At 43.3% G+C, this 72,089-nt stretch overlaps 3 protein-coding genes across 3 annotated transcripts; all 3 read left to right on the top strand.

The window, feature by feature from the left end:
* Positions 1-5,826: 5,826 nt before the first annotated feature.
* Positions 5,827-7,921, top strand: hmx3 (H6 family homeobox 3). The gene is made up of 2 exons (XM_033033765.1): positions 5,827-6,430; positions 6,543-7,921. The coding sequence occupies exons 1-2, from the start codon at positions 6,136-6,138 to the stop codon at positions 7,148-7,150; spliced, it is 903 nt and encodes a 300-aa protein (XP_032889656.1). The 5' UTR covers positions 5,827-6,135; the 3' UTR covers positions 7,151-7,921.
* Positions 7,922-16,598: 8,677 nt separating this feature from the next.
* On the top strand, positions 16,599-18,912 carry hmx2 (H6 family homeobox 2). The gene is made up of 2 exons (XM_033033764.1): positions 16,599-17,113; positions 18,208-18,912. The coding sequence occupies exons 1-2, from the start codon at positions 16,849-16,851 to the stop codon at positions 18,744-18,746; spliced, it is 804 nt and encodes a 267-aa protein (XP_032889655.1). The 5' UTR covers positions 16,599-16,848; the 3' UTR covers positions 18,747-18,912.
* Positions 18,913-21,897: 2,985 nt separating this feature from the next.
* Positions 21,898-70,677, top strand: bub3 (BUB3 mitotic checkpoint protein). Its single transcript, XM_033033763.1, has 7 exons — positions 21,898-22,066; positions 35,038-35,232; positions 40,386-40,455; positions 44,259-44,410; positions 61,912-62,070; positions 64,294-64,471; positions 69,830-70,677. Exons 2-7 carry the CDS (start codon positions 35,038-35,040, stop codon positions 70,048-70,050), a joined length of 975 nt encoding a protein of 324 aa, XP_032889654.1. The 5' UTR covers positions 21,898-22,066; the 3' UTR covers positions 70,051-70,677.
* The last annotated feature ends 1,412 nt before the right edge of the window (positions 70,678-72,089 follow it).

Below are 72,089 nucleotides of genomic sequence, written 5' to 3'. Positions count from 1 at the left end.
TTAAGGTGAGGGAGGAAAGATTTAATAGGAACCTGAGGGATAACTTTTAGGGTGGTGGGTCCACGGAACGAGCTGCCGGAGGAGCTAATTGAGGCAGGTACTATCCAAAGTCTAAGAAACAACTAGACAGATATATGGATCGGACAGGTTTAGAGGGATATGGACTAAACGCAGGCAGGTGGGGTTCTTATAAATGGGACATGTTGGCCGGTGTGGACAAGTTGTGCCGAAGGGCCTGTTTCAATGCTGTAAGACTTGTTTTTTTCTTTTTTTTCCCTCTCTCTCTCTCTCTCTCTCTCTCTCTCTCTCGCTCTCTCTCTCTCTCTCTCTCTCTCTCTCTCTCTCTCTCTCTCTCTCTCTCTCTCTCCTACTCTCTCTCTCTCTCTCTCTCTCTCTCTCTCTCTCTCTCTCTCTCTCTCTCTCTCTCTCTCTCTCTCTCTCTCTCTCTCTCTCTCTCTCCCTCCCCTATAGAAAATGGGTGCAGGGGTAGACCATTCTACCTTTCGAGCAAGCACCGCCTGCCAATATGATCATGGTTGATCATCTAAAATCAGTACCCCGTTCCTGCTTTTTCCCTTATTCTTAAACTGTGACGCCTGGTTCTGGACTCCCCCAATATCAGGAACATTTTTCCTGCATCTAGCCTGTCCAATCCTTTAAGAAGTTTATATGTTTCTATAAGATACCCTCTCATCCTTGAAAATTCCAGTGAATACAAGCCCTGACGACCCATTCTTTCCTCATATGTCACTCCACCATCCCGGGAAATAACCTGGTGAACCTACGCTGCACTCCCACAATAGCAATAATGTCCTTCCTCAAATTAGGAGGCCAAAATTGCGCACAATACTCCAGGTGTGGTCTCACCAGGGGCCTGTACAACTGCAGTAGGACCTTCTTGCTCCTGAACTCAAATCCTCTCGCAATGAAGGCGTGCTTACTTTCAGTGACTGATGTACAAGCATGTCCAGCTCTCTTTGCACCTCCCCTTTTCCAAATCTGACACCATTCAGTCTGAAGAAGGGTCTCGACCCGAAGCGCCACCCATTCCTTCTCTCCAGAGATGCTGCCTGGCCCACTGACTTACTCCAGCATTTTGTATCTACCTTCGATTTAAACCATCATCTGCAGTTCTTTCCTACACCATTCAGATAATAATCTGTCTTCCTGTTCTTGCCACCAAAGTGGATAAACTCACATTTATCCACATTATACTGCGTCTGCCATGTATCTGCCCACTCAGCCAACCTATCCAAGTCACCATGCAACCTCATCGTGCCTCACACTGCCACCCAGCTTTGTGTCATCCGCAAACCCGGAGACCTCTTTCCCTCTCTCTCTCTCAATATATATATATATATATATATATAGAGCTATGTACTGTATATATAAACAGCCATTGTGGAAATACATAAACCTGTTTAGTATCCGTTATTATTTTCAGCATTTTGTTAGCAAATCAATACCCCCATTGATTTGCGTCAGGTTACAAAACAAAATACATGAAGGTACGTGGTGATCACCTGTAATTGAAGAGATTGCGATGCAATAAATATATGTCGACAGGGGGTGCTGTATAGAAAGCATCCAGAGCATCCTAATTTGGATTTCGCTCAGTCCCATTTTAAATCTATTTTTTGATTGCTGTGTTCAGCTTTCATGACAATGCTTTCATTCACCATATTAGAAAGTTAAGCAATTACATTAACCCTGAGAACTATTAACCTTCCCCAACCCCCCCCCCCCCCCCCCCCCCCACGCCCCCATCTCCCCAAACCGCTATTCTGCCGACCAAAGTGTTGTTACCCAATCCTAGTAGACATGCATAAACAAAATGAAGAGAGCTTCTCAGAGACAGCTAAACAGAGCGGTGAAGAATAATGGCATTCAGAGGTAGGCTTTCACTGCGGCAGGTAAAAGGTTAATTTCCACTCGCTTCTGTCCCTGCGTCCCTCCTGTGCCGCGGCGTCGCCTCTTTCAAAGGAAACTTTTTTTTTAAATGCGGAGGGATAAAGAATCATCCCCTAAACGATATAAGTCTTCAGCGTTCAGAGGCAACACCTAAAGTATCAAGCAGCTCGTTTATCTCTTGTTGCGAGACTTCATATTACAAAGGAGCTCCCTGATGATAAGTATCTGCCGTCAGCGAGATTGACTGCCCTGATGGACATGTTCGCGGTTTCTGATGTTTTCTCCTCAGGGGTTGTTTTATGACCTCGAAATGTGTACCTCTCTGATCTGTCTTCTTATAACCTAAAGGGAAATAATTAGCAAAAAATAAATAAAAGAAAATCAGTTTGTAACAAGGGAAAGGGCGAACCTGATCTCAAAGGAGCGTCAGAGTGACAATGCATTCCATTAGTGAAAGTCATGTCTTTAATAAGATAGTGACTGCTTTAAAAAAGTATTCGTCCAATTTGTACTAGTAACGTGATTTTTAGATGCTTATTGCCACACATGAAAGCGTCAAATTAAAGTCGTTTTATGATGCTTTTAAACATAGTTTATCGTATTGCTAGGGTGACTTTTCCAGCATTTATGTAGCGCTTAATAATATAGGGTTCGATTCATGAACTGACATCCGAATAGCAAATTAAAGGCAAAACAAACGAAACTTAAAAATTTCCCTTTATAACGGGATAATGGCGACCGTAAGATTGTGGATTAACTGGACGCCTGGATCCTTGCTCTTGAAGAAATTATCCAGGGTGATTTGCGAATTTTGCGTTATGTGTCTGAATACAAACACCAAGCCGGTCGTGGTGGGGTGACGGGGGACACATTGTTTTTACAACAGCATATAATAGTGCTGTCAACTGAACCATTGAAATGAGGACAAGAGTACTGGTGATTTAAAACAGAAATATCAGGCTGTTATACATGACCACTTTATAGCAGCTTTTGGTTCAAACATCATTGCACAGCAATGTCGGAAAAATAAGTTCTATAAAGCAATTCCAAACTTTTACACCTTTTGAACCACTTTAGGTTGGAAGAATGTAACCAGTGTGAGCTACACGAGTACGCTCAAAAACTTTAAAACAATCCTTACTTTTTACGAAAATAACATTTTTAGAGCTACTTAAATGTAAAATCTAGAGTGGGTTTTTCGACTAATCTGCAACAATCTGAGTTCATAGCACTCTCTTTCCCTTAGATTACTCAACAGTTGTCCATTTCACACTTTTCAAGGCAAATATATTAATGCTAATATAACAGATATAGATTTTTCTTATCATGATGATAATCATATTCACCCAGATTGCAAAATGAATATGAAATCGTTTCCAAATGATAGTAATTGCTGAATTATTCCCAAACTCATGCACTGGCGACCACACGAACTGAGGTTAATATTTTGAGGTTATTTTCGGTACTTCTATCACGAACCGGGAAGTGAACGATGAAACTCTTTGCTTTCAACAGTGCTGTCCGACGCTTGGAATTTGGAGAAGCAGCATTCAGACTAAATTTCCTTACATATCAACGTGTTATTAAGTGTGGGGGGTGAGGAAGAAATGCCATATTTCAGATCTGAAATCTTTTTTGGATCACCCTTCTATCAGGGTGTTCATTGGGCTTCTATCTAAAGTTTACACAATTCACAATCGTGGAAAACTTCGAAAGGAACCGGGTCTCGATGTTTAATTTGCCCCTTAATTCATATTAAACACTTAACCATTCATTGAGCGAGTGGCTTTAAATAACTGACTCTAGCCTCCCCCGCGCCGTATGTAATCTCACAAACAACTGAAGTCAGTCTCTTTCAGTTCGGCAGGCAAATTTGTGCAACTGTAGAACAAAAGAGCTTTATAGCGTCGTAGTAATGGGCCTCGAACTTTAGAAGCAACTCCACTCCCCTTCATGATGAAAATAAACACGACATTGTCCTTTTGTGCGTTCAGGTGATTCTCTTTTTGAAAGATAAATTAATTACAGATGCAAATCATGAATTATTCCGGAACCTGTGGGGAAGTGCATTGTAGTTATCATTATCCTCACAGTAGCTACCTCTTTCTGCCCTGTGTATCGTTAACTTGTATTTTTCTATCCAAAGTTATGACTCATTTCCCCCAATAGATTTGAATAATTATGTTGTTTTTGGATGTCACAGAACGTAGTGTTGTTTAATGCGAGTCGACGAGAATGGATAATAATGCAATTGTAATATGAACCGAAAGATGTTACGTAGCCTGTGATTGAGATGTGGACACCGGTAATCATCTTGTTAAAATAGTCAACTTTATGTACCTGGCTCATTAGCCTGATCGTTTAGAAGAAGATAGAAGCTAGCACCCACTAGAATAACACGAAGGTGTGAGTGTTGTCACTCAATTGAATGAAACGGAAGATTACATTGGATAAACAGCAAAGGTCAAAGGTAACAACTAAGATGCGTGTTTCAATTTCCATGGCACACTCATCCAACTATGTTGACAGGTTCCTAGTGGCATAAATTATCTGCATTATAGTTAAGAGCTGGACTGTTGCAATCATTGCCCATTATGTACTGTAGGACAAAACAGCAAATTGACGACTTCGGTCTGATTACAATTCTGCTAAATTATGTAAATAACTAAACAATGCCCGTAATGTGCTGTGTTCAGTACAATGTAATGAAGCATATTAGCAAAGTGCAGATAAAGATAAACTTAAATGGAAACCTTAATTAAATCTTTCAAAACAAATTTGCTCTGTTGAGGCTTTTACTAAACTGTGCGGGCGAATCTGTGAAATAAACGGTTTGTTTTGAGATTGCCGCAGTTTAAATCTGGTGGGGGAGGGAGGGAGGGAGGGAATGGGAAAAATATCAGTCCTTGCCCACCATTTACCGAAGTGATATGAGTACATCCAACGAGTTAGTGCAACACTAAACAGCTTTGTTTCGCAGCCTTATTTCCTGAATTGTGGCTCTTCTAAATTAGCTCTCCAGTAGGTGTTCAACTTGTATTGCCTGTATTATTGTTGATGGTATATAAAACCGCAGTTTAATATATTAGGTATGTTTATGTTTTTCTTTCATAAATCATAAGTGCTCCATGGCTTCACGACTTCCGGGGGGGGGGGGGGTGTGGAATGGGGCGATGTCGGTGAAATCCATCAGGCAAAAAGTGAAAATGGTTCGTCTCTATTAAACGAACTCATGAGAAATACAGTACAACATTAAAATGACATATGCGAAATCCCGCTTGAATCGGAGGTCACAGCATATCCGTTCTACATATAAATCTTCATATACAAATTGGGCTTGCTTCCATAATAAAATTATTGCTATTTCTTGCGGTACTACACTTCATAAAATCGCGTTTTAATGTGCAATATATCCCTGGCATATAATACTTTATCAGGAAAACCTCACAAATTGAACGTCTCTGTTTAAAATCGCATGGAACATTGCAGACATCTCTTTTCGCACCTGGCTGTTTCATACACGGGTAAGTTTTATTTTCTCTGCGCACCTACCAGCCGAGCTGGAAACTGGACTTTAAAAAAAAAAGCCAAGTCTGTAAAATAATACATTTATAGAAACAAGGCTGTTTGTTTTCACATTGTAAAGTGAATGTTTCCTCAACGGGCAACCAGTGTTGGGGCGCTCAAAATGACAGAGGAGCAAGAGGCTCTGCGCTTTAAACAAATTCCCCCCACAGATGGAAATGAAATAGCGTTTTGTGCCAATGGACAAGAGTAAGTCATTTGCTTACTGGTCGTCTAGTGGTGGTTTGCAGGACGGGTTTCTTTTGTGGTATTAGTCTCGTCCTCATTTGCTGCCTAATTGGACTATATAAAGCCAATAACAGGCGAGCTCTTATAGCCTTAAGCGAAGCGCAAAGTATAGGGAGGTGGACTGCCATCCTTTTTTTCCCCCTTCGGTAATCCCATTTGCCATTGTGCGTGCCCAATCGCCGTATACTTTCTGCATTTAACTTGTATGACATTTTTATTTCATCATTATCATCTGCCGCCAGATTGACGCTGAATGCCTCCTACTTTGTTCCAGATTGCCGTGGATTTCCACTGTACCCATATGCGAAAGTTTGGGGCGTTTCTCTGAACTCGCGGGATTCTGACCAACACCACTGTTTTCCTACGAAGCTTCGCGCCGTTCGTGCTGTTTATGATCGGAGTCGGGCCACCATGCCCGAGACAGCAGCTCAGGAGAACCCCACTCCGCCCAAAGAATCATCCTTCTCCATCAAAAACCTGCTGAACTGTGATCGAAAGCCTTCCAAGCCCAAGACTTTGCTTTCAGCGGTGAAGGGGGTGGTTGAAGGCGCTGCTTTTTCCTTACCTCACTGCAGGGAGCCCGGCTTCCCGAGATTTGAAATCCCGGCGCAGAGGTTTGCGCTCCCAGCGCACTATCTGGAGAGGTCGCCAGCCTGGTGGTATCCCTGCACGCTGTCACCGGGTGTCCATCTCCCGAGGACAGAAGGTAAGGCATCTTTAAAGCACCGTTGTCCTTTCTTATGCACGCCGGTCTGACCGTTTTAAGCTCTGCAACACTTCTAATGTGAATCTTTTTGTTTTAATTGTTCTCACCCCAGCTATTGATAAGAGCAGTCTGTGTGCCAGAGACTCCTCACCGGACAGAGACTCCCCGGACTCCCCGGCGCTCAAAATCGAGGCAGACCGCAAAGGGAAGGAAGATGCCAAAAGTCTGGAAGAGATCGTGCTGGAGGAATCTAGTGACGCCGAGGAACAAAAGAAGGACGACAGTAATAACGAGGACTGGGAAAAAAGGGCAGAAAGTCCGGAAAGGAAGCCGTGCAGGAAGAAGAAAACTCGCACGGTTTTCTCCAGGAGTCAGGTTTTCCAGCTGGAGTCGACCTTCGACATGAAGCGCTACCTGAGCAGCTCGGAGAGAGCGGGGCTCGCCGCCTCTCTCCATCTGACTGAGACGCAGGTTAAAATATGGTTCCAGAACCGCCGGAATAAGTGGAAGAGACAACTGGCCGCCGAGCTGGAAGCAGCCAATCTGAGCCACGCGGCTCAAAGGATAGTCCGAGTGCCCATTTTGTACCATGAGAGCTCGGCTTCGGAATCTGGGAGCCCGGGTAACGCTCCGGTCACCCAGCCTTTACTAACATTCCCACATCCAGCCTATTACTCGCATCCTGTAGTCACATCCGTACCCCTCCTGCGGCCAGTCTGATTTTATTTTAACCTTGATCTTGCATTAGTTTTTATTGTAAGACGAGACCTTGTAGTTTTTAAATAACGACCCAAAAGACCAGCTGTAAATTTCCAGGTCGCCCCACATCCACTAACCTCATCTGTATCCCCGTCTAGGTTTATCATTTTATTTATTTTTCTCTTTTGTTTTGTGGGGTCGACCCATGTAGATTTGAGGAATCGTGCCTACAGGAGGACCCGCTGTAAATGTTTCATTTTATGTTTGTAAGTACTTAAAAGGGGTGGTGAAAATGTTGTTCCTTATTATGGTTTCACGTGCCTGTGCAATATTGTACTATAGAAGTTAAAGCACTGTTTAGAGGAAAATCATCGCAAGTTGTGTTGGCCTGGCCGGAGTAACGTGACGAATAGCACTGGCGAGAGTGAACATTATCCGGGTTCTGAAGGCAAGGCGCTTTAACTGAAGGACAATCAGAAAAAAAAAAGATTTGGTTTCTTTATTTATTTAAGAAATGTACCGTTTATGTGGTGACGTATTTTGATTTACCTGGATTGTAAATTTATTGACGAAGGTCGTAAGCTTTAGGTTCTAATATTTTTGCCAGACAATACTCTGTGTTTATTATTTCTGATGGTTTCCCCAGATGTAAAATAGTTATTTACTGCGAAAATAATGGTGTTCTGTATGTTTTAGCTAAAAAAATAAATAAAATATTGGCGTTTTTTGATATTGTAATGCTGAATTTTGTTGAACAGATTTGTTGTGAACTAAAATAAAATGTGAACATTCCTTGTTATTCAGTTGTGTAGTTTCATACAAACACTAGCTCAAGAAAGAGTTAAACAGCTGTTTTGTAAATAAAGTATACACGTTCCATCTGTGGCATAAAAAAACACATTCATTCCCAAATATTGAATCGCGATCAATTGACAGGCCTACCATATCAGGGCGCCCATACAATTTAAAGAGAGACCAGCCAGACTTGTACCTCACACAGTGGTTTTGCTCTTTTACCTAGAGGGACACTTCTTTGTACCTAACCAACGAAACACTACCTCAACTTTCAAATAAATATTTGGTCTTTCTTATTGTTCATCAATTATCGTTGCCCCTATATTTCACGTTCGCTGAAGATTGCTGCCGTATGGTTTTGGAGCACTCTCCGATTTAATCTTTACCTTCACAATAATGAAATTTCAGACACTAATTAACAGCAATAAGAACATTTCTTTGAAGTGGCTCTTTTAAAATGAGGAACTGCAAGGATAGGAAGGGGTAGTGGTGGTATTAATTTATCAGCTAAAGACTTGCTGAAATGAAGCTGTAAGAGGTTGTTGGAAGAATCACCTGTGGATAAATGCATGTCGCAATAGTTGGAGCAGTCAGTGACTACACAACAACTGCCAAGTGCCTGTACACACAAAGGATAAGAATGTATTTAATTATGCATCAAATAATTCTCTTTATGTTAAGTGACAATCACTGCTATTGAAAGCGTCGCTCCAGCAAGTAAGAGGACAGTAGCTTTTCTGACAACAGTGCGAAATTTCAATGGCTGGTTCTAAACAAGGTGAAACAAACATGTCAGATTGCATTGCTGAATCAAGTGCCGGCCGTCCGCGTTTAGTAATCTGTTGATTGCAGAAATAAATGGCGGTGCTTACATACGGAACATGTATTTTAACTATTCCAATTTTTTTGCAGAAGGTCACAGATAAAGTCCTTTAGAGATCAACAACTACAGATAATTCAATTTGTGTTTTTTTATGGTTGACGTCAAAAAAAAAAGCACCGTAGTTTGATTTCAAGATAGCGCCGCTGTTGGTTTTATCGCGTGAAGAGCCCTGTCAACTGTCCTGTCACCTGATTCACATATGACAGGGCACTAAATAGGTGTCCCTGTGCTTTGATTTAAAAAAAAATATTTGTTATGCGTCCTGGTTGAAAATAAACAAAGCGCAGAAGCCAAAATATGTTCCCCTTTGTATAAAGAGGCAACAAGATCGTACCTTCTATTGTTGGCGATACTAACTTTATGACAACATTGTCAGTATGAACTCTCAAGCCGTTTACATAGTAAACATTAACCAGTTGAATCAACAGACAGAAAATGCAAAAGTATTTTCATTCTATATTGAATATCCCGAAAGGACCAAATGATTCTACTCTTTGCCAAGAGCTAAACGGCCCAATATAAACAAATATATATATAATATTTGAGTAGCATTACAAAATTTATCAAATTGCAAAACATTTATTGACTAAACTACTCTTGCACAAAAAGGCATGGATTTGCTGATGTAATTTCACCGATGCAAATATTATATCTGATGCTCCATTAATTAAAAAAATATCGACAATAGCTCACTATCAGTTTAATTTGGCTCATGATTTCCAGATTTTGATTTGTTTTTAGCTACGTGAGCTCCCCTTTCCACTATCCCAATTCTATCTTCACCCACCCACCACACCCCTTCACCCCTGCAATATTTGAAAAATAAACTTGTAGCCATTACAACAATGTTTAAAATTACATTTCGCTTGTTAGGCCACACAGTATTGTGATATGATAAGATTTAATCACCCTTTTGTATATAGGGGCCATTTCACATATGTTTAAACCGTCCTAACCAATTTGAAAAATACTCCATTGCAGCCACGCTACCGCCCTTTCAGTACATTTTGAGTAATATCATACGTTTCGCCGTTGGATTTTTGTTTTTCCTTTTCACACATATTTTGATTTTTCCTAACAATAGATTGTCTTTTCTTCAAACTTGCTGCACCATTGTAGGTACAAGTCATTTATTTCTGCCTTAGTTTTACATTAAACGGAATGCAGTGATCATTGCTGTGGTCACCCAGTGATCACCCACTCAAAACAGAGAAAATTGTAGGCTGATATCTTGTGCTTTTCTTCCTGACCTTTACATTATTTTCTCTTCTCACCAAAACCGGCCCCGCCACCAATTTTACATGTTATCCATATAAATAATTTTCTTGGGCGTTACTGAATTAACGGCCCGCTAAGACTATTGAGGGAAATTTTAATTTTAATGCAGTTTCCAAAAAGCCACTTCACAATCCTGCAGAATCGAAACGATTCTTATTCAGAATATTTATCTTGGAACCCATTAAATCCTCCCGAACCCCTCCAGCTAAAACCAATGCCCTTTTGATTGGTATTTTAACTTTTACGATATTTTGCCAAACTTTTTTGCATACAATAAAAAGACAAATGATACGTGGATTTAAGACGACTTTATTCATTGTTTTATGGAAAGTAGGCAAAATTATTGTGCCACTACATTGGAAAAGTATAAAATATGCATATTTTATATAAAACAACAGCCAGATTTAAAAGTCATGTTGATGTATAGATGGGACAAAGAAACCATTGTTATTGTTACACAGAATGGCGTCTCAGAAATGAGGGACCGCTAACAGTGCAAGGACTACTGATAAATATGAACCGTTCCTGCTTTTCATTTAAGCGCTTCAGGTTCCAAATCTCTGCTATTGTTTGATAAATGGTGAACCCTTCCCACTTCTGTAAATATGGCTGCTGCCGTGTTTTAACCCGACACACACATGTATTTCTTTTATTTGGTACAAAACACGGGGAACTTTTGTATACCAAACACTCCAATCATTCCAAACAGATATAACCTTTCCATTACTGCCAAGAGTAGTCTTCGGAAGCACCATGCAGATCAGTCGTGGATGAGCTCAGCGCGACTGCAGTGGCCTGCGGCTATTTTACAGTGTAACAACTGCACTAATTTGCGTCGAACTGTCCGAAATCTGTGCTTAACTCTGGCACTGATCTGATTCCATTCGACTTTTCGAAAGGAAACGGTATTTTTAGCAGGTCAGTATGGCGTATGTGCGGACTTGTATTTATCTAAAACTGTTTAATTTAATAAATGGGCCGACCGACAAAGTATCTTCGAGATAATCACGTTCCTTTATTGACTGGAGCGGTGCAAACTCAACGAGGGGCCATTAAAGAGCATTAATAGATTGGCATAGCCTTATGCTTTAGTTCGTATTGATCACAAAATGTCTGCAAAATATAGTTTCAATGAGCTACATTGTTCACCGCACGACCCTGGGTGGTTGTGACCTTGATTTGCTACCACCATTAGTAATTAGGGCATCTTCAAACTTCACCCGAAAACTCTAGATATATGGCGAGATTCATATTAGGCGAATAGAATGCAGCATAGATGCTAAATATCTTCATTGGTACTGTGCATCTCGAAGCCTAGTGTAAAAGACAGCTCTGAAATCGGTTTACTCGGTAATTAACCCTAATTGGAGCTTTGTAACGGGCCCGACATTTTATTCACAGGAACAACTTCATCACTTGTGCATAATAAACAGCGGAATCGAAGCGCACACCGCTCAGTTGGTAACCGGTACCTTGCTCTACCTGGTGTGACCGTGAACTATGCAGTACATCACACCGGCCTATTATTTTTTTTTAGAAATGCAGTTTAAAGAATCCTTTGGACCTCAGAGTCCCATTCGCTTCAATGATGGAGTGCAACCATCAGATTTTCATCAAAGTTCTATTAAGTGAAACATAGGTTGCAGGGCACCTCTGATTGAAACAGTTTAAATTTTAATTGTGTTTTTAATTTGACATATAGTTGCAGAAAGGAATGACACTGCACGCTACGGGGCGGTCGATTTTCTTAATTCATCCCCGAGGAATTGATGAGTCTATCAGTCCAGTAGATTGGAAACCCATTAACGCTCTATGGTTTACGCGTCTTAGGTTGTTAATTGGAACTTGATGGATTGTAGCCCTTTGATAAGCTATGCTGATCTAATCTCGATGACTCCTGTTTTCCAATAAATTACACAATTCATTTTCCAGCCCCGATTACATAAATTGTACACCTCCAGGCTCCCGTGGAATAGGGAGCCCTTTTTGCAGCCATTGTGAGATGTCATTTGTACCAGAAACAGCAAGCTTTTGAATGAAAATCGAAACATAATCAACGTTTATACTTAGAAAATTTATTGATATCATTTTCTTCGGTAATTTCCTTATTTTAAAGTTGGACGCGCCATACATCATAATACACACGTGTAAAGGACTGTGTTTAATATTTATTGAAGCTTGATTCGCAGATCAAACTTGTTTATGACTTCATCTGTCACTGCAGGTGGAACCTTTGCAATATTATAGGCGGTCAGGAGGCTATTTTCGAGCAGCATAAACCTACTAAAGATCAATTTTCATTACGGACAATGCGCGCCTGACATTTTCTATACTTTTTTTTTGAGCGGGCGGGGGGCGGGGGGGGGGGGGGGGGGATGCTTCCATTTTCTGCGCTCTTACAATCTGTGCTTATAAAAGCATTAACAGACATGATACAGTGGCAGTGATTACGGTCCAGATTTATTTGAGGTACGTTTTCTCCAACTGTATTACAAAAGAAAATACTTGATAGCACCTCAAACCTCTACATAATTGAGAATAGCAGAGGTGTCGTAGAACAATCCCGTTTTATAATAATACAATGTTAAGAGTTCTTTTCGAGCAGATGTGAGCATTTAGCATGCTCTTAAACAGTTAATGTTCGCAAAATGTGCCTATTTAATACGTCAATGTAGATTTCACGCCTTATCTTTATTGCCTCTAAACTCCATTCAAACCCAGTGTCCTGCTAGGCTGTCGGCAATATATCACGGAGCAAAATGTTTGCTTCTGTGCCCATATGCCTAGCCAGTCTGGATTTTTAACTGGGCAACTCAAAGGGGAACATAATCATCGGTCATTGTATGCTGTGGAAGCACATCTTTAATTTGCCCAACATTATCACAAGGCTTATGTTCAATGGTCGCTTGACGTCAATACGTTGAACACTTGAATAGTCAGCGTGATCAAAAGAGGGGCAAATGTATATTTTTGGCGAAATGGGTTTTGTTTTATAAATCGCGCTATTGGAAAATTACCAATGGATTAAATTAAACTTTGGTTCCTGACGCGATGCCCACAACAAGTTGTACCAACCACATCGTTGTTTTGTGCCTGCATTAAGGACACGCAGAATCATTCCGTCCTGTTTGTAACTTTCTAGAACCGATACTGTTTCCTTTTTGTGGTTTAAATACTGGCCGCAGTCCAGCGCTTGACTAAGAGTAGAATGAAGACTGATCATCCAGCGCTGTTTGCAGGGGCGCGCAACGTTAACGAGCTGACACTATGATTAAAGCTGACCATTTGTAATGTGTCGCGACCCTGTGAAAGCATGAAAAGGTTAATGTGGTAGAACGGAGCAGGACTCTCACACCTGCCTCCCCGAGCAGCACAAGAGCGCAGCCCCTGCCAATCAATCAATTAACCGGCCCCTTCCATCCACAGCTTTCAGCAGGCAGCTAAATAATCAAGTAAATACAGTCGAACTCCAATAAGATCGATTCAACTTTGCCACGAAAAGTACTTTTAGAGGAAAAGTATTAGCAGAAGCGACATTTAATTTGATACACTTAATGGGGGAAGAAGCGACCCTATTAGAGTTAGCTTAAAATAACAACTGTATTTGAATTAATATAAAAATACGCGTTTGTAACAGGGCCAATCGATCTGTATTTGTGAACAGAGATGCTTTTGTTTTGCAATTGTTAATATAAATGTATGGGACATTCATTAAAAAAATAATGTCTGAAGTTATCAGTGAAGGAATGGAAGCGGAGTGCCTTATCATAAAATCATAGGGATAAAAATTGTACTTTGGCACAAGAAGGCTGTTGCCTTGCTGGCTCCACTGCGGACTAATGCGGAATGAAGATTGCTAATATTTCAACAACCTAATAACTTTATGACGAACCTGAACCTGGCAGTTAAATCGCAGACGTTGTGGTGGTTTGGAGAGGATTGTACCATCATTCTTTCCAAAACAGACAATTTCTAGCTTTGTTTATTAACCAGTTACTTTAATTACAGATCAAAATTACATGTCTCGTTCATTCTGACTGGTCACGTGTTGATGCCTTATTGTAATAGCTCACCAGCAGTACATCAAGAAATACTCTGAATCCTGGATAGCTACATCTTATTTCGATCAACCGGTTAACTGGCTAGTTCCTTAATTAAACCTAGGATTCAATTAGACAGTCATAAAATAATCCATTTCTTAATGGTACATCTACCTCAACTAATCTAGGAGCGATGTTCGAGGTTTTATCATTGATCAAGGAGCTGATTAATTTATTCACTAATCAACTGTCGGTCCAATGAACGCTAAATATATTGTCTGTTACTCTCGCCTGTCTTTCTGTTGTCCGTGGTTCATAAACGAATTGTAGAAACGTTCAATGTCTCGGATCACAACTGCATATATGCTGCAACTTCGCATCTATTACAAAACATCAGCGATATTTATGGTGCCGCGACGATAAAGAGTTGGGCTAAGGATGGATATTTAATATATGGATATTTATCGAAAATGTACTTTACATGTATGAATGCGTTTTCTCCTGCACACCTGACACCACGTCGTATTCTTTCATACATCAGTAAATACTGTAGGTATAGACAGGACACAACTCCGGACAAAGCATTGAATGAATAGAGAGGTCCAGGTGCTTATGTCTGTCATTTTGTTTCTACACCCAAACATATTTTCAAAATGCTTTTATGGCACTCCCATTCCGGAAACATAATTCCAACCAGCTTTTCTTTGTCCCTGATCTCAAGAATATAGAAGTGAAGTAGTTAAACACTATACATCTGTGGCGTACTAACGATCGATTTAAGGATAAAGAGGGTTCATTTGACATAAATTTTCCAATCTCGCCTATTCCAATCGGAAAGTCAGGTAACGATGCCCGGACACCTCTAATCACAGCCCGATTGAATACTAATGCAAAGTTTAAAAACACTGACATCAATTACGTCTACTAAATTGTTTATCTTAGTTCATTTCCTGACATATCAATAATTAGTTGAACGTCTGCAGTGATCTCGTGTTGCATCTCTTTCGACGTCGCCATTGTGCCTGGCGCCAAGAAATGAGCATCCTATTTAGTTGTTGTACTAGGTACATGACCCATCCAACTACACTTAACCTTGTTTTTTAGTCAATTTAAAACTTAGATCAACTCAATCCATTCAGTCTCATGTGCCTATACACCGCTGGTGCCAAAGTGACCACAAACGAAAGGCGAGTAACCTTCAGTTGTTCAAATCTCAGTCTCTCACTAAAGCGGGATCTGTTGCCTCCGACCATTATAAGAACAGATACACCAATCCCTGGTCACCATACCGGTTTGGTCTAAAGTTTAGATAATCTAAATATATCCAAATTCATCCGCGGAGATCGATTTTAAACCATTGCGCATTCCAACCAATATTATTGCAAAGATTTAACTCAAAACTTTTTAAGAAAACAACAACGAGGTGTAAGTAAGTTCGTGGCTCTCGGGGAAGCCAACTCTATCTACAGAAGGGTCTCGACCCGAAAAGTCACCCATTCCTTCTCTCCAGAGATGCTGCCTGTCCCGCTGAGTTACTCCAGCATTGTGTGACTATCTATAACAACCAGAAATCATCAACATCCGAAATCAATCATAGTTTATTACTAGTTTAAGCCTAATAGCAATCCAGCCAAAACCGCTCAATCTTCTACAGACCAGTGACCAAAGTACCAGTTAACATGCAACCATTCGTAACCACAGACAAAACCAAACTGATTCAAAATATCGAATGGCTTTATTCGTCTGCTGAATGTGTAGTTAGCTTCGCCATAGTCCTGGAAGGCCTTGAATAATATCAGTGCACCCCCCAAGCAACACCCCAAATACAATCAACCGCCATCAAATGAGAAAATCGCACAAATAAACATTTTAGAATTTAGTTCCATATTGAAACAGCATTTGTTGTTGTCACTGAGTCGCTAGGTTGTTCCATTCACAGCCCTGTGTTGCTCGGGTCACGAAGCATGTAAAAATGGAAGGAACAGAGAAACAGAGAGATATGACAGAATGAGATGAGGAATCCTTCTAATGTTCATATTATCAACACGATAATCCGAAGGAAGCTTGCAATATTGATTCCCTTTTGATTAGATTCTTTTTAAATTTTGGCATACCATTTTACAATTGTTCTGATTTGTGGCTATCCCACGCTATCAACTTAATCTAACTTATTCCATAACTCCGCAGTTATTAATGGTCCCGTTTTGCGATTTCCACTGAGCAGAAACTATTTAATACTCGGGAAGACAATCACATAGTCAAGTGACCTACACTGCAGCCTATCGTTCATTAAAACATAAAACAACCAAACACATCAGTGTCACCACGTGCGCCCAAATGGGCAGCGTCTTTTGTCGCACTGTATTGCATCATATTACTCCAAAGTAAGAATATGTTTATAATGTTACAAACATCAACAATCAATCAGATACTTCGGTTTAACCTAATCATCCCTGAGCTTGTGCAAAGTTCAAAATTTCCGGCAGAGACTGCTGTTTTTGATTGGCTGCAACTCAAACCTACATGCAAATCAGCCAACGCCAGCGACAAGGCAGGAGATCAATACAGGTTTACGGGGCACAGAGAATGCATTCAGCCCGTGCACGCTCAGGGAAAACCACCGCTGAACAAAGCCTGAAGATTATACCTTCTGCACGTCCACTGGCACTTCTGCAAACAGCAGTGAGGCAATTAAGTTTGTGTTCTTTTTTTATGAACCCAGAATGAGCAACAAAGACGACATTACGAAGTGTCCCCCAGCCCCGATATCCAGCTTCACCATACAGTCCATCCTTGGGACCTCGTCGAAGGAAGAACGCACAGGTTGCAAAGACAATGCAAAAGTAAATGCCAGGAAGCGATGTTTGTCCGATTCCTCGGATGAAGAGTTAACCAAGGAAGGATACAAAGATCGAGACTGCTTCTGTTCCGACTCTGGCCCCGGAGAACCTTGTCGCAGACACCAGACTATCAGCTACACGTGTGTGAGTAAGTAAAGCAAAATGTTTTACATTTAACGTGCACTATTATCCTCTGGTCATTTTTTTTGTATATGGGTTTATATAGTTAATTTATTTGAGAAAATATTGCTTTCTCTACTATAATATTAAAATGGAAACGTTTATGCTTGTTTGTATTTAGTTTTAGATAGTGTCGTGGTGTAACTCATATATGTGGCTTACACGATAACGCCCACGCATATAACAGCATTTTAATGACTTATTATAAAATACCAAAATAATGATAACACTCGGTAGATCATCCGTACACGCTGGCACTTTAGGTTCATGTAGTCAGTGCAGGCGTATTAAATGCATATAAAGAGCAATAACCACAAATTTGTTGCGGATAGGAAGCGTTCACGCGATTGATTTTTGAAGCCTGCCATTTGGTATTTCATAAATCTATACAACAGTTTTGTAAAAAGAATTAAAGGATTTGATTGCAGCAGAGCAGACACGTTGTGACGGAACCCCCGGTCCCAGACTTAGACTGCAGCCTTGGTCCTGACATCGCTTACACCACATTGGTCTTGAGTTTTAATGTACTTACATGACTATTTATTTTCATCAACCGCAATTTCGTGAATTACTGCACAAATTAGGGAATGCGTTTCATTAAGAGTTTACTGTGTATAAACAGTGGAACGAACTAGCCGCTTATAGCCAATTATAATAGTTAGCGTTGCGCATACAGGTGAGACTTATGAAAGGTTGCATATTAATGTAGAACAATTTTCAATATGTTGGCCTACGGATGATAGTTTAGAGATGCAAACTGTTTCCTTGCCCCCACCCACCCCCGGTATTTTAAACGCGGTTCACATTGGTCTCCTATGTCACCCAATGCGATAATTTTAATTATATTTACTGGCAGTTTAAAGCAAAGATTTTAAAACTAACGTGCATTTTAGACAAGGAATAATAAACGAAATGAACGTTAACAACTGTATTGTCCCATTATTGTTGTCGTGTAGACCGCAAGAGTTTTATTTTCATGTATACGTCTAGTGGAAATATGAGTACTGCAAAGATCAGTGAAAAAATCTGAAGAAAACGTGTCTCGTTTTTTCCACATTTCAGATAATTCTAAAGGAGTTGGCACCGCGGGGCAGGAGAGCACGGAGAGGAGACAGCAGTACCTGTCGCAAGATGGTCAGATTTACAAGGAAGAAAAGGAGAAAAACTGCATGCAGACATCATCAGATAGACAGAGGGAGACGGACAGACAAGGGAATCCGGCCAAAAAGAAGACTCGTACGGTTTTCTCCCGGAGCCAGGTCTACCAGCTAGAATCCACGTTCGACATGAAACGTTACCTGAGCAGCTCGGAAAGAGCTTGCCTCGCCACCAGCCTCCAGCTCACAGAAACGCAGGTCAAAACCTGGTTCCAGAACCGCAGGAATAAATGGAAGCGACAGCTCTCAGCAGAACTCGAGGCGGCCAATATGGCCCACGCGTCAGCGCAGACTCTAGTCGGAATGCCTCTAGTCTTCAGAGACAACTCGCTTTTGAGGGTTCCCGTACCCAGATCAATTGCGTTCCCAGCTCCTTTGTACTATCCAGGCAGCAACATTGCAGCTCTTCCCTTCTACAATCTCTACAACAAAATTGAATACTGACATTTTCTGTCCACGTCTCTTTATAATTGTTTAACAATTAAAGTGTATATTTATATAATATCCGTATCTGTTTAAAATATATCTTTCTTATATGCAATCACTTGCATAATTATAAAGACATCGTGCTTCTCTATAAATTGTATTAAATATACAGTGTATATATGGATTAAGTTGTAGTTTCTTATTTGATAATTATTTATTTCCTATATATGAAGATGAGCGCGTTAAGCTAAAATGGTCACACCAGAATGGATAGTGCAAAATATAATAACACAAATAAAATGAAGCTGGATATTCATCATCGAAATATTGCAGAAATCACAACAAATCACAACTGGTCTGAATGTATTGTACGCAATTCATAATATTTCATTTTTTTGTCATAACGACAATCCCTCTTATGGCAAGGAATATTAACAGTCAGGAAGTGTCAGGGAAGGAATAATGTGCATGCTAGTGCTGCGCATGGCGTGCTTTCAAAACCGTTTTGCTATTTTATTTGCGGCACTCTGAAGAAGGGTCTCCACCCGAAACGTCACCCATTCCTTCTCTCCAGAGATGCTGCCTGCCCCGCTGAGTTAATCCAGCTTTTTTGTGTCTATCTTATTCGCGTAGTAAAGCTTGTTTGCACGGACACGCTTGTTTCAGGATATTTTTTTCTCCATGGGTAAATTAATAATTTGAAAAGGTGAAGCAGAAAATGTAACTAGCGTGTTTCATGCGACGTTGTCGAAACTTGATCAAGCACAATTATCGGAATATGAATATGAACCCTTAAGGTGAAATGGTCTGTACAATACATTCTTATAAATAGCAATTGAGAATATCTTAACTTGTTATGAGACCCCAAACAATTATCAACAAACTTAATTGAAAAGTTAACGCTATTGAAAACATTCAAAATATATTGCAAGATTTTAAATCTGGTGTTTTTAATGGGAGTAAAACATTTTGATTGACATTATCGTAGTATCACAATGAGCAAAGATTAATTCGGGGTACTTAATTAAACTATTAGGAAACGAATCTATAAAAACACATTTTGGCGTCACTTAATCTAGTTGCAAATAAGTTAAACACCCATTTCATTATTTACTTCAACCGAATGACATCGTAAATAATAGAAAAAAGGCAATGTCTGTATTTTGAAGTAACTATTTGAAGTGAACCAGTGGTAATAATCAAACTCATTGTATGATAACTAGCATATCTTTTGAAATAATTTCTCAGAAATATTTTACAATCATTCACGAGTGGTACTTTTTGATGCAGAAAATAATCAAGAGTGTGAAATAGCAAAAATACAGAATATTTCCGTGTTTTTACGGTCATATTTCAAGTTCACGCTACAACGGATATCATATCCACTTCTTGAACAATCAATCCTATCAACTATCGGTGAAACGATGAACACACACGGGCACATAAAAATTATTGAAAATTCACATGTTCTGCCTGCTGTTCATATAAATATATTTCACCAGCAATAGCCAAACTGGTACAACATTTATTGTCCAAACGCAATGTAAAATTGTTTAACCAACTACAGGAAACATGCAGGAGCTGTCCTGAAATGGACATTTGTACTTACAAAAACTATCAAAATTCGGATGTGGCATTATAATTTTAGTTTTGTTGCGCGTTTGTCTTCATCGTGAAATTCAATCTACAAGTTTTACCTTCACCCAATAGATAGTGTGAACTCCCACCTTGGTATTGCGTAATTGGATAGCAAGGTGCACCAAAAGTTAATTTATTTGAATTAACTATTGAGGTTCCCACTAGAATATGCTCATATTTTCAAAGTTTCACATGATCGGCGAAATTATTGCAGGTGAAGCAGAAAATGCTTTTAAAAATATGTCAAAGATCGCAAAACACAATACTATTTTAATTACACAAAACTATGCTTAATTATAATGGTGTTATGGTTTAATAATTATATTAAAAGGAAATTCGATAGCATTTAATTAAAAATAATCTTGAGGCGTGTGGGGTAGCAGCCAGGAAATGAGATTGACGGACGGAGAAGGAACTGCAGATACTGGAATCTTGAGCGAAAAACATAGTAAGTCGGCGTGTCTGGCAACATCTGTTGAGGGAATGGATAGGCGATGGTTCAGGTCGGGACCCTTCTTCAGACTGAAGTGTCCCGACCCGTGCAACCCTGTGCAGTAACGAGTATTATATATATATATCACAGGAGAGGTTTATTATATTTTCTCTTTGCGGATCATTACTCAATTAACTGAATGTCTGGGCATTTATGGATGACTAAAGTAAGTCATAAATATGATCATATAGGAGTAGCACTCCAGATGTAAAATATAGTAAGGATTTTTTTTACAAAACGCATCTCCCATTTAAATAAAAATGCACAAACAAACGAACTACTTGCAATATTTATAAAGTTCAGTGAATCATTTTCGAGAAGATTGTTGTGTGCAAAAATTACAGAAAACGACCCACACTTGCATTTATCACTGATTGCAAATAAAACCATAAATTGAAATAAAGAACATATATTGTAGACTAAATCAAGTTATGACCATTACATACTCATAAGTAATGTGAATGTATTAGTGAACTACGTTGAATATAATGCATAATTAAAATTGCACATCGTGCTTCATGTCCAGATAACAACTTTCTAAGGTAACCTTCATCCATAATGTGTGCATGTTACGTTTTAATTACTCTTCTACAATTGACACCGTCAATATACTCTATGCATTCACGCTACGCTGCTGCAATTTCATTAAAACCTTTCTGGTTTCCTCCGGAGGCGAAATCGAAATGATAGTGCTGTGATAGTGTCGCATCTTACGAGGTTATAACATCTGTATTAGTATTACAGATCTACAATTTTATAATTCTCCAAAGCTGCAAAACATTACACATTTCTATTCCTGTTCTAAACAGAAAACTGTAATGCATTTTACCTTACAAAAGTGTTTGAATGCAACCCTATCCTTCATTTTCAACTTCCCTTGTTCAAGTTGAAGTTGAGATTTTGCAGCTTTGAGGAATAAAAACCCTCTGTACAAACCAGATTATAGAGGAGATCTTTGGTACAAACTGCAGGGGTCACGTGACGTCACCGGTGAACCGACGCGGGGCAGCGACGTCGCGCGCCGGTTTCAAACTGGCCAATCAGGAGGAGAGCTAACGGGCGGGCGGCGGCGGCGGCGGGATCGGCTGCAGCGCGCGTGCGTGAGGATCGGATCGGCTGCAGCGCGCGTGCGTGAGGATCGGATCGGCGTTCGATTTCGTTCAGTTAGAATTTGAAAAGGGAGTTGGCGGAGAAGAGGAACGGCAAGGTAGGTGGAGGCGCCGAGTGAGCTCGCCGGCGGCCGGGGGAGGTGGTAGAGTGAGGTCGCCGGCGGCGGTGGTAGAGTGAGGTCGCCGGCGGCCGGGGGAGGTGGTAGAGTGAGGTCGCCGGCGGCCGGGGGAGGTGGTAGAGTGAGGTCGCCGGCGGCCGGGGGAGGTGGTAGAGTGAGGTCGATGAACGCCGAGTGAGGCCGGTGGCAGAATGAGGTCGCGGGCGCCTAGTGAGGCCGGCGTGGCCGCTTGGCAGCAGCAACAGCTGGAGCCGGGAGGAGGAGGAGGGGCGGGTGTGGGGTAGTTTCTCCAACTCCAGTCTTCTGTTCCTCCCCGCGACGCGTCGGAGCTGCAGGCCGGTGTAGGCCGCAGGAGTGAGGCAGGCCTTGTCCGTGGGGTCGGCTCCCCAAGTGGTGGCTTTTGGTGAAAGTGTGTGTGTCTCAAGCACATCGCGGCAGTAATGGGCCTTTGACGGGCGACCTCGCGGTGTAGGGTTCGGCGGGGATTTGAGCCCCGGTCAGAGTCAGAGGCGGTGGCGGTGGCGGCCGCCATTTTAATAGCCTACAGTTCTTGCAAGTTATTGCGCGCAATCGCCGTGCGCGCTGCTCCGTAAAGTCAACAAACAACATTTTTGGTCACGTTTCTGATTTTGTTTTTAGATACACCTTTTTTTGGTCAGTTCACTTATGGCTTTTAACCATGGCCAGCGGTTACAGCCAGTTAAGACGTATCTACTACATTCGGTGTTCCCGATTTGACCTCTTTTGTAGTTGCACGACCAATGGGTAGACTCGGTCTGTTGGCCTTCCTGGTCTTTGCTCCTGGTTACTAATCATTTTAACACCCATTCACATACTGACCTGTCTGTCCTGAGCCGTCTCCAGTGCTAGAGTGAAGCCACACGCAAACTGGTTGCACAGCAGCTTGTATTTTACATTGGATTCTCCTGATTTAGGTGATTGACCTAAAAACAACCCTCCCCTACAACCCCCCACCCCCCATCCATCTATATTCCTTCCTCTGGCTTTATACCTTAGCCCTCCTTTTGTTTTTCCATCTTTCTGCCTTTGCCCAACTATCAGTCTAAAAAAACCTACGTTCAGCTGTATCCAGTTATCATTTGCCAGGGTTTGTCCTGACATGTTATACAGCATGGAAACAGGCAATTTGGCTCAACTTACCCATACCTGTTAAGGTACCCCATTATGCTAGTCCCACCTTCCCGTGTTTTGGCCCTCGAAGCTGTTCCAATCTGTGTACCTGTCCAAATGTCTCTTCATTGTTGTTATAGTACCTGTCTCAACTACCTCCTCTTAACTTTTAGCCGCATCTTCCCATCTCCATCCCTTTCTGTAGAGACAGTTCCCACTGCAACTCCCTGGTCAATAGACAATAGGGAGGTTGCACGGCAGTCGGGTCACGACCCATGACCCGTACTGTTGCTACGCTACTCCAACTGGAGTACACGTAATGAACTGCAGGTAAGCACTGACCATTGTTTCCAGCATAGCGGGCCTGTTAAAACTGGCCGAAATTGTCAATTTTTGTGCTGTAAATAATTATGGAAATCGGGATAAGCGTGAGAGACATTTAGCCTACTTCAGTATTCCAAAAGTGTGGAGAAATGACGGTAGATAAAAGCGAGAGCTGAAGGGACAACAACAGCCAAAGTTCTTGGCGAACATTGGCTGTTTGCTCACTGCATTTCATCAACAGTAAGGCATTATTTGTGTTTTTTCTTGATTCCTTTGGCATCTAAAAAGTTTCAGAAGTGATAAATCTGGCTGTAAAATGTTAAAATCGCCCATGGTTCTCGTGGGTTTTTACATACAAAAAGAAAATGCCTCTGAAGCAAAATTTACAACCAGATTTATCACTTCTGAGACTTTTTAGATACCAAAGGAATCAAGGAAAAAACACAAATAATGCCTTGCTATTGATGAAATGCAGTAAGCAAACGTGATAATTCCCAATATTTTCAATTTTGATATCTGCCCAGCCAATGTTCGCCAAGCAGTTTAGCTGTTGTTGTCCCTTCAGCTCTCGCTTCTCTTTACCTTCATTTCGTTTCACTTTTGGATCTTTGAAGTTGGGTACATGTCTCTCATGCTTACCCCGATTTCCACAATTTCTTACAGCGCAAAAATTCAACATTTTAGCGGTTTTTAATAGGTAGGAAAGTACGCGTTTCGTGTATTAAAAACATACACCGGAAGCTGCGATGTCCTCCAGATGGATTGAGGGGCTCTGTGCGTCAAGCCCTATGACCCAGTGACCCTCCCTATAGACAATAGGTGCAGGAGTAGACCATTCGGCCCTTCGAGCCAACACTGCCATTCAATGTGATCATGGCTGATCATCCCCAATCAGTACCCTGTTCCTGCCTTCTCCCCATATCCCCTGACTCTGCTATCTTTATCCCCTGACTCTGTACTTCCCCTTTTCCCAACTTGACGCCATTTAGATAGTAATCTGCCTTCCTGTTTTTGATACCAAAGTGGATAACATCACATTTATCCACATCAAACATCATCTGCCATGCATCTGCCCACTCCCCTAACCTGTCCAAGTCACCCTGCATTCTCATAGCATCCTCCTCACAGTTCACACTGCCACCCAGCTTTGTGTCATCTGCACATTTGCTAATGTTACTTTGAATTCCTTCATCCAAATCATTGATGTATATTGTAAATAGCTGCGGTCCCAGCACCGAGCCTTGCTGTACCCCACTAGTCACTGCCTGCCATTCTGAAAGGGACCCGTTAATCCCTACTCTTTGTTTCCTGTCTGCCAACCAATTTTCTAACCATGTCAGCACTCTACCCCCAATACCATGTGCCCTAATTTTGACCACTAATCTCCTATGTGGGACCTTATCAAATGCTTTCTGAAAGTCCAGGTACACTACATCCACTCTCCCTTGTCCATTTTCCTAGTTACATCCTCAAAAAATTCCAGAAGATTAGTCAAGCATGATTTCCCCTTTGTAAATCCATGCTGACTCGGACCGATCCTGTTACTGCTATCCAAATGTGCGGCCATTTCATCTTTTATAACTACAGCATTTTCCCCCACCGCTGATGTCGGGCTAACTGATCTATAATTCCCTGTTTTCTCTCTCCCGCCTTTCTTAAAAAGTGGGATAACATTAGCTACCCATCAATCCACAGGAACTGATCCTGAGTCTATAGAACATTGGAAAATTATCACCAATGAATCTACGATTTCTAGAGCCACTTCCTTAAGTACCCTGGGATGCAGACCATCAGGTCCTGGGGATTTATCAGCTTCAGTCCCATCAGTCTACCCAACACCATTTGCTGCCTAATGTGGATTTCTTTCAGTTCTTCTGTCACCCCAGATCCTCTGGCCACTACTATATCAGGAAGATTGTTTGTGTCCTCAGTGAAGATGGATCCAAAGTACCTGTTCAACACATCTGCCATTTCCTTGTTCCCCATAATAAATTCACCTTTTTCGGTCTTCAAGGGTCCAACTTTGGTCTTAACTAATTCTTTCCTCTTCACATACCTAAAGAAGCTTTTACTATCCTCCTTTATATTCTTGGCTAGCTTACCATCCTTTCTCCCCATATTGTCTTTTTTGTTATCTTCTGTTGCTCTTTAAACATTACCCGATCCTCTTGCTTCCTGCTCATCTTTGCTATGTTGTACTTCTCTTTTATTTTTATACTGTCCCTGGCGTCCCTTGTCAGCCACGGTTCCCCTTACTCCCCTTGGAATCTTTCTTCCTCCTAGGAATGAACTGATCCTGCACCTTCTGTATTATTCCTAGAAATACCTGCCATTGTTGTTCCACTGTCATCCCTGCTAGGGTATCTTTCCAGTGAACTTTGGCTAGCTTCTCCCTCATGGCCCCATAGTCCCCTTTATTCAACTGTAACACTGACGCCTCCGATCTACCCTTCTCCCTCTCCAATTGTAGATTAAACCTGACCATATTATGGTCACTACCTCCTAATGGCTCATTAACCTCAAGTTCCTTTATCAATCCGGTTCATTACATAACACTAAATCCAGAATTGCCTTCTCCCTGGTAGGCTCCAATACAAGCTGCTCTAAGAATCCATCACAAAGGCACTCTACAAAGTCCCTTTCTTGGGGTCCAGTACCAACCTGATTTTCACAGTCTACCTGCATGTTGAAATCTCCCATAACAACCACAGCATTACTTTTGCTACATGCCAATTTTAACTCCCGATTCAACTTGCACCCTATGTCCAGGCTACAGTTTGGGGGCCTGTAGATAAGTCCCATTAGGGTATTTTTACCCTTACAATTCCTTAGTTCTATCCATACTGACTCCACATCTCCTGTTTCAATGTCACCCTTTGCAAGGGACTGAATTTTATTCCTCACCAACAGAGCAACCCACCCTGTCTGCCCACCTGTCTGTCTTTTCGATAGGAGGTATACCCTTGAATATTCAGTTCCCAGCCCTGGCCCTCTTGCAGCCATGTCTTTGTAATTCCCACAACATCATACTTGCCAATTTCTAACTGAGCCTCAAGCTCGTCCACTTTGTTTCTTATACTTTGCACATTCATATACAACACTTGACCTCCGTATTCACGTCCCCCCCTCGCACCGCTCGCAATTGGTCCTGACCGTGCTCTTTCATCCCTTCTCGAACTTTCCTTCCCATTAATTCGATAATCTTTTGTAATTTTTCCTGTACTCACTTCTTCAACTCCATCTTTATACTCCCAATGTGTCAATCCCTCCCCCCCACTATATAGTTTAAACCCACACGTGCAGCCCTAGCAAACCTGCCTGCCAGAATGTTGGTCCCCCTCCAGTTAAGGTGTAACCCATCCCTTTTGAACAGGTCACCCCTACCCCAGAAGAGATCCCAGTGGTCTATAAATCTAAATCCTTGCTCCCTGCACCAGCCCCTCAGCCACACATTAAAATCCTCTATCTCCCTGTTCCCGTCCTCACTAGCATGAGGTGCAATCCAGAGATAACCACCCTAGAAGTCCTGCTTTTCTTCTTCCTAACTCTCTGAACTCGCGTTGGAGAAGCTCCTTCCTCTTCTTCCCGATGTCGTTTGTGCCTACGTGCACAACTACTGCCGGCTGTTTACCTTCTCTCTCTCTCGAGGATGTTCTGAATTCGGCTCGTGACTTCCTGAACCCTGGCACCAGGGAGGCAACAGACCATCTTCGCGTCTCGTCTGCCGCCACAGAATCTCCTGTCTGCTCCTCGGACAATGGAGTCACCCACCACTATGGCTCTGCCAGACGCCGGTCGAGTCCCATCTCAAGGATTGGAGCCACTGACGTGTCCGGAAGCATCGTCTCCCCCGACAGTTCCCAAGAGAGCGTACGTGTTTTCATTAGGCACAGCCACCTGGGTTTCCTGCACTCCACGGTTACCACCCTTTCTCTCAGTCACACATCTTCGTTCTTCCCGTATCATCGGCGTGACAACCTCACTGTAGGTCTTGTCCAGGAAACACTTGTTTTCCCCCATGGCCCTGAGGTCATCCAGCTGCTTCTCCAGTGCCCCAACACCGTCCTTCAGGAGCTGAAGCTGGACGCACTTGCCACAGTTGTAGCAGCCAGAGGCTCCATCCGTGTCCCTGGGCCCCCACATTCTGCAAGCATCACATTGTCTCATCTGTCCTGTCATGTGTTCACCACGTCCCATCCTCTCCAGCTTTTTGCGTAGTTTCCTCTCCTCGGCCTCCTCGCCAAAGACTCTCTGCCGCTCCTCTAGAGCAGTTTTGCTTATATTGACTGATAAATTGCCTAATTTACCAATTTACAAACCCAATTCCTCAGTTTTAAAACTGTTTTCTCCCTGTGACTTACCTTTCCCAAAGGTTTCAGTCAATAAGCTCTTCTCCCTGCTTCTCTGATTGCTGTTTGTCCAAGATCCACGTAAGCACTGGGCTAACACTGGCTTTTTGGCGCTCTTTTTAAACTGTTTTTCCCCACTGACTCCTTTCCCACAGGTTTCAGCCAATAGGCTCTTCTCCCTGCTTCTCTTTGATTGCTGGTTGTCCAAGATCCACGTCAGCACTGGGCTGACGTGGTCAACTCGTCCCTTCCCACCCAAACCTCCCCAGGGACTTTCCCCTGCAACCACAGGAGATGTAACACCTGTCCCTATACGTGACCTCTCGACTCCGTCCAAGGACCCCGACAGTCTTTTCAGGTGAGGCAGCGGTTCCTTGCACCTCATCCAACCTCATCTCTGCTGTTCCAGGTGTGGACTCCTGTATATCAGCGAGACCAAGTGCAGGCTCAGTGATCGTTTCGCTGAGCACCGCCCTTCAGTCTGTCTAAACCTACCTTATTTCCCGGTTGCTCAACACTTTAACTCCCCTTCCCATTCCCACACTGACCTTTCTGTCCTGGGCCTCCTCCATTTGTCAGAGTGAGGCCCAGCGCACATTAGAGGAACAGCACCTCATATTTCGCTTGGATTGTATATTAATGATTTGGATGAGGGGATTGAAGACTTTGTGGATGATACGAAAATAGGTGGAGGGGCAGGTAGTGTAAAGAAAGCAGGAACTCTGCAGAAAGACTTGGGTAGGTTGGGAAATTGTGCAGAAAAATGGCAGATGGAATATAGTGTGGCAAAGTGTTGACTCGTGCATTTTCGTAGTAGGAATAAAGGGGTAGACTATTTTCTAAATGGGGAGAAAATCCAGAAATCGGAGGTGCAAATGGACTTGGGAATCAAAGGCCGTTCTTTTAGAAAGGAGATGAGGAATTTCTTTAGTCAGTGGGTGCTGTATCTGGAATTCTTTGCTTTAGAAGGCTGTGGAGGCCAAGTCTCTGGATATTTTTAAGGCAGTGATAGATAGATTCTTGATTAGTAAGGGTGTTAGGAAGGAGCGATAGATCAGCCATTATTGAATGATGGGGTAAACCTGATGGACCGCATGGTCCTATCATTTATGATCTTATGATTTAAAACTGAGATGAGTAGAAAATTATTGAGGGTAATGAATCTAGAATTCCCTGTGGGTGGTGGAGGCCAGATCGTTAGATATACTTAAGGTGGCCATAGATATATATTTCAAGGAATTCAGAGTAATTGTAAGCTGGCACAGAAGAAGACTTAAGGCCAGCATCGATTAGCAATGACTATATTGAATGGTAACTCATGTAGTTTGAGCATTTTGGCCCAACTTGGGATAATACCGTTGAGAGGTTTTGCCTAATTGACTAATGTATATGTTTTGGGTGACTTACAAATTGCAGATCAATTAGATTCCCTTTATATTAAAATATTTGATATTGGTTGCAGAAACTGGATTTGGAATAGGATGTTATAATGTATCTGGAATTGTTTCATTTCTTGCTTAAAAATATATGACTGGGAGCCATCATTGAGATATCCACAGTTTATATCAAATAACTTGCCCAGAAGACAAATGTAATGAAACCTTTCATGGATGCTCCCAAGACTGGAAGTGACAGCATCTTGCCTGTGAAGGGTTGTAAGGGAAATGTCTGAACCAGCAACCTTGCAGATTTTTTTAAATCTTGGGGTGTGTGAGGAGAGAGGCGGGTGGGGTGGGGGGGGTGGGGGGGGGGGGGGGGGGGGGGGGAGGAGAAGAAGAGATAAATGGTACAATGGTGTACAAGATAAGTGGTGGCACAGGCAGAAACAGGGTAATAATGCAGGGTTCGAAACTAACGGTTGCCAATGGCCACCTAAAGTCCCGCCGGGCAACCTAAAAGCCGTGTAATTTTGCCCAGCTTGGCCCCACTCTCTCTCTCTCACTCTCCGTCTCCGCCCGCCATCCGTGTCTGGGCTGCCGAGTCTCCGCTCTCCAGCCGCTCCTCATCCGCCGACACAGCCGGCCGCCTTGCACATGCACACCGCCACGGCCAGCACATCCTCGGCTTCCCTGCACATGCGCACTGCCACGGCCACTGGTCGGTGCCGGACATTTTCCCCCTCCCTTTGCATAGTGGGAGATCTGGCCGCCATTGCTGTCCGGTCGCCACCTCGCTGCGATCGCTGAAACCCAACGCAGAATCACCCCCTGGAGCTGAAGTAACTCCCTGGAGTAACTCTTGCTTCTTGGTTTCCTGGTCCTCCAAAAATATTCCAAATGGAATTTGAACTGGAGGTGGTGGAGGGTGGACTTAAGTAAAAAAGAGTTCTTGGGGGGGGGGGGGGGGGGAAGAGCTACCTTAAATTTCCCACCAATGGCTTCCAAACCAGGGCATCGGAGATGTCCTCATTCTTTAGGGAACGGGGGTTCCCCTCTTCCACTATTGATGAGGCTCTCACCAGGGTCTCTTCTATACCACGTAACTCTGCTCTCACTCCCTGAATAATCCACCCAGATTTTTGTTTGGAAGTGGAAAGAAATAATAGAAATTGCAATGTGTAAAAAGAGTTGAGATACTGTATTGTAATTTTGCTGCATGTCATTGTGGTATATATCATGTCTTGATTGTTGAATATGTTTAGTTTGTGACTTTATTTGAAGCTGAAATAATATGTGAATGCTTCATTGAGCATAATTCCGACTGGTAGCTATGCACTTCGTCCGAGCACATTAATGCACGCGTCATGCAAGCCGTCTTGAATGACCACCTAAACTCATTTGGCAACCTAAAAAGCTGCCTAGGTTGCCCGGCTGGCATCAGAGAAAAAAATGTTAAGTGAGAGCCCTGTAATCGGACAGGAATATATAAAATATTTGCCTGCAACATTATTGATTATATCAGGTTAGGAAATATGTCTTGACTTGGCCTGCAAATGTATTGTCTTGAACCCCCAACATTATATTGGTTGTATTACCCATTAGTTCATATCCCTCTAAATCCAGACATCCAATACAGTCAACTTTCACTACTAGGCAAAATCAGAAGAAAAAAAAAGTTAAAATTCAACATTATTTGAACACTTAATGCAGACTGGTGTGAGAACTTGTTTTATTGGAGTAGGATGAACGACCAGAACGGGTTGGAAAATTGAGTTGGCAAACACATTAAGTGCACAATCTATCAAAAAGCCAAGCTATTGGAAATAATACTAAACTATTGGAAATAATGTGAAGCTTTTTAAAACCGATTTGTTAATTTTATTGAGAAAATTATCTTGTACTTGCATTTGATTATGAACCAAACTATCTATATATCTATATAATATATAATATATATATATGTTATCAGCTTTGATTTTGGATATAGGCCTGAGCAGGAGATGACCATGTTCAGAATGCTTCCAATCATTTTACATAATGTGAAACATTGCATTTTATTAATTTCTGAATGCTTGAATAAACTGGTTAATTTATCCATATAATGAATCTGCCAGACACTGCAACAGGCTTTTAAACTTAGCAAGTCAAAGCAAACTATTATAGCACTGCACTTCAGGAACATTCGGATTTGAAATTCTTGAACAAAAGGCGGCAGGAAAGATGATAATCTAATAATAATAATAATAAATTTTATTTATTGGCCGCCTTTCAGACATCTCAAGGACACCTTACATAGGTTAACAGGAATATAAACATATAATCAGAAAATAAATAATAAAGACATCACAGAAACACAAATTAAAAACAGAATTCAGTCCAAAAACAAAAAATCAAAAACACAATGTGAAGAGAGAGCAGCGGCAGCTAAAGCGCGCCAGTGTCCACTCTCCCTTCACGGCAGCCATCTTGGACAAAGACTAACAGGATTACCTTACAGACAAAAAAAATCATCCCCCCACAATGGATACCACTGTGGGGGAAGGCACAATGTCCAGTCCCCACCCCAATTTCACCCCAAAGTCAGGCCCATTGAGGCCACCACAATTGCCTCTACGGAGGCCTGATGTTCCTGGCCGTTCTCACCGGGTGGTGTTGCCCCGGCGTCGGGAGAGTCCTCTCAGCGGCTGGGCCACCTGGAACGGCCGCTTTCTAGCTGGAGACCGCGGCTTCCGAAGCAGACAAGGCCGCGCCGGTTTGGAGCTCCCAGGCTCCCGATGTTGAAATCGGCGCCGCCCGCTCCGCTCCGCAGACCCGCAAGCCCGTAGGTGTTGAACACGGCGGTCCAGCTCACCGGAGCTCCAGCGCATCGATCCAGCGCGGCGACCCAGGCAAGGCATCGCCCGCTCTGCTCCACGATGGCGCTCCAGCGCTGTGCCACCACCGAGGCCGAGGTGCTGGGCGGTCCCCGCCAGGAAACGGTGCTCCAAGCCCGCTGGTAGGCCACGAGGACGGGTCGACGGGCAGCCCGGAGAAAGAGCTGCCTCACCGACCGATCTGATTACATTACATTATATTAAGCAAATACAAATTTGATTTGACCATGATAATTATCATTTTCATAGGATTATTCCAATCGTCAATTGTGGTAGGTTAAGTATTCCATTTTTATTCCTAATGTTTCAGCAGTTGGCTGGCTGCTTTGATAGAGTTTCAATTTGGTATGTCACTCCTGGACTTTTCTGCTTTGCAAGATAGGAACCAATTGATTTTTAAAAAAAAAAGATGACTCTTGTACATAAAATTAACTTCTCCATCTCATACTTGTTTAAGGGAGTCTAATTAAGGCCGCTGTTTGTTACAATTAGAAAATGAAAAGACAGGGCTCGAAATTAACGGTTGCCCGGGTGCCATTGACCACTCAAAGCGCCGCCGGGCAACCTAAACACCGAGTAATTTTGCCCGGCTTGGCAACCAGATACTGGTTTGTACCGAAGAAAGACACAAAAACTGGAGTAACTCTGCGGGTTAGGCAGCATCTCTGGAGAAAAGGAACGCGACATTTTGTGTCGGCGGTGACGGTTGTATTGCGTGGGAAAGATGCTGGGTGCGGGGTGACGAAGGGTCGCAGCGAATGACGGCCCCCGAACAGCGACAGCGGCTCATCTCCTCCTCCCGCCCCCTGCCCGCCCTGATAAGGGCCGCTGCTTGCAAACCCGCTGACGGCGCACTTTCAAAACAAACCCCCCCGCACGCCGAGGCCGGGAGGAAGGAGGGAGGGGGAGGCCTCAGCGTGCGGGAGGGTTTGTATTGAAAGCGGTTATGCCGTTAGCGGGTTTGCAAGCAGCGTCCGCTATCAGGGAGGAGGGAGCTGCTCTCGCGGCGGCTCCTGCCGCTGCTGTGCGGGACCCGTCTTTCGCTGCGACACTTCTGAAGCAGCTGCACCACCGATCCGATAGCTATAGGGTCTTTGAGCTTCACTGCTCGGCCCCGCACTTTGCTGTTGGCTGGCGGAGGAGGGAGGCGGTGGCGAGGAAATCCCAACGGCCAAGGCAGCGGGGCGATGTTGTCCGAGGAGCGCTGACCCTCTTTACTCCATACCTCGCCCCCCCCCTTCACTCTCTCTCTTGTACGCCCCCTCCACTCCCCCCCCCTTATCCTGGGACCCCTCCTCTACATCCAGCACTGATCCCCATTCCTGCCTCTATTCAGTCCTCATTGACATCCCCTGTGCTCCCCTCCCCATCTCCCCTCCCCCCCAATCTATTCATCCTGCGCTGATCACCCTATCCATCTCGCATTGATTCTCCTGCCCCCCCCCCATCCATCCTACACTGGTTCCCCAATTCACCCTGTACTTGCCCCTTTCCCATCCATCCTGCACTTCTCCTCCATCGATCCTGTACTGATCCCCCATCCATCCTGTACTAATCCACGCATTCATCCCGTACTGACCCACCCTCCATTTACCCTGCACCTTCCCCTCATTCATCCTGCACAGACCCTCCGATCCACACTGTACTGCCCCCCCCCCCCCATTCATCCTGCGCTGATCTCCCCCCCCCCTCATCCATCCTGTACTGATCCTCCCATTCAAGAATGGGGGGAACAGTCTGAAGAAGGGTCTCGACCCGAAACGTTACCTATTTCCTTCGCTCCATAGATGCTGCCTCACCCGCTAAGTTTCTCCAGCACTTTTGTCTACCCCATCCATCCCATACTGAACCCCCCCCCCCCATTCAACATCACTGACATCCCCCGTGCTCTCCCCTCACAATTTTACCTACTCCAACCAACACGTACTAATTCACCTGCCTCAATCCATCCATTCTGCACCGACTGCCTTCTAACCCCCCTCCCCCCCCCCCCCCCCCCCCCCCCCGCCATCTATCCACCCCGCACTGACCCTATTGTCCTGGAAATGTCTTCAGAGCGAACATTGACTATGTTTGATAACGGAATGCAATCAAATGTGTTTTAATTCCCAATGTTATTATTTGTTTTAATCCATAAAGATGGATTAATTATATTGTGAACACGTGAAACATTAAAACCGCAGTGTTCGATTGTCACTGCTACCGTTGACACGTTATTACAGAATTCATTTTAACGGCAAATCAATGCTCTTATGGAATATCAGTACTGCAGTTATTTAATGAGCAACATTCACAACTATACGTACGCATATATGTTACCATGTTCCAGGATTTATTGACACAGGTTGATCATACGCTGAATAATCCAACCACATTTTTGTTTGGAAGTGGAAAGAACTAATAGAAATTGTATTCATTGCAATGTGTAAAAAGAGTTGAGATACTGTCATAATTTTGCTGCATGTCATTGTGGGATATATCATGTCTTGATTGGTGAATGTTTAGTTTGTGACTATTTGAAGCAGAAATAATATGTGAATGCTTAATTGAGTATAATTCCGACTGGTAACTACGCACTTCATCCGAGCACATTATCGCACGCGTCATGCAAGCCATCTTAAATGACCACCTAAACTGTCATTTGGCAACCTAAAAAGCTGCCAAGGTTGCCCGGCTGGCAACAGGGAAAAAAAGTTAAGCGAGAGCCCTGAAAGCACTAGTGCATTCGATTGCAAACCCTGTCTTTGCTGTTTTCCCCAAGGTACTATTTAATTCCTCCTCGAGGGAAGTAATAATTTATTTTGGTGACTGTAATAATTTCCTTCCTTGAATTTCTTAGTTTGTCAAGTTTTAGTAAACCCTTTTATTGAGATATTTCATATTTGTGTTTTCAGATGACTGGCTCAAATGAGTTCAAACTAAACCAATGTCCAGAGGATGGAATATCAGCTATTAAGTTCAGCCCAAACACTTCACAGTTCCTCTTGGTGTCATCCTGGGACTGCACTGTCCGTTTGTATGATATCGCATCGAATAATATGCGGCTAAAATACCAACATTCGGGGTCTGTCTTGGATTGTGCTTTTCATGTAAGAGGCTATTCAATTTGCAAATGAATTGTGATTACCGGAGTTTGAAAATGTATTAGTATTGAGCAAAAGGTAATCTTTCCTGTGAGAGGTAACATTCAAGCCATATGATAACAAACATGTTCATTTATTTTGTATAATATAAATAAACTTGCATATGTACTAATTTTAATCCACACTTGATTTATTCCCCCCTCCATTTTTTTGCAATTACCTTTACCTTCTTCTAAGTTATTTTTCTTGTTCTGCTTTTCTAATTCCTTTTAAGAGCACGGGTTCAAGCTTTGGGGCACATTCTACCCCTTACTATGCCAATATTCCAAAATTATATTTTCTTGTCATCAAATTATTTTTCATTATTCCAATATACATATTTTCATGCATCAGGAGCACTTGAGAATTATTTATCTTTAAATTATTTTAATCTATATTTACAAAGACTAGAACACAAAAATAGACTTCTGTACATTTCCTTTGTTAGAGGTCTTGTATTTGGATGAGATGATAAATTATAACCGATCTCTTGGGTAGCAGTAAAAAGATCTTATTAAACTTTAGTGGTAATTTATGGCAGTGGTTCTCAACCTTTTTTCAGTGATGTACCCCGGTGAAATATTTTTTCAGCCAAGTACCCCCTAACCAGCGCAAAAATATATTTTAAAATCTCACGTACCCCCTGGAGTGCCTTCACGTACTCCCAGGGGTACGCGTACCCCCATTTGAGAACCACTGGTTTATGGGATTAACCCTGGAATCGTGGATTTTATATCTCAGTGAGAAAAAAGATTTTCTTGTTATCATATTTGTGAGAGTTGCTTATTTACAATTTGGTTTCAATGGCCTTACATCCCTACCATAATACATTTCAAAAGATGTATTTCATTGCTTGTAAAGTGTCCTGGAATTGTTACGGTACAATATAGAAACAAATAAAATGCTGAAAACACTCATCAGGTTAGACTGCTTCTGTGGAAAAGGAAACAAGAGTTCACGTTTCAGGTCAGAGCCTTCAGACGTTCTGACTGTCAGGCTCAATGATTTTAGCACCTTTTTCTTTTTGGTGGGGAAGATGCTGGAGTCAATTATAAAAGATGAAATAGCCGAACATTTGGATAGCAGTAACAGGATGGCTTTACGAAGGGGAAATCATGCTTGACTAATCTTCTGGAATTTTTTGAAGATGTGACTAGGAAAGTGGACAAGGGAGAGCCAGTGGATGTAGTGTACCTGTACTGTCAGAAAGCATTTGATAAGGTCCCACATAGGAGATTGGTGGGCAGAATTAGGGCACATGGTATTGAGGGTAGAGTGCTGACATGGATAGAGATTTGGTTGGCAGACAGGAAACAAAGAGTAAGGATTAACGGGTCCCTTTCAGAATGGCAGGCAGTGACTAGTGGGGTATCGCAAGGCTCAGTGCTGGGACCGCAGCTATTTACAATATACATCAATAATTTGGATGAAGGGATTCAAAGTAACATTAGCAAATTTGCAGAAGACACAAAGCTGGGTGGCAGTGTGAACTGTGAGGAGGATGCTATGAGAATGCAGGGTGACTTGGACAGGTTGGGGGAGTGGGCAGATGCAGTTTAATGTGGATAAATGTGAGATCCACTTGGCTGGTAAAAACAGGAAGGCAGATTACTATTTAAATGGCGTCAAGTTGGGAAAAGGGGAAGTACAACGCGATCTGGGGGTCCTTGTTCATCTCACAGAGTGGTGAGTGTGACATTCTCTGCCTCAGAGGGCGATGGAGGCAGGTTCTCTGGATGCTTTCAAGAGAGAGCTAGATAGGGCTCTTAAAAATAGCGGAGTTAGGGGATATGGGGAGAAGGCAGGAACGGGGTACTGATTGGGGATGATCAGCCATGATCATATTGAATGGCGGTGCTGGCTCGAAGGGCCGAATGGCCTACTCCTGCACCTATTGTCTATTTCAGATTTGTAGTTTGATTTTCATTTTATGGTTGGGTATAGTTCTACTTTAAACTCCCTTCTGGTATATCCATTCTAATTCTGCTTACTGCTTTCAATATCATTCATTGATTGTTTACTTTCTGAAATAATTTGTACTTGATCAATTCTTTAAATATCTGGCCTCGGGGAGTGAAGGGGAAATGTCCCATGCATGGCTACAAACTGCTTGTCTACAGCTCGGATAAACTCCCTATCCATGTAAGCTATGAAGCAACCCGAATGAGAAGAATCAGTTATGTGATTAGCACTCAATCTTTGAGTATATTGTTCATTTGTACTATATTGCTTTTGCAATCTAAGAGCTTTGGTGCTTTACCTAAAAGGATTACACAGTGTTCTTGCACATACAGCTGTCATGTTAATTTACCTCCATTCGGTACCTGTTTATACCGTGGAAATTTTAATAATTGTGAAGAATGCTTGCATTTTTCATGTAACTACAGTTTAAATACTTTTGCAATTCCATTTTGCATCCTCTGCCTCTTGATAGTGAAGTAACAGATATATGGTCTTGGTACTTTAGAGGGTGAAGTAAACATATCCAATTTGTGAGAGGAGTGAGTTACGTAGAGGGGCAAATTAGTTAAATTTTCTCTGGAATTATGCAGATTCACATCTCATTTTCTTCTACTCCTTTGCACTGCTATTCTCTCTGATTTTGGCCATTTATCCCTTGGGGAATTAAATTAATCTCTGCTTCTCCTGTGCGCTTCCCTGTAGCTGACATCCATGTGACATTAAAATTTGCTCCTGCAATAGGTCACAACTTTTAATAATATTCAGATCAAATGGTGTGCTTGAAATATGGCTTCAACAACGAATAGAACGCTTTGCCATTCTTGACCAATTATTTTGAGTGCAGCATTAGGAACAGTAATTTAAATACTAATCATTGTTTTTGAATTCTTAATGCGTGAATTAGCAGGGGATGAGCAAAATGTTAAGGATAAATAGCAGGTATTCATTGAATCCTTTACAAAAATGTCATAAAGTGACATTCTGTATTTATAGTGTTTTAGTTAAATTGAGGTAGGCACATTTTAAAAAGTACAGAACTTTTAAAACAAAGTATGGATCTTGGTACTTTATTGATAATGTTTAGTTTAACAAATCCAATTAGTTTGAATACTAAATTAAAAGCAGAGGCAGGGAATACTCAATAGATCAGGCAGTTACTGGAGAGAAAAGGACTGGAAATGTGAGGTACAAAATGTTGCAGATGTTGGAAATCCATAACTAATGCTGAAAATGCACAACGGGCCAGGCCGCTTCTACATGCCCTCCCACATACGGAGATTGTTGGTGAAATGTAGGAAGTTGAAGATGGAGATCCTAGAGTGAGTGGGATAGAGAATTAAGATAATAGGAGACTGGAAGCTTTGTAGTCCACACCGACTAGATAGAAGCAATTGCTCAAACTGCAGTTGCCTTATTTTAGATGGTACTATGTCAAGAATAGTAAATGCATTTGACTGAATTGGGAATATCCACCTTTTCCTTTGTCTAGATGAGAGTTTGATTCCTAGATGGTCGGAAGGAGGAGATAAGAGGGCAAATGTTTCTCCTGTAGTTGGGAAATATGCGATGGAAGAGGAGTTGGGTTTTGTTTGGAAATGGAAGAGAGAGTCAGAGCAATATAGCCCCTTTGGCCCATGGAGTCTGCACCTATCATCAACCTCGCTTGGGTCAATCGCACAATAACACAATTTTTATTCTGACATTCTCATCAACTCCCTCCAGATTATAACGCTCGCCCACACATTAAGACATTTGACGATTCAATCTTCTAATTTGCACATCTTTGAGGTGTGGGAGGGAACCAGAGCATCTGGAAAAACCCTCACTGTCATGGGGAGAACAAGCAAACTCCATGCAGACACACGGGGTTCAAATTCAACTTGGTCGATGCCATTGTGAGACAGAGTCCCTTGTAACAACACTACTGTGCTGCTTGAGTTGTGGAGCGAATTGCCTCCAAGAAATGTTTAAAAGATGAGGGAGAACATGTCTGGTTGGGGAACTTAGATGGAAATGGTAGAAATTAGAGGATAATTGTGTGAAAGGGTAGATATTAGGGATGGTAAATAATGAGGGGAGCTCCATCCTATTATCTCCTGTAAGACTTCTGTTCAATTTTCATAATTTTTTGCAGCTTTGTCATATCTCATCTAATCGTGACACCTTCCATATCAGTGTTTCTGTGACATCTTATTTTCGTTAATTATGGTTTTGAAGTCTTAACTGCATTTGTTCCATTTCCTGTATTTGTTTCTGCTTATTATTCAGTCACTCTCAAAAAGGATAGGGTTCCCCTTGTTCTTGCCATCTCATCATAGTGTTCAGTGGATAATCGTCTTTCCTACTATCTCCAAACAGATACATCTTGCCTCTCATATTGCCATTCTCATGATTCTCTGGAACCCAAACGGTCCTATAAGTAACACAGTGAATCATTGGCAAATTCATGCGTACATTCTCTGCTCGTGATATAGCTTATTTTGCATTGGGGCAATTCGGTCAGATTGGATGACCACCTTTGCCAAACAGATGTCAAATGTTCCTATTATTTGTCATTTTACTACTTTATCCTACTTTCATTCTTCACTCTTCTTTCTAGCCTTTTGGTTTGTTGCAACATTTTATCTTTTATGCATATTACAGCCTGCAGGATTCAATTTAATTAAAGTTATTCATTTACCAATTGCTCAAACTAATGTTAACTGTTTTCATTTCTCAGAGGTACTGCCGTACCTTCTGAGTATTTCAACATTGCTTAATCTCACGTATCGTGCATTGCAATATATCTCAATTTCAGTATTCTTTAATACTCCAGCCCTCTTTCATCTTTTCTTAACATATCCTCCATAAACATCAACCATGATCAACAAATAATCTCTCGGGTGTTATCACCGCTACCACCTTTATTTATTAATTCTCTTAATCTCCAGCCTATCATAGATTCTGTTTTGTTCTCTCCGCCTCTTTCCCCTTGTTTGTTCCTTTAATCATGTTAGATTTCCTTGTTATATTGAAATGTCATTGACCTGAATTGTTAATTGTTCCTCTTATCCCCGACTTCCCTGAATTGCTAAGAATTTCCAGCATTTTTTACATTTTGGAATTCTAGCACCTGTTGTTCATGTAATCATCATTTCTTTGAATCTCCTTTTAAATAGGATCCAACTCATGCGTGGAGTGGCGGATTGGATCTAACACTGAAAATGCGTGATTTAAACACTGACCAAGGTGAGAACTGTTTATTTTAAACATATTGATGTGATAGAATACACTTTTGTAGGTCTCTGTCTATAGTTCAAATTAATTATTGCACCAGTTCACCAGTTACATTAATCTAGGGACCTTATAAGTACCTTTCCTCTTTATATAACTTTTGGGAATTCTGCTGGTCTGCTTGTCCCAAATATTATGTTTATTCAGTATAAACCAAAAGCCTTTATCATGACCATTTTACTCACATACACCTTCTTTCCTTTGCTTCAATCAGTAGCTAGACTATTCCTGGGTTCAATAGTGTCTTTCAGTAATTGGCAATACATTTAACAGTCTGACTCTCAGACCTACCTGTATTTAAAAAAAGTTTTTAATATGAACTTGCTTCTATGGTGCATTGTTCAAGGTCCTTAATGCATTTCTGCATGATTGTGCAGCAATTTTGCTACATACATTTTAAAAAATCTTAAACACCTCTAACAGTTTGATTATGAAGTTTTTAATTGAAACATTTTCTTCAAAGAGATTTGGTTTGAAGTCCTAAGTATTTCCAGCACCTTTCTTTTGTATTCCCCTTTGGATGCCCTGTTTGACTATTCCAACCACCCTTACAGATAATACAGATAATAAGTTACAGATAATAATTTTATGCTGTAAAATATCCTTGCATAAACTTCTTTCCTACAACCCTCAGTCACCCATCTCTATGATCACTAATGGAATACATCTTCTCTCTTTAGCTTATTTAAAGCTACACCTTAGACTTATTTGCTCCAGGTGGAGGTCCCCTACTTTTGCATTCTGACTCCCATAATTGAAATCAATGTTCCTAAAATCATTCTTGTAAATATATTCCGTACTTCCTAGAGTATTCACATCTCTGATAGAAGTGCTAATGGGCCATTTTTTGGCCAAACTGATATGTTACAAATGTTCAGTTATAACTCTCAACCTTCCTACCTACAGGGATTCCACCTGTTCTCTCCATTTGCAACTTGGGATTTCCAAAGATTTATGAACATTTACAGCCAGATTTATCTTCCTGTACATCCTTTAGAGTTATGCCATCCGGTATATTTGGTTCACAAACATTTTTTTCTGATTTCATTAAAAATGGGCATTAAAGGCATCTATATTTCCTACTATTTCCCCCAACTATTCTATGCTTACTATAAAAAACATGGGGTATGCAGAGCTGCCAAGTAGTACGGATTTTCCGTATTTTGAACGGAAATGCGATTAGAACACGGATGTACGATTATGTGTTGTTAAATACGGATTTTAAATACGGAGTTCAGTTCAGTATGAAGAAGGGTCTCGACCAGAAACGTCACCCATTCTTTCTCTCCAGAGTCGCTGCCTGTCCCGCTCCAAATTTCAACCGAGGGCTGTCCGTTTTCACGCGTGGGAATTTTAAATGAAGAGCTGTCGGCCACAGCGCTATGGGTTCTAAAAATAGCGCTACCAGCTGGAGCGCTATGGGCGTTAAACATAGCACTATGGGCTTTACACAGGAAAATTCTTGTATAACAATGAGTCTTTGGAATTCTCTTTCTCAGTAGTAGTTGAGCCTTTGATTATTTTTCAAGCAGTGATAGAATTCTGGATAAGCCTAGTGGTGAAAGGTTACCAGTGGGGTTGCAGTTACATTGGGACTGGGCTTGATTTTACAGAATGGTGGGTGGGCTCAAGGGGGAGGGGGTGGAGAGAGGGAAGGGGGGTGGAGAGAGGGAGAGGATGGAGAGGGGAGGGAGAAGGAAGGGAGTGGGAGGAAGGGAATAAGAGAGGGAGGGAGAAAAAAGGAAGGAGGGTGGGAGGGAGGCAGGGAGGGCTGGAGGGAGGGAGAGAGGAAGGAGGGAGAGAGAGTGAGAGGGAGGCTTCCAAAATGGCTTCTACATCATCATCTGGTGCTAAACACAAGAAGCAGCCGTTCAAACAGCAGTATATAAAGAGATGGCAACAAATGCACTGTCAAGTAAGGTGCATAGAGGACATGTCAATTGGTAGCAAAGTTATGCATTCTTGTACTCTTACATGGGTATGACTGCACATTAAAAAAAATCAGCAAAATGGCACAGTGTAAAATACTGATTTCCTCAGCAAAATAGGTACAGGTACTAGAATACTGAAATGCTCTGACAAAACTTGGCAGCTCTGGATATGGTGATAAAATTCACGTCTGCTGAAGTAGAGATGAATCTGCGAGAAGAGTCGCTTATCTAACAGCAAATAGGATGTCGCTATAACTTGTATGACAGTAACTGTGTACAAGCTGCCTTGCAGGTAGTTGGGGTGATTATTTCATTTGAACCCCAGTGTTGAGCTTTAAAAGTGTGAAAAATGTATAAGAAGGAACTGCAGATGCTGGTTTAAACCGAAGATAAACACAAAAAACTGGAGTAACTCAGCAGGACAGGCAGCATCTCTGGAGAGAAGGAATGGGTGACGTTTTGGGTTAACCCTTCAGACAGGTGAAACAGGTTGCCCCTTGAATGAGTCTGATTTAAATTGATTTAATGATAGTCATATGATAGTCTTTATCATAAGTAAAATGTAGAAGAATCTTTGAGCAAAAAACTATTTAGCTGAGTTGAATTAAATTCCAAATCTCTAGCCAATGTCACTGTTAGCAATGCAATTCTTATTTGCTACTTATTTGTGTTTTAGAGAGAGCGTGGAAACTAGCCCTTTGGCCTCCCAAGTCCAATGATCACCCATACTCTAGTTCTATCCTAGAAAGGGACAATTTACAGAAGCCAATTAACTTACAAATCTGCATGTCTTTGGAATGTGAGTGGAAACCAGAGTACTGGAGAAAAGCCACGTGGTCACAGGGAGAACATACAATTTTTGTACAGACAGCATCTGCAGTCAGGATTGAACCTGGGTCTCTGGCACTAAGGCAAGGCAAGGCAAATTTATTTGTATAGCACCATTCGTGCAAACTGCAATTCAAGGTGCTTTACAGGAAAGAAAAAATAAAATAGTCAATAATTAAAAATTGCAAAATAAGCAATACGACAAATGTATGAATAATAAAACAACGTCAATGAAACAATAAAACGATTTTAAAAAGCACATAAGGGTTAAAATTAGACGGTTAAGATTACCTGCATGTCGGGTTATGGAAAAGCTATACTAAACAACAGTGTTTTTAGGCCTGATTTAAATGCGCTTACAGTCTGTGCACACCTCAGGTGTTCAGGGAGCTTGTTCCACAGGTGTGGAGCATAAAAACCGAATGCTGCTTCAGCCTTTTTAGTTCTGACCCTGGGAACACAGAGTAAACCTGTCCCTGAAGACCTGAGGAGTCTAGGCGCCTCATATACAACAAGTAGGTCAGAGATGTATTTTGGACCAAGACCATTCAGTGCCTTGTAGGTCAGTAACAGAATTTTAAAATCTATCCTCTTACACACAGGGAGCCAGTGCAAAGATTTAAGGACAGGCACTAAGGCAGCAACTCTACTGCTGTGCAACTGTGCTGCCCTGATGGCCAAACAAATTGTGAATAAAAACACCTGCTAGCATCAGCAGCTTGCAATGGGTAAATAATATCAGAAGACTAATTTGTATTAGTTTGGATTTTTTGAAATCCCATGGTATATAACTGTATTGGCAGTGCAGATGGGAAAATTGAATGCTGTATCTTATACACGTGTACAATTGGATGGGTCTATTCCAAGAACCGTAAGAATGTGACCCATATTGCAATTGGGTTTTTATGGTTTACTTTTCTTTACACTAAAATAGTCACAGTTTGTGACAAGGGAGAAACAGTGTTTTCCTGATGTGAATTTTGCTGTTTTTTAAAATAGAATCTATTGTGGGTACCCATGATGCTGCAATTCGTTGCGTTGAATACTCTCCAGAAGTGAACGTAATGGTCACGGGAAGTTGGGATCAAACAGTCAAGCTGTGGGATCCTAGAACACCTTGCAATGCTGGGACATTCGCACAGCCAGAAAGGGTAAGCAGTACTATTGTTTTAAAGTAATGTTTTAGATAGAAGTTGCCTCAATGGTTAATTGTTATTTTAAATCTTGATTTTAGAGATGCAAGTTGGATTTTTATTCTTTATCAATCTCTGTTCTGATTCAAAGGTGAATATTCCCCAGGTATGGAAAATAATTACATGATTTTGTTAAATGATTTAAAATGTTAAATAAATTGTCATGTTTGAAAAACTTTGTCCTCTGTATTCAGAACAGAGACATATTTTGAAATTTGATCTAATTTCAACGGGGATCATGTCAGAAAGTCAGGGCTCTCACTTAACTTTTTTTCACTGATGCCAGCCGGGCAACCTAGGCAGCTTTTTAGGTTGCCAAATGACAGTTTAAGTGGTCACTTAAGACTGCTTGCATGACGCGTGCGATAATGTGCTCGGACGAAGTGCGTAATTACCAGTCGGAATTATGCTCAATGAAGCATTTACATATAATTTCTGCTTCAAATAAAGTCACAACCTAAACATATTCACCAATCAAGGCATGATATATACCACAATGACATGCAACAAAATTACAAAACAGTATCTCATCTCTTTTTACACGTTGCAATGAATGCAATTTCTATTATTTCTTTCCACTTCCAAACAAAAATGTGGTTGAATTATTCAGCGTATGATCAACATCGGTGAGACCAAGTGCAGGCTTGGCGATCACTTCGCACAACACCTCCACTCAGTTTGCAATGACCAACCTGATCTCCCGGTGGCTCACCACTTCAACTCTCCCTCCCATTCTGAATCCGACCTTTCTGTCCTGGGCATCCTCCATGGCCAGAGTGAGGCCCACCGCAAATTGGAGAAGCAGCACCTCGTATTTCGCTTGGGCAGTTTACACCTCAGCAGTATGAACATTAACTTCTTCAATTTCAGGTAGTCCCTGCTTTCTCCTCCGCTTCCCAGCTCTCCCTCAGCCCACTGTCTCCGCCTCTTTGTTCTTCCCGCCCCCGCCCGAGGTGGACCGTGCCCGAGGACAGGATTGAACACAGATCTCTGGCATCAAGGCAGCAAGTCCACCAGCTGTGCCACTATATATTTTTTTCCAACACACAAAATAATTATACGTTGATAACTTTGGTTACTAAAAAAAAAGAAACTATCCATTTTCAGTCTTAAATCTCTTAAGTGGCGCTTAACATTGACCATAAAGTTGCTGCCTAAAATTGCCGGAGACCCAGAATTGATCCTGAATATGGGTGCTGTCTGTATGGAGTTTGCTGCTTTTCCCTTTGAGCGCATGGGTGTTCTCCGGGTGCGTGCGTGTGTGTGTCTTTCAATCCTCGGCACCTGTTGAGCGGAGGGGGACTCTGAGTAAGATGGCCAAAAATCACAGCCGTATATGGTAGTGATTTTTTTCCTATGAAGCGCAAACAGGAAGTGGTCAAGATTAGACTTATAATTATATAGCAGGCAAGGCAGCTTTCATTAGGCAAGGCAGCTTTCATTAGGCATGGCAGCTTTCATTAGGCAAGGCAGCTTTCACACTTTCAAACCATAGGCAAGGCAGCTTTAGTACTTTCAAAACATAGGCAAGGCAGCTTTAGCACTTTCAAACCAAAGGCAAAGCAGCTTTAGCACTTTCAAACCAAAACACACTTTTGCCTTTCCAAACTCTATTTTCAAACCACATTAAGGGCACTGACAGGTCAGTAAAACCACTCAGTTTAGTAAACATGTGTTCAGTGTTATTCACAGCTCAGACTGAGTATTGCGACGTCTCGCTCCCCCAACTTGCAGAGAACTGAGGCACCTCCACACTTCCGGGTTTTATAGTCCCTCCCGAAGGGGCGTGGCCTTCAGAAGAGAGAAACTCTCCTAATACTGGCAGGGGGAATACTTACTGATGGGCCGAAGGGACTCCTGGGCTAATACAGGCCTGATGGGCCGAAGGGGCTCTTTAAAAAAAAAACTTTTACTGGCCCGGCACGGGTCTTTTGGGCCAAAATGCTCCTCCTGGGCTAATAAGGGCATTTTGGGCAAAAGGGACTGATTTCTCCGCTAATAGGGGCCTTGTGGGCCGAAATTAGTGGTTTCAGGCAGGCCAAACTACTCCATTTCATTTCCAATTGCATTGCAGTTTCAAGCACAGGGCAGGCCAAGCCAAACAGCTGATTGCATTTTCACTTAATTGCCATTGCACTTTCAAGCACAGGGCAGGCTCAAGCCAAACAGCTGATTGCATTTTCACTTCATTTCCATTGCCATTGCGTCTCAAACACATGGCAGGCTCAAGCTAAGCAGCTCATTGCATTTTCACTGGGTCCCAGCATCACACAGGTCACCAACGCAATATTCCACCTCTCCACCAATTCCAATATTGCTCGCCAGTGTGGGGGGTGGGCTTTCTGTTGCGCTAGTATGGGTGTTGCGGGCCGAAGGTACTAGATTCCAGAAGGCTAGTATAGACATTGTGGACCGAATGGATTCTTGGGCTGGCAGCCAACTGTTGCAGCGATTTTAAAAGCCAAGCCAAGGCAAACAATTTGGCTGCAGCCACCCGACAACCAAAATTCATTTTGTGAACACAAACTTTTAGAAAGGCGAGGCAAACAATTGGGCTGCAGCCACCTGACAAACCAAAATTCATTTTGTGAACACAAACTTTTTAAAAAGGCGAGGCAAACAATTGGGCAACAGCCACTTTACAGCCGCATCGAGGGGACTCGCCGTGGAGTAGACATGCGTTCAGTGTTATTCTTAGCTCAGAGCCGTGACCCTCTCGCTTCCTGGGTCTGGCAGAGACTGAGTGAGGGACTACACTTCCGGGTTTTATAGTTCCTCCCCCCTGCCGGCAGCAGAGAGAATGGTGATTTAAAAAAAAACATTAATATCTCTCTGATTTTTCATCGGTGGGAAAAATCCTCCGGTCCCGGAAGGCGAAGGGGGGCTCTGAGTGAGGTGGCCAAAAATGACAGCCATAGGTGGCGGCGTTCTCTTCGGAAATCACACCGCAGTTGGCCAAAAGCGGTCAAGATCAGACTTTTAGTAATATACTAGACCAAGTGCAGACCCGTTGGGTGTGTTTCCCCAACGTCGTTTGTGTGGGGGGGGGGGGGGGGGTGCGGCATCACACTCACATTAACCACCCCCCAAACACACAGGTGGGGGGAGGGGGGGTGAGAAGAGAGGAGGGAGGGGCGAGGAGGAAACGGGACAGATTTGGGAGGGAAAGGAGAGCGGGGTAGGGGGTGAGAGAGGGGGATGGGGAGAGAGATGTGGGGGAGGATGGGGTGGGGGGAGAGGGGAAAGAGTGGGGAGGGAGGGGGAAGGGGGGAGAGAAGTGGAAGAGTGGGGAGGGAGGGTTAGGGGGAGTGGTGGAAGAGGGGCAGAGGGGAAGGGGGCGGGGGGAGAGGGAAGGGGGTGGGGTAGAGAGTGAAGGGGGGTGGGGGAGAGGGGTGAGGAGAGGGAAACATAGAAACATAAGATTCTATAAGTTCCCCCCTCAATCTTCTAAATTCTAGCGAGTACAAACCGAGTCTATCCAGTCTTTCTTCATATGAAAGTCCTGACATCCCAGGAATCAGTCTGGTTAACCTCTGTACTCCCTCTATGGCAAGAATGTCTTTGGGCATTGGGCATTGTGACATCACACGATGGAACGTTCACCGGGGGCTGGGGCTGGGACTGGTGCAAAGGCATATGTAAATGGTTCCATTCCGATTGGACATCTGCGAGCATTGGGCATTGTGACATCACACGATGGAACAAATCAAAAGACAGCCGGACGGCAGGCGGCAGCCACACAGTTTTAAATATAGACTAGACCAAGTGCAGACCCGTTGGGTCTGTTTCCCCAACGGCGTTTGCGGGGGGTGTTGAGAAGAGGGGAGGGAGGGGAGAGGAGGAGGAAACGGGATAGATTTGGGAGGCGAAAGGAGAGTGGGGTAGGGGGTGAGAGATGGGGAGAGAGATGTGGGGGAGGGGGGATGGGGAGAGGGGTGGGGGGAGAGATGGGAAAGAGTGGGGAGGGAGAGTGGAGGGGAAGGGGGAGAGGAAGGGGGAGAGAAGTGGAAGAGTGGGGAGGGAGGAGGAGAGGTAGCGGGAGTGATGGAAGAGGGATAGGGGAAGGGGGTGGGGGGAGAGAGGGAAGGGGGTGGGGTTAGAGAGGGAAGGGGGGTGGGGGAGAGAGGGATGGGAGAGGGGTGAGGAGAGGGGGAGGAGAGAGTGGGAGAGAAGTGGAAGAGTGGGGAGGGAGGGAGGGGTAGCGGGAGTGGTAGAAGAGGGACGGGGGAGTGGTGGAAGAGGGACAGAGGGGAAAGGGTGGGGGAGAGAGGGGAAGGGAGCGGAAGCGAGAGGGTTGGGGGAGGGAGAGGCGTCGGGTAAGGGGATAGAAGTGGAAGAGTGGGGAGGGAGGGGTAGAGGGAGTGGTGAAAGAGGGACAGAGGGGAAGGGGTAAGGTGGTGGTGGGAAGGGGGGTGGGGGAGAGAGGGATGGGTGGGAGAGGGAAACATAGAAACATAGAAATTAAGTGCAGGAGTAGGCCATTCGGCCCTTCTAGCCTGCACCACCATTCAATATGATCATGGCTGATCATCCAACTCAGTATCCTGTACCTGCCTTCTCTCCATACCCCCTGATCCCTTTAGCCACAAGGGCCACATCTAACTCCCTCTTAAATATAGCCAATGAACTGGCCTCAACTACCTTCTGTGGCAGAGAATTCCAGAGATTCACCACTCTCTGTGTGAAATATGTTTTTCTCATCTCTGTCCTAAAGGATTTCCCCCTTATCCTTAAACTGTGACCCCTTGTTCTGGTCTTCCCCAACATCCGCAAGAATCGTCCTGCATCTAGCCTGTCCAACCCCTTAAGAATTGTATACGTTTCTATAAGATACCCCCTCAATCTTCTAAAATCTAGCGAGTACAAGGCGAGTCTCTCCAGTCTTTCTTCATTTGAAAATCCTGACATTCCAGGAATCAGTCTGGTGAACCTTCTCTGTACTCCCTCTATGGCAACAATGTATTTGAGCTTTGGGCATTGTGACATCACACGATGGAATGTTCACCATGGGCTGGGGCTGGTGCTGCTTCTATGGGTGCAAAGCCAGTTTATTTTTGAAATATGGGGGGGGGGGGGAAGGATTTGATTGAAAACGTGTACTTAAACACGACGAAATGTAATGAGGAGCGGATACTTAGAAAGAAAAGTGAAATCTCTACCGAAATGGAAAAGACGTCGGCGATTCTGCGTCTGGTTTCGGAGTTGCAGGGAATCAAAGGAAGAAATGCGGCCGGAAGCCGTACATGTAAATGGATCCATTCCGATTGGACGTCTGCGAGCGTCGGGCATCGCGATTGGACGTCTGCGAGCATCGGGCATTGTGACATCGCACGGCGGGAACGAATCGAAAGGCAGAAAGGCAGCCGGACGGATGTCGGACGGATGGGGCGAGAGTTTTAATATATAATAGATATATATATGTATATATGTGTGTGTGTGTATATAGATATATATATTATATACACACACGCACGCACACCTATACACCTCATATATATATATATATATATATATACACACTAGACCAAGTGCAGACCCGTTGGGTCTGTTTCCTCAACGGCGTTTGCGGGGGGGGGAGAGGTGGGGGGGCTGCGGCATCACACTCGCATTAACCACCCCCCAAACACACAGGTGGGGGGAGGGGGATGAGAAGAGGGGAGGGAGGGAGAGGAGAGGAGGAGGAGGAAATGGGACAGATTTGGGAGGGAAAGGAGAGCGGAGTAGGGGGTGAGAGAGGGGGATGGGGGGTGAGAGGGGGATGGGGAGAGAGATGTGGGGGAGGGGCGGGATGGGGTGGAGGGAGGGAGGGGGAGAGGGGGGAAAGATTGGGGAGGGAGAGTAGAGGGGGAAGGGGGGAGAGGGGTAGGGGGAGTGATGGAAGAGGGACAGAGGGGTAGGAGGAAGGGGGCGGGTGGAGAGGGAAGGGTGGGGTAGAGAGGGAAGGGGGTGGGGAGAGGGATGGGTGGGAGAGGGAAACATAGAAACTATGTGCAGGAGTAGGCCATTCGGCCCTTCGAGGCTGCACAACCATTCAATATGATCATGGCTGATCATCCAACTCAGTATCCTGTACCTGCCTTCTCTCCATACCCCCTGATCCCTTTAGCCACAAGGGCCACATCTAACTCCCTCTTCAATATAGCCAATGAACTAGCCTCAACTACCTTCTGTGCCAGTGAATTCCAGAGATTCACCACTCTCTGTGTGAAAAATGTTTTTCTCATCTCGGTCCTAAAAGATTTCCCCTTATCCTTAAACTGTGACCCCTTGTTCTGGACTTCCCCAACATCTGGAACAATCTTCCTGCATCTAGCCTGTCCAACCCCTTAAGAATTTTGTAAGTTTCTATAAGACACCCCCTCAATCTTCTAAATTCTAGCGTGTACAAGCCGAGTCTATCCAGTCTTTCTTCATATGAAAGTCCTGACATCCCAGGAATCAGTCTGGTGAACCTTCTCTGTACTCCTTCTATGGCAACAATGTATTTGAGCATTGGGCATTGTAACATCACACGATGGAACGTTCACCAGGTGCTGGTGCTCCTGCAAAGGCAAATGTTAATGAATCCATTCCGATTGGACAGATGTGAACATTGGGCATTGTGACATCACATGATGGAACGTTCAACCGGGGGTTGGGCTGCTTCTATGGGTGAGAAGCCATTTTTAAAAAAAAATATTGGGGGGGGGGGGGGGGGGGGGGAAGAGAAGGATTTGATTAAAAATGTGTACATAAACACGACGAAATGTAATCAGGAATGGATACTTAGAAAGAAAAGTGAAATCTCTACCGAAATGGAAAAGATCTCGGCGATTCTGCGTCTGGTTTCGGTGTTGCAAGGAATCAAAGGAAGAAAGGCGGCCGGCAGGCACACAGTTTTATATAATGACTAGACCAAGTGCAGACCCGTTGGGTCTGCTCCCCCAATGGTGTGATCCCCCAACCCAATATTCCATCATGCACCCGTCTCCTCCAATGGAACTGAAGCCGTTCCCAAATGTAAGATTCCAACACTTCCCTGCCTCCCTCAGCAGTGGATTTAAAAAAAATCCAATTGCACCTCCCCTGCCTGCTGCAGCAGTGAAAGGTTCAGAGTGTTCCTGTCTTGCAAGTTTGTTTCGAAGTGTGTTGGAAGCTGATAGGAAGGAGCAGCCGTCAACAAATCAAAAGGCAGAAAGTCAACGAATCAAAAGGCAGACAGGCAGCCGGACGGACGGCAGCCGGTCGGATGGCACGAGAGTTTTATAGAATAACTAGACCAAGTGCAGACCCGTTGGGTCTGGTCCCCCAATGGTGTGATCCCCCAACCCAATATTCGTCCAATGGAACTGAAGCCGTTCCCAAATGTAAGATCCCAGCACTCCCCTGCCTCCCTCAGCAGTGGATTAAAAAAAAAAATCAAATCGCACCTCCCCTGCCTGCTGCAGCAGTGAAAGGTTCAGAGTGTTCCTGTCTTGCAAGTTTGTTTCAAAGTGTGTTGGAAGCTGTTTCGAAGTGTGTTGGAAGCTGATAGGAAGGAGCAGCCGTCAACAAATCAAAAGGCAGAAAGTCAACGAATCAAAAGGCAGACAGGCAGCCGGACGGACGGATGTCGGTCGGACAGATGGGGCGAGAGTTTTATAGAATAACTAGACCAAGTGCAGACCCGTTGGGTCTGGTCCCCCAATGGTGTGATCCCCCAACCCAATATTCGTCCAATGGAACTGAAGCCGTCCCCAAATGTAAGATTCCAGCACTCCCCTGCCTCCCTCAGCAGTGGATTAAAAAAAAAAATCAAATTGCACCTCCCCTGCCTGCTGCAGCAGTGAAAGGTTCAGAGTGTTCCTGTCTTGCAAGTTTGTTTCGAAGTGTGTTGGAAGCTGTTTCGAAGTGTTGGAAGCTGATAGGAAGGAGCAGCCGTCAACAAATCAAAAGGCAGAAAGTCAACGAATCAAAAGGCAGACAGGCAGCCGGACGGACGGATGTCGGACGGATGGGGCGAGAGTTTTACAGATAGATAGATAGATAGATAGACAGACAGACAGACAGACAGACAGAGTAATTTTATTGTTATCTAAATATACACTTGTTTTCTCATTTATAACATTGTCTACAGTACTATGTTTATGTATTCTGCTGCAAGTAAGGATTTCATTGTTCTAACTGGGACGTGAGAGAATAAAACACTCTTGACTTGCGTCGCTAATGTGTGGGATAGAACTGTACGGGTGATCGGTGGTCGGCATGGGCTCGGTGGGCCAAAGGGCCTATTTCCACGCTGTATTTTTAAATTAAACTAAAAACACTAAAACCAGAGGAAATCTAAAGAAGGGTCTCTATCCGAAACGTCACCCAATTTCTTCCATCCAGAGATGCTGGCTGCTCCATGGAGTTCCCCTGCACAATTAAAGCATGGAATAGTCTTCACCCTACCATAGTTACCCAACCAGATGCAACTAAATTTAATGTAGCTCTTTTTTCTTTTTTCCCAAGAACCCGTAAGTTCAAGTCAAGAGACCCAGATAGGACAACAAAATTCTTGCTTGCTGCAGCATAACAGAATATGTAAACATGATGCAGAACAGGAGATAAAAGTTCAGTGTATTAATATACCATTGACCATATATATATACACAATAACAATAACTAAACAGGAGTGGGTCCACTACTGTTTAAAGTCCATTTGGAATATTTTTGGAGGACCAGGAAACCAAGAAGCAAGAGTTACTCCTGGGAGTTACTCCAGCTCCAGGGAGTGATTCTGCGTCGGTTTTCAGCGGTCGCGGCGAGGCAGCGACCGGACAGCAATGGCGGCCAGATCTACCACAATGCAAAGGGAGGGAGAAAGTGGCCAACACCGACCAGTTGCCATGGCTGTGCGCATGTGCAGGGCGGCCGATGTGCTGGCCGTGGTTGTGCGCATGTGCAGGGGAGGATGTGCAGGTCGTGGCAGTGCGCATGTGTTAGGCGGCCGGCCATGCTGGCGGATGAGGAGCGGGGGGAGAGCGGAGAACCGGCTGCCCCGGACACGCCTACCAATGGTGGGCGAAGACGGAGAGGTAGAGAGGGGGGCCCCGGTCAGAGCTGAATGATAGGTGTCCCCGGGTGCTTACCAAGCCGGGCAAAATGGCAGGGCTCTTGGGTTGCCCGGTGGGACTTTAGGTCGCCATTGGCACCCGTGCAACCAATAATTTCGAACCATGAAAGTGTTCCTCCTTGCACGGTGAAGAAAATCAAAAACATTTGTCATCTAAATAGGTATTGTGGCATGATTAATATACATTTTGTAACACCAGTTTTTGGCAAATTAAAGGTAATAGATATAATATGACTGGATGTTATTGATCGCCAATAATATACTGAGTGGCCAAACTAACTTGAGAGACTAAATAATCTACTGCAACTATGTAATGTTTTGTTTGGAATGAAAGCACATTTTACTTGGTATATTGAATATTATTCTTATCTTTGCATCAAGTAATAAGTATAATTTTGTTATATTCCCATTTTCAAGTATAAAAAGGTTGCCGTTGGTAACTTGAGTCTGTATTCAGAATGAGGTAGTTTTGTTTTATGCAGCATCTCTGGAAACTATGGATGGGTGACATTTCAGATCGAGGCTCCACTCGAGTCCCGACCTGAAATGTTGCCTATCTATGTTCTCCAGAGATGCTCCCTAATCCGTTCGGTTACTACAGCACTTTTTTTTTGAAAACCAACATTTGCAGTTCCTTGTCTAAAGTTTTCATTCCTAGGAATAAGTTTGCTTATGGGGTTAAAATGCCTGGAGTTTCAACGGCAAAGCTGAAAATAGTGCAGATGCACAAGAATACAGAAAGATAAGATTCCAAAGATAAGATAGACGTTCCTTAGCACTGAAGAAGTTTATTGGACCCAAAATATTCTCACTTTTCTTTAGCATTCTAGTGAGTTGGCAAATATCTTTATCTTTGAGAGGCACAATTTAGCTGAAATCCAAGTTCAGTCTCATTATATATAGTTTATTTATTTTAGGGCAACAGGGAAACGGTAAATGTTACCAGCGCATATGCATTTTCAAATGTTCACAGGTAATTTTCACCTTTTGAATGTGGTGGGCATGTTGTAGTATATGGTTAAATCTTGTAGTTATAATGGTTACTAGACCAAGTGCAGACCCGTTGGGTCTGTTCCCCCAATGTGCGGGTGTTAGGGGGCGGCATGCGGCGTTACACACACTAACCACCCACACACGCGAACTACCCCCCTTGATATTATATTAATATTCATTCGCTCCTTTTACCCCATAACCGCCCTATCCACTGACGCATAGCCCCCAACACACAGGCGCATCTAGAGGGGGGGGGGGGGGGAGAGAGTGAGGGCAGAGAGAGAAGGTGCAGAGACAGAGGGGTGGACAGAGAGTGAGGGGAGTGGGTGGAGGAGAGGGAGGGTGGGTGAGGGAGGAGGGGAGAGAGGGGGGAGGAGAGAGGAGGGAGGGGAAGTGAGGGGGTGGGGATGGACTGGAGGGGAGAGGAGGGAAGAGGGTTGCAGGGAAGGGTGTGGATGGAAGGGGGAGATGGGGTGGGAGGAGAGCAGGCAAGGGGGAGGGGAGAGGGGGGGAAAGTGGGGAGATGGATTGGGGGAAAGAGGAGAGAGGGGGAAGAGGGGTTGTAGGGAGGGGGAGAAGCAGGGGGGTAGGGAGAGGCAGGGGGAGGGGGTGGGTGGAGAGAGGGGGGAAGGGGCGGGAGATGAGGGGGGTGTGGGGGAGGAGGATGATGTGGGGGAGGAGGATGAGGGAGAGGGCGGACGAACTCGGCGAGCAGACGGCTCGGACGGGGCTGACTGTGAAAGGGCAGCGAGCCTCGGCAGCTCTCTCGACCTCGGGTGGCGTGGGGAGCCTCGGCAGCTCTCGCGTGACAATTCCCCGTGTCCCTGCGATCAACGGAGGAATTGCAGATTTCCCAGAGGGAGTAATGGCCGCCAGGGCCAACTTCTCATCGCGTGCCCCGCGGTCGGGGGAGACCAAGAGGATTCAGAAGCAAGCCGGTGGCCTTCGTGTGTGAGTGCCGCCGCAAGGGAGCGGCTGTGAGCGAGACAATGGCTGTGACCTCCGGATCTGCAGAACCTTTCTCGATCTTTCTGTGCCTTCTGAAGAACTAGGGGGTGGATGGGCGAACGTACCTCGTGGAAAACTGCGCATGCGAGTTGACAGCAACTGCATTAATCCACAGCGGCGGGGGGACGGGGCCAGGAGGCAGGTGGGCCCGGATTGGTGGGCATGTGTGCATTGTGACGTCAGCAGCTGGCAAGCGGCGATTATTTTTGAAAAAGTGAGTTTTGTGAACAACTTTATTCAAAATCTGGGGAAATGATCGACTGAATTTAGAGAGGAGTGGATTTATGAAATCATAAGTTAAATCCCTATCGCGATTTTGCGTCTGGTTTTCGAGGAGATACGTTTCAAAGGCAAAATGCCACACACGCACACGCACACACACAATTTTAAAAGTACATATAAATAACATGTTGAGAAGTTAAGCTCCTGCTTGAAGCACCCTATTGCTACATCATGATTTATTGCAATATCTAATAACTGGCCATGAAACTATTCCATTACTCTTAACCTAATTTTTTTATTTTAGTAAGATCTTTGTTTAGCGAAAATGGGTTGTGGTGAATGAAGGTATGATTTATAGCGTGTTAAGTTCCAAGAGCCAGTGATGAATCTGTGACAGAATGGAGTGGAACAGACAGGCATTGTCGATGAAACTGTTTATTGGTTCACTGGGATTCATTATGACATCAGGTTTTTTATCTGATTGAGTAATACAATTCCTGATGAATGTGTGCACAGAGTAGACTGGCAGAATCTGCATGACCCATCAGCTCTATCATTTGATTGATGAGTGCATAGGAGTTGGGAATATCAAACTTGCAATGCGGAAAATACCTGACAACCAGTATTTCAAAGAAGCATGTGCATTATTTGCGATTTGTATCAACAGTTTAAATTATCAGCTTGAATTCAGGAAAATTAATTTTCGAACTACTAATATATGTGTGAATATATCTTAAAGACAGACATTAGCTCTTCATCCTAACTGAGTGAATTATGCAGTTTCGTTCTTTTAAATGTTGGTATTATTCCTTAACTAGGTCTAGAGACTGGATTTATTAATGCAAGCTGAAGAGCAGTATTCTGGTCCAACTAAGTGTGCTCTGAGAATTCTTGCATTGGTGTAGTTTCTAGCAAATATAAAATTAAGGTCGTCTTAAGCAGATTTTGATTAGTCCTTTGAGCAACCATCGCACTTTCTCAGCAAATACAGTGCCCTCCGTAATGTTTGGGACAGACCCATCATTTATTTATTTGCCTCTGTACTCCACAATTTGGGATTTGTAATAGAAAAAAAATTACATGTGGTTAAAGTGCACATTGTCAGATTTTATTAAAGGGTATTTTTACATATTTTGGTTCTACCATGTAGAAATTACAGCAGTGTTTATACATAGTTCCCCCCATTTCAGGGCACCATAATGTTTGGGACACAGCAATGTCATGTAATTGAAAGTAGTCATGTTTAGTATTTTGTTGCATATCCTTTGCCTGCAATAACTGCTTGAAGTCTGCGATTCATGGACATCACCAGTTGCTGGGTGTCGTCTCCAGTGCAGGGCTCAAAATTAACGGTTGCTCGGGTGCCGGGCAACCTAAACACCGAGTCATATTGCCCAGCTTGGCACGGAGATACTGGTTTATACCGAAGATAAACACAAAAAAACTGGAGTGACTCAGCGGGTCAGACAGCATCTCTGGAGAAAAAGAACGTGACGTTTTGTGTCGGCGACGGCTGTAATGCGTGAGAAAGATGCTAGGTGTGGTGTGACGGAGGGTTGTAGCGAATGACAGGCCCCGCACAGCAGCGACGTACGACAGCGGTTCCATCTCCTCCTCCCGCCCGCCCTGATAGCGGCCGCTGCCTGCCACTCCGCCAACGGCACTTTCAAAACAAACCCTCTCGCATGCCGAGGCCAGGAGGAGGGAGGGAGGCCTCCTTTCGCCATCTTAAGCATCTGCACCGCTCGACCCCGCACCTTCCAGTTGGCTGGCGGAGGAGGGGAAGCGGTGGCGAGGAGATCCCGACTGCCTCCCCCTTTGGCGGCGGCGCTTGGCAATAGACAGGGACGGCCAAGGTCGCGATGATGCCGGTGTTGGCCGAGGAGCGCTGACCTTCCTTCCCACCTCCTCTCTCTCTCTCTCCCTCTCCCTCTCCCTCTCCCTCTCCCTCTCCCCCTCCCCCCCTCTTCCCTCTCCCTCTCCCTCTCCCTCTCCTCCCCCTCTCCCTCCCCCTCCCCCTTCCCCCTCCCCCTCTCCCTCCCCCTTCTCCCTCTCCCCCCTCCCCCTCCACCCTCTCTCCCTCTCCCTCTACCCCCCCTTATACTGAGACCTCTCCTCTCCATCCCGCACTGTTCCCCATTCCTGCCTCTATTCAGTCCTCACTGTGTGCTCCCCTCCTCATCTACCCCCTGCTCCCCCCATCTATTCATCCTGCACTGATCACCCTATCCACCTCGCATTGATTCACCTGCCACCCCCATCCATCCTACACTGGTCCCACAATTCATCTTGTACTGACCCCCTTTCCCTTCCATCCTGCATTGCTCCCTCCATCCACCCTGCACAGATCCCCCCCCCCCCCCCATTCAACCCCACTGTCATCCCCCGCACTCTCCCCTCACAATTTTACCTACTCCAACCAACCCGCACTAATTCCCCTGCCTCAATCCATCCATTCCGCACTGATTGCCCTCTCAACCCCCCCACCGCCTTCTATCCATCCTGCACTGATTCACACCCCCCCCCCCCCCACCCTCTCCCGACCCTATTGTGCTGGAAACGTCTTCAGAGCGAACATTGACTATGTTTGATAACGGAATGCAATCAAATATGTTTTAATTCCAAATGTTATTATTTGTTTTAATCCATAAAGATGGATTAATTAAATTGTGAACAAGTGAAACATTAAAACCGCAGTGTTCGATTGTCACTGCTACCGTTGACACGTTATTACAGAATTCATTTTAACGGCAAATCAATGCTCTTAATATGGAGTATCAGTACTGTAGTTATTTAATGAGCAACATTCACAACCATATGTTGGATTTATCCAGGTTTTACTTCTACAGTCAGTCATATACATCACAAATTTGGTCAGGAGATATTTCAGTTGAAATTTTAACGCTAATTCTGAAGTGTGAATAATGGAAAAAGCGATATCAACCATTTTTTTTAAATGTGGTGCTAACAAACTGGGTATCTTCATTGCTGTTCACAACACATACATCTAATCTTAATGTCCGGTAATGTGGCGTCTTGACACCTTTAAATATATTACCAAAAGAACATATGCTGCAGTTATGTCCTTTGGCCATCTCTTGTTAGTTGGTGTAATGTTTAACCTCTCAGATGGGTATAGTCAGTTTTAACAGCTATTATCATAAAATGCCTTTAGAAATTTTCTTGCAACCTGTATATTTTGTTGTGGATAAATTATGTGGGAAGCGAGAGTGTTTCTGTCCCAATAGCAATAACGACCCATGCTATGGCCATGTCATGATCATTTTTGGTCCTTCACAGAAAACATGCTTGCATCAATCTGTAGTGTGCATGGTTAAGCATATATGTTATTATGGTCCAGGATTTATTGACACAAGTTGAGCATACGCTGAATAATCCAACCACATTTTTGTTTGGAAGTGGAAATAAATAATAGAAATTGCATTAATTGCAATGTGTAAAAAGAGTTGAGATACTGTATTATAATTTTGCTGCATGTCATTGAGGTACATATCATGTCTTGATTGGTGAATATGTTTAGTTTGATTTTATTTGAAGCAGAAATAATATGTGAATGCTTCATTGAGCATAATTCCGACTGGTAACTACGCACTTCGTCAGAGCACATTATCGCACGCATCATGCAAGCCATCTTAAATGACCACCAAAACTGTCATTTGGCAACCTAAAAATCTGCCAAGGTTGCCCGGCTGGCAACAGGGGAAAAAAGTTAAGCGAGAGCCCTGCAGTGATGCTCTTCCAGGCCTGTATTGCAGCCATCTTTAGCTTATGCTTGTTTTGGGGGCTAGTCCCCTTCAGTTTTCTCTTTCGCATATAAAAGGAATGCTTAATTGGGTTCAGATCGGGTGATTGACTTGGCCACTCAAGAATTTACCATATTTTAGCTTTGAAAAACTCCTTTGTGGCTTTAGCAGTATGTTTTGGATCATTGTCTTGCTGTAGAATGAACTGCTGACCAATGTGTTTTGAGGCATTTGTTTGAACTTGAGCAGATAAGATGTCTATACACTTCAGAATTCATTATGCTACTACCATCAGCAATTGTATCAATGAAATAAGTGAGCCAGTACTTTCAGCAGCCATATATGCCCAGGCCATAACATCCCCACCACTGTTTCACAGATGAGGTGGTATGCTTTGGATCTTGGGCAGTTCCTTCTCTTCTTCATACTTTGCTCGTGCCATCACTCTGATATAAGTTAATCTTCGTCTCATCTGTCCACAAGACCTTTTTCCAGAACTGTGTTTGCTCTTTTAAGTACTTCTTGGCAAACTGTAACAGGGCCATCCTATTTTTGCGGCTAACCAATGGTTTGCATCTTGCCGTGCAGCCTCTATATTTCTGTTCATGAAGTCTTCTGCGGACGGTGGTCAGTGACAAATCCACACCTAACTCCTGAAGTGTGTTTCTGATCTGTCGGACAGGTGTTTGTGGATTTTTCTTCATTATAGAGAGATTCTTCTGTCATCAGCTGTGGAGGTCTTCCTTGACCTGCCAGTCCCTTTGCGATTAGTAAGCTCACCAGTGCTCTCTTTATTAATGATGATCCAAACAGATGATTTTTATTAGCCTAAGGTTTGGCTGATGTATCTTAACAGTTTTATTCTTGGTTCTCAGTCTCATAATGGCTTCTTTGACTTTCATTGGCACAACTTTGGTCCTCATGGTGATAAACAGCAATAAAAGTTTCCAAAGGTGATGGAAAGACGAGGTGCTGAGAGCTCTGTTATACCTGCATTCAGGAGGCAATTAAACACGCCTGAGCAATTACAAATACCTGTGAAGCCATGTGTCCCAAAAATTATGGTGCCCTGAAATGGGGGGACCACAGCTGTAATTCCTACATGGTGAAACCAAAATGTATAAAAATACCCTTTAATAAAATCTGACAATATGCACTTTAACCACATGTGATTTTTTTTTTTCTATTACAAATCTCAAATTGTGGAGTGCTGAGGCAAATAAAAAAATGATGGGTCTTTGTCCCAAACATTATGGAGGGCACTGTATTTGCTGAGAAAGTGCTATGGTTCCCTCTGGAGAACCGATATACTACCTTGTGTGTTTTTTCTGCAATCTGATGGCAGATATCCCTCTAAATTGCAGGATCTTGTGTCTGACTGTACAGATGTATAACATTTCTGGATAGGAGCAGATCATCTGGCTTGTCAAGCTAACGGCTTGTCATGAGGCCCAAAATGCAACTGTCCTATCAACTATGCAATCTTCCAGGAGAAATGTAAAGTTAAGGGTCATTAAGGAAAACAGTTCTGCAATATTAACAGTTCTGCAAAAACAGGAATGAAGATTATTATCTAAATGGTGTCAAGTTGGGGAAAAGGGGGAAGTACAATGGGATCTGGAGGTCTTTGTTCATCAGCCAATGAAAGTAAGGAAGCAGGCAGTGAAGAAAGCAAATGGCATGTTGGCCTTCGTAGCAAGAGGAGTTGAGTATAGGAGCAAAGAGGTCCTTCTGCAGTTGTACTGGACCCTAGTGAGACCAAACCTGGAGTATTGTGTGCAGTTTTGCTCTCCAAATTTGTGGAAGGTTCTCTGGATACTTTCAAGAGAGCTAGATAGGGCTCTTAACGATAGTGGAGTCTGGGGATATGGGGAGAAGGCAGGAATGGGGTACTGATTGTGGATGATCAGCCATGATCACATTGAATGGCGGTGCTGGCTTGAAGGGCTGAATGGCCTACTCCTGCACCTATTGTTTATTGTCTAATCTCCAGGAAATTGCACTATAAATATTATCATTAAAGTGACTCCCTTGTGTTGTGAACCTGCTCCCACTTGAAATCATAAAATGCAACCAGTAATGGAAAATATACTACATAAGGATCACCTTGGCAATAAGAACATCTCTATCAGGATGCTATTCATTAATTGCATCTCGGCCTTCAATATCTTAATGCTGAATAAGCTTGTATCCAAACTCCTTGGCCTTGGGGCATTAATCTACAACTTGCTTCTAGACTTCCTCATAGGCTGATTTCAGTAGTTTGTGTGGTGGGTGCTTGTATTTACCCAGCATAAAATGTGAAAGCATAATTGATGTTTGTTGCACATAGTAATTTGAAAGGATGACTATTGAGCTTCTTTGCCTCTTCCCCATCCCCATCCCCTGTATTTTAGGTGTACACACTTTCTGTGTCTGGCGATCGTCTAATTGTTGGAACAGCTAGCCGTCGTGTATTGGTGTGGGACTTGAGGAACATGGGCTATGTTCAGCAGAGGAGAGAATCTAGTCTGAAGTATCAGACCCGCTGCATTAAAGCATTTCCAAATAAACAGGTAATATTCATAACAGTGCCATCTATACTTGTTTGAGTTTAACTTAATTGGTCTGTAATATTATAGTTGAATGTACACTGAATACTTAACATCTGAAACATTCTTAAAGAATGAGAAACTTGACATACTTTAGAGATTCAGTGCAGAAACAGGCCTTTCTGCCCACCTAGTCCGTGCTGACTGGCGACCACCCCATACACTAGCTATCCTAAACACTGGACTATTTACAATTTTATCGAAGCCAGTTAACCTACAAACCCGAGACGTGCAAAAAGCTAGAGTAACTCAGCGGCTCAGGCAGCATCTTTGGAGAGAAGGAATGGGTGTCTATCTTTGGTTTAAACCAGCATCTGCAGTTCCTTCCTACACATTTAACCTACAAACCTGAATGGCTTTGGAGTATGGGAAGAAACCAGAGCACCCGGAGAAAACCCACAGTCACATGGAGAACATACAAACCTGCCGGGACCTAACCCGGATGTCTGGCATTGTAGGCCGCAGCTCGACCACTGTGCTGTGCTGCCCTTTGAGCCATTTAAAATCAGTGTACCCAGCAGCTTGTATAACTACCTAAGCTACTCCAGATTCCCTTAATGTGCTATTACCTGGCTAGAACCTAGCCCAAGCAAACTATGCTAAATAAATCAAGCAAGCTCCAAGAGACTCATTTTCTTTATCTGCGTCGCTCTGCTAATTAATGCATCCTTAACTGGTTCTTTAACCATGGGATCTTACCATGCAGAAAATAGCACAAGAGGAAGCCATTCATCTCTATCTTTGCCACTTTAAGGCGTTTTTCACTCTTGTTGGCCCTCAGTTGATTAATCTGTAGGTTACACCAGCTCAGGTGCTCTTTCGGTTACATTTTAAATGGGATGATCTCTGATTCCAATCAGTCAAGTGAGTGACTTCCAGATTTCCATCTCTTAAGTGACATTTTTTTTCTCAACTCCTGTACTCCTACAAATCAATTTTGATCGGTGTCCCTCAGTTACAGATGCTTTTGCTAACTAAAATAGATCCTCATTATTTGCCTTCAAGTTTCTCATTATTTTGTACACTTAAGTTAAATATCTCATCAAGTCTCCTTTCATTCAAAGTAAACAATCCCAGAGAGGGAACCAGCGCTAGAAATAATTTTCATATGCAAAATACGTTTTGTGCAGTCTAGCATTTTACTACCTACACTAAAGATGTAATTTACTTTTCCTATAGCTATCTCATCATCCTCCTGCATCTTATAAAAGATCAACTGTTACTCTTAATTATTTTTCAATAGATTCTTCCAAATGAATTCCAGTGTATTTGTGATCTCCATTAATAGATCACCTTCCATTTCATGTTATTAATTTTCAGAGTGGTAATATTTCTAGTTCTATTGCTTGGAAAGTGATAGTGGTTTATTGAGGTGATTGGCCCACTACCTGCTGCTCCAGTTTTGACACCATCAGCTTCTCTTTTTTTCAAAAAAAGATATCATAGCAAGTCTTAATTTGTTCTTAAATAATGTTTCATCAGCATGTATTTGGGCGGAACATGTAGGATAATTTTTAAATAGTTTTAAATTTAAATGCTACTAGGCTAAATGTTGCCAATTGACAATCTGGTGACATCCCTATGCGACTTTATTCCCACAATTTGTATTAGAAGGAAAGCTATCGTGATGGTTAAATCAGAAAAACTACCAAGTGATGGCTCAGTTTAACCGTTCTAATAGAAAACATGAGCAAATGTAATTGTGAAAGCCAATTGAATTTTTATTGCGCTAAATGTTAGAATTTGAGATTTAGATATTTGTATAAATATATGCATTGTTTCATGACTAAGCAGCAGAGTGGAATTCTAGGTCTACCTAAATCAATGTTGTAGATGATTCCATGATCCAATATACCTTTTTAAATGTGGTATAGGGCACCAAATAGTAGGAGGAGAGGTACTTAACAGATGTGTGCGTGAAAGTGAACAAAGATTCAAGCTCAAAATGCAGCAGGTTTTCTCTACTTACTTGCACTTTCTGGGTATAGTCTATTCCCTGATTTTTCCAACATTTCTTTTTTCAGAGTAAGGTAAGTACAGTTACAGGCGAATTACATTATGAATAACATCTCTTGCTTTTTCTTGAAATTATAAGGCATTGGGAGAATCAGCTTTTGATTAATGAGTTTTAAATTCATATATTGTAATGTGTAATTTATGAATTTTCTTTTATTTTCTCCTTATTAGGGCTATGTTCTTAGTTCAATTGAAGGAAGAGTTGCAGTGGAGTACCTTGATCCTAACCCAGAAGTACAGAAGAAAAAATATGCTTTTAAATGTCATCGATTGAAAGAGAACAACCTTGAACAAATCTATCCCGTCAATGCCATTTCATTCCACAGTATCCACAATACATTTGCTACAGGTAAGATATATATAAATATTGCTGTATTAATGAATGTTGATAAAATGTGTTCTATTATTTTGGCCCCAAGACTTGAGTTTTTGATTGATTGGGCTTGGTTAAAAAAAGCATGCAGTTAACTATATACCAGTAAAATCTCAATACATGAGTATTTTATATGCAGGCTTTTATTTGTCCGGGTCTGATTCTTTTTTTTCCTTGACTCCCCCGCTAGTTTCTCTTTTTGTTAAAAGGATTCATGGCAGAATTGATTTAACTTGTAAACTGGAAAAGTTGTAACTTGCATGTTTACTTACCACCATATGTTTGCTTTGCTTTCTTCAAATACCAGCTAACAGTTTCAAGTGACAGAATGGTTACCAGTTTTTTGTATTTGTTGTCCAAAGGATATCTGACATGCCAAATCACCACATGTGTTCCATTTTGTTATTAATTACAATAACCCAGACTTGTATTTTATAATGTTTTGGAAATTATGCCTGTTTAAAGTTATTTGGAAACATTTTAACTCCAAGATGTAAAATGTAAACAATCTAACCATTGGCAGCACGTTTGCACAATTGAGAGCCGCTAACTTGCTGCGCCAGAAAACACAGCCAATCTTAAATGGGTATTTGAGCTGCCTGAAACAGCTGTGATAGTGTATTTTGAAAGTTCCTCAATCTCTGGAAGCCTGGAAATAAGATAAATTAGAGATTTGAGTTTTGTTTTTGGAAGCCAGAGAATAAAAAATGAAAATGCTAACTGCAGGTGCTGGAAATCTGAAATAAAATCAGTAAGTGCTGGAGACATTCAGCAGGCCAGGCAGCAGCTGTGTGAAGAAAAACAATTCATATTTCAATTTGAAGGGCCTTCAGAACTGGGAAAGAAAGAAAAATAAAGTTTCAGAGTGAGCAAGGAATAGAAATGTGCAATGAAGCTGTTTGTGCTTCAAGGACATTAGGCATGTTTAAAAACTTTTGAATTATTTATTTTCTTAACTGACTTCAGTAATGTAACCAGAAAATGGCAGTTTTTAATTTTTCAGTTATTTATAATGGTTAATGATTCAATTTAGATCCATGCACTAAATCACCTTTAATAATGCCAGAGCAAAATCTTACATTAAATCAAACCAGTAATGCTGCCTTTTTTTTGGCACAATTTAGTAATCAATGGTAAACAAATTGATTTAAAACATAGAAAATAGGTGCAGGAGTAGGCCATTCGGCCTTTTGAGCCCGCACAATCACTCAATATGATCATGGCTGATCATCTAAAATCTGTGCCTGCTTTTCCCCCATATCCCTTGATTCCTTTAGCCCTAAGAGCTAAATCTAACTCTCTCTTGAAAACGTCCAGTGATTTAGCCTCCACTGCCTTCTATGGCAGAGAATTCCACAGATTTACAACTCTCTGGATGAAAAGGTTTTTCTTAATCTCAGTCCTAAATGACCTACCCTTTATTCTTAAAATGTGACCCCCCTGGTTCTGGACTCTCACAACATGGGGAACATTTTTCCTGCATCTAGACTGTCCAATCCCTTAAATTTATATGTTTCTATAAGATCCACTCATCCTTCTAAATTCCAGTGAATACAAACCCAATCAACCCATTCTTTCATCACATGTCAGGCCTGCCATCCTGGGAATTAACCTGGTGAACCTATGCTGCACTCTCTCAATAGCAAGGAGACCAAAATGCACACAATAATCCTGGTGTGGTCTCACCAGGGCCCTGTACAACTGCAGTAGGTCATCCTTGTTCCAAACTTAAATCTTCTCGCTATGAAGGCCAGCATGCCATTTGCTTTCTTCACTGCCTGCTGTACCTGCATGCTTACTTTCAGTGATTGATGTACAAGGACATCCAGGTCTCGTTGCACCTCCCCTTTTCCTAATCTGACACCATTCACATATCTGCCTTGTTCTTGCCACCAACATGGATAACTTCACATTTATCCACATTATACAGCAACTGCCCATTCACTCAACCTATCCAAGTCACCTGCAGGCTCACACTGCCACCCAGATTTGTATCATCTGCAAACTTGGATGTAACATTTAATTCCCTTGTCTAAATCATTAATATACAAGGCCTTGGTGATGTCTGCTGTATTGCCATTATCTATTTAAGAAGCTTATTTTAAGGCTTTTTATCCCCGATCTAAAGACTATATACTACAGAAGGAGATCGTAGTTGATAGCAATTTATATTCCTAGAAATATATATTTTAGAAATAGAAAATCAGAGCAGAAATAAATCTGCTCTGCCATTCAATAGTCAAAATGCTGCAGGTGCTTAGTTTACATTGAAAAGTGAACTGCAAGGGTGTGACATTTTTAGTCTTTGCAAGCTGGAGTTTTTAATCTCTTGTATTCAACCGCTGTTACTGTCGGTAACACCTTTTGTTTAGAGTCGTACAGCACAAAAACAGATCCTTTGACTCCCAACTTGTCTATGCCGATCAAGATGCACCATCTAAGCTAATCCCATTTGCCAAATTTTCTATCCATGTACATGCCCAAATGTATTTTAAATGTTACTAGACCAAGTGCAGACCCGTTGGGTCTGTTTCCCCAACGCGCGTTTGTGTGTGTGGGGGGGGGGGGGGGCTGCGGCATCACACTCGCACTAACCACACCCCAAACACACATGCGGGGGAGAGGGAGACGGGGTGGGGAGAGAAGAGGGGAGGAGGAAAGGAGAGATTGGAGAGGGAGAGGTGAGCAGGGTGGGGGAGGCGCGACTCACATCACAGCGGCCTCTGCAGTCCGTCTGTCTTTTTGTTATTTTTTGTCCCGTTTTAATGTAGTTTTTATTTTTTTTTGATGGGGTATGTGTGTGTGGACGGGGGGTGGGGGGGAAACTTTTAAAACCTTTCCCCTGCACGGAGAACCTGACCTTTTCCCTGTCGGGTCTCCGTTGTCGTTGGGGCTGAGCAACGTGGAGCGGCCTCCAACCGGAACGACCTGGGGCTCCAGTCGCGGAGCCTGCTGACCTACACACCATCGTAGAGCTGGCCAAGTTCGGAGCGGGTGGAGCGGTGGTGGCACGCTGCTGCGACCCAACCCCGGGGATTCGGAGGCTTACCGCAGGTCCGGTGGTTAGTGACACCGGGAGCCCGCGGGTCCCTGCTGGGAGACCGCTTTTCAGGGCTTCCGCAACGGCGACTTCACCCGCCCGAGTCGAGGAGTGCCTGGAGCGGGGCCTTACATCACCGCCCGGCGCGGCTTCAACGGCTGCGGGACTTTGCTAGCGCCCGCCGGGGGCTCCAACAACAAGACCCGGAGCAGGGCCTTGCATCAGCCGGAATTGCCATCGCCCGCCGGGGGCTTTGACTCTGACATCGGGAGGGAAATGGGGAGTGCAGGGGAGAGATAAGTTTTTTTGCCTTCCATCACAGCGAGGAGGAGATGCGCTGTGATGGATGTCTGTGTAAATTGTGTTGTGTCTTGTGTCTTTTTTTCTTGCAGAAACAACATTTCTATGAGGTTCAAGTGACAAATAAATTGTATTGTGTTGTGTGGAGAGGGAGGGGTGGGGAATAGGAGGAGAGCGGGGAGGGCAGGAAGGGGGAGAGAGGTGTGGGGGGGGAGGGGGGGGGGAGAGGTGCAGAGGGAGTGGGTGGGGAGAGAGGAGAGAGGAGGGGGGGTGTGGGGGAGAGGAAGGGTGGGAGGAGAGGGGAGAAAGGGGGGAAGAATGGGGAGGGAGGTGGAGATAGGGGGTAGGGAGAGGGGAGGGAAGAATGGGGAGGGGGGTGGAGAGAGGGGAGAAACGGGTGAAGAATGGGGAGGGAGGGGGAGAGGGGTAAGGGGGAGAGAGGTGCAGAGGGGGAGTGGGTGGAGAGAGAGGGGAAGGGATGGTGAGGAGGAGAGGAAGGGTGGGAGGAGGGGGAGAGGAAGGGAGGAGAGGGAGCGGATGGGGAGAGGGAGTGGGGAGAATTTGAGAGGGGGGTGCGCGTCGTCAGAGGTGAGGGCTGGTTATTGAACGCAATAATCTGCTCAGTGTGCCGGGGAGAGAGAGAGAGAGAGAGAGAGAGAAAGGGAGAGCGAGAACAGGGCCCGCCTGCTGCTGCTGGTGAAAATCAGCAGAGGGCAGGCCGATGGAGAGAAGGGGGGGGGGGGGAGAGGATGGGGGAGAAAGGTGAGGGGGGGGGGGTTGGAGCGGGCGGGCGTGCATGAGTCGAGCCGCGGGCTGTAAACGCTTGTTCTCTCCAAAGATCCTATAGCCGCTTAGCCGCTATGGGATCTTTGGTTATTTCTGCGCAATTTGAACAATGGGGAGGGTTGGAGCGGGCGGGCGTGGGGACACGGAGGCACACAGAGAGAGGCACTGAGTCCTGCCTTTTGGAGCGGAGGTTTCTGATTTGCGGTGTCTATTGAGTGGGCAACCATGCCGGTGCGAGCGGAGTGAACGATCAAATGCAGCAGAGGGCCGGCCGATGGAGAGAGAGAGGGGAGAGACAGAGAGAAGACAGAGGAATCGTTTGGAGACCTCTGGTATACAGAGTCACCGGTTTGGCACCATTTCCAATTCCCAGTTGCAGAGGTGTTGACCTGACCATGAAGGTCTGTTTTCTGGGGGGGGAGGGGGGATAGTGTGATGGCAGAGAGAGGGGCAGAGAGGGCAGAGACAGAGAGACTGCTGGCGGGCGTGGGCCGGCTTCTTTTTGGCCCCGGTCACGGCCCCATCCCAAAGCCCGGGTTTGGCCCCCACTCCAGCTGGTTAGAGAGTGTGAGGCCTCGCATCCTCGGCACTTGTGAGACACCGGCTCTGTCGCGCTGGCTGTTCCCCCGCTGCTGGAAAAGCAGCGGTTGAAGATGCGATGTTTGGCTTGAGACAGCGTGACAGGGCCGGGCACCAGCGGCAGGGAAAATGGCGGCGTTTTTGGAGGAGATGCGGGTGTCAGCAGCCGTTATGGTCGCTGGCCAGCAGGAGGCGACAAAATGAGTGAGCGGGGGAGGGGGGGGGGGGGGGGGGGGGGTGGATTTTATTAAAAAATGGGTACATAAAAAGAAAAAATGTTTTGAGGAGTGTAAAATTGAATGTCAAAGTGAATGAGCTAGCAACACATAAAAAAAATGACGGAGTTTAATGACGGAGTGCTGGCGTAGCAGGGAATCAATGGCCGAATCTGACTGACACACACACACACACACAGTTTTAATATATAATAGATAACTGAATTGATTTAAGATAAGACTACATTTTAAATGATGGATAGCTGGAGTTCATTTTTTTATAATATATAGTCCGTTTAAATGTATTGAAAAATGTCCCTTCATGGTGACTATCAAATTAAGACAATATTTAAAGCTGTATTTTAAGGGCAAAGAATGTAGTAGTAAATTCCAGTAATTTTTTTTAAAATATAGGTGGCTCTGATGGATTTGTGAATATCTGGGATCCTTTCAATAAGAAAAGATTGTGTCAGTTCCACCGTTACCCAACCAGTATTGCATCACTTGCCTTCAGTAACGACGGCTCTGCTATTGCAATAGCATCATCATACATGTATGAAAAAGGTGAAATAGAACACCCTGAAGACAGTATCTATATTCGGCAAGTGACAGATGCGGAAACAAAGCCCAAGTGAGTTTCTCCTCAGCTGGCTATTATCTTTCAACCATTTGTTCAAACATTTATTAATTTTTCTAATTTCACGAATGAAATTGATGTTGAGTAGATAACAGTTGCTAGCAGAGCTAGTATTGATTTTATCTTGTTCTCCCAAGCTTTCAATATCCTTTGGATGATAGACGTCATATTGATAAAAATGTGCCCACTTGTTTTCTCAGACAGCATGTCAAATGTGTCTTTTTTGTGCAATACTGCATGAATCAACAAACATTTGCTCTTTTACATTATATGTTGCATTTTACAGTGTAACATTGTTCAATTATGAAAGATTTCTACATTGAGATCTGCAACCTTTCAGCAGTGATCATTGTCATAAAGAGCAATTAAAAATGTATGGAATATTTTAACTGCTCAGATATGTGGATTCTGGGTCTAGCTAAAAGTTCACCAGAATTTCAATCTGAATTTTTGTGGGAAAGGGTTGAAAAGATGACAATCTTTTATCTACCATAATCTGCAGTTTATAACCATTGTCTGTAAATAAAACTGTTTATGTAACTGATGTAAGTTTACAATTCTGTTAAAGTTCACTTTTCAACTTTGTTTAAAATTCAATAAAGGCATTTATATAAAATATAACTAACTTTGGGAGAGAACTGTATTACTTGCTGTTAAGTGCTGATTTTTACATGATATCAGCTGACACAGATGAGGATATGTGTGTGTATATATAAAACAAAACCATTGGGGGAATCGGGGTTTGTAATCTTACAAAATGTCCCTGAAGTGGAAGATCAACCATGATCTTGATGAACACAGGCCTTTACGTCTCCTATTTCCCTGCCGAACATGATCCCAAGTTAAACTAAACTGCACATTATCCATATACCTACAATCCCTGCATATCCATGTGCCCAACTAAAAGGCTCTTGAATCCCATTACCATTTCTGCCTCAACTAACCACCACAGTTGGCAGATTCCAGGCACCCAAAGCACATCTATAAACTTTGCTCCTCACCTTAAAGCTAGTCTTTGACATTTTAACTCTTGGAAAAAGGTTCTGATGGTCAGGAACTTTCTTCAGGCATTTATCTACATTTGTCCATGTCGTTTTGATACATTACAGAGGTCCCAGCATAGATCCCTGTGGAACTCCACTGGTCACAGACTTTCAGCCACAATACCACCCTTTCTCCATAACCCTCTGTCTTGTATGAGTTAGTCAATTCGGACTCCGTATGACCAAGTCACTGTGGATCCCATGCATCTTAATCTTCTGAATCAGCCTACCATGAGTACAAAAGCCGTACTAAAATCCTTCCAGTGGTGTGGGGCAGGCTTGATGGACTGGCATACTCCATTATTATGTTCTTAAATCTACAATAGGTGCAATCATGACAATGACTAGTTGCACAGCATAAGGAGTTAGTTGGGATAAGAAAAAAAGACTGTTATCTCTGCTGATTGTGGGATTTTTGTGTGTGTATTGTTAATTGCCTCAACATCAATTCAATGGTGCTGTGTTGAGTGTAAAGCCTCTTGAGATGTCCTGAGCTTGCAAAGTGTCTTTCTATTTCACTCCCGTCGCTAAGATAAGCAGGCTCTTTCTTCAGCTCTGCAGTTAAGCATTTTGTCTTGTATTTTCTTGATCTAAACACCAATGGATAGGTGTGACTTATGTGCCTTCACTAATAATAGTAGGCCTACAGCATTTTATCAGTTTCAAAACACCAGCTACATTATGCATTCAGTGACATAATATTTGAAAGATTCTGTTTCTGACAAGTAATCTTGCACAAAATTCTGACGCGAATTGTAGTAGTGAAGAATCATTTGAAGATTATAGTTTTGCCTTCACTGATAATCCAAACAATTTCTTGCTATTTCCAACATCCACTGCTTTGTAATTTCTACAATGACCCAATTATAATCCATTGTTCTTATCTGAGTTAGGAAGCAGAGCTAAATTGCAATGTGTCTAGATAGAAAAATTATCTTATTCAAGTAGAAGAGTCAGCTCTTTGCGTCATTGAGCTTTCATTAGCTTTTTGAAA

This window comes from Amblyraja radiata, chromosome 15, assembly GCF_010909765.2.
Source record: "Amblyraja radiata isolate CabotCenter1 chromosome 15, sAmbRad1.1.pri, whole genome shotgun sequence".
NCBI lineage: Eukaryota > Metazoa > Chordata > Chondrichthyes > Rajiformes > Rajidae > Amblyraja > Amblyraja radiata.
Note: the sequence above shows the minus strand (reverse complement) of the source record. Positions and strands in the feature narration are given on the sequence as shown.

Coding starts and splice junctions, on each gene's coding strand:
- hmx3 (XM_033033765.1), top strand. CDS start 6,136: ATGCCCGAGACAGCAGCTCAGGAGAACCCCACTCCGCCCAAAGAATCA. Junction 6,431..6,542: donor CCATCTCCCGAGGACAGAAG/GTAAGGCATCTT, acceptor TTCTCACCCCAG/CTATTGATAAGAGCAGTCTG.
- bub3 (XM_033033763.1), top strand. CDS start 35,038: ATGACTGGCTCAAATGAGTTCAAACTAAACCAATGTCCAGAGGATGGA. Junction 35,233..40,385: donor TCTTGGATTGTGCTTTTCAT/GTAAGAGGCTAT, acceptor CCTTTTAAATAG/GATCCAACTCATGCGTGGAG. Junction 64,472..69,829: donor CCACAATACATTTGCTACAG/GTAAGATATATA, acceptor TTTAAAATATAG/GTGGCTCTGATGGATTTGTG.
- hmx2 (XM_033033764.1), top strand. CDS start 16,849: ATGAGCAACAAAGACGACATTACGAAGTGTCCCCCAGCCCCGATATCC. Junction 17,114..18,207: donor TATCAGCTACACGTGTGTGA/GTAAGTAAAGCA, acceptor TCCACATTTCAG/ATAATTCTAAAGGAGTTGGC.